The 72,089-nt window shown below is 41.9% G+C and overlaps 1 protein-coding gene across 2 annotated transcripts; it reads left to right on the top strand.

The window, feature by feature from the left end:
* The first annotated feature begins 3,488 nt into the window (after positions 1–3,488).
* TBC1D30 (TBC1 domain family member 30) lies at positions 3,489–42,609 on the top strand. Of its 2 annotated transcripts, none has more exons than XM_047066928.1 (12): positions 3,489–3,651; positions 7,542–7,603; positions 8,129–8,194; positions 10,502–10,627; positions 13,312–13,497; positions 19,119–19,287; positions 21,201–21,369; positions 25,428–25,533; positions 34,284–34,396; positions 35,899–36,038; positions 38,387–38,593; positions 41,799–42,609. In XM_047066928.1, the coding sequence occupies exons 1-12, from the start codon at positions 3,489–3,491 to the stop codon at positions 42,569–42,571; spliced, it is 2,280 nt and encodes a 759-aa protein (XP_046922884.1). In that variant the 3' UTR covers positions 42,572–42,609. The 2 variants fall into 2 exon arrangements, with proteins under 2 accessions (XP_046922884.1, XP_046922885.1); XM_047066929.1 differs by having other exon boundaries at positions 41,871–42,609.
* The last annotated feature ends 29,480 nt before the right edge of the window (positions 42,610–72,089 follow it).

A 72,089-nucleotide genomic window follows, 5' to 3' on the forward strand; every position in this document is an offset into this window, starting at 1 on the left:
CTCTTCTTGGCTGCTGAGGCTGTCTTTCGTGCTGGCCCAGTGTTAGAAACTGAGTGTGAATAGCCTCTCTGGTTAAAAGAGAACACAGAACCCCCTAAGGTTTCAGCAGATGAGAGCTCTCTGGAAGATGAGACTGTGCATGCAGATACCGGCTTGTTTTCTTGGATTTTCCCTCTCCTTCCGGTTCTCTTCCTTTGATTCTGGCCATTCATCACCGTCTTCACAACCAGGGGCCTGTGGTGCCCTCTAAAAAATTGGCTAAAGCCAAACGTCAGTTCTCTTTCTGTTATTACTCTCAGCACAGCTGAGATAGGCTGGAACAGTCAATGGACATCTTATTAAAATTAAGAGAAAGCAAAAGGAAAATGAACATGTACTGAAACTATGAAAGTATCAGGCTGATGAAGGATAGATTTTGAGCTTGGTGTAAAGTGTTGGGAAATCTAAGCCAAACAGTCAATTATGACCAGGTTAAACAATGACTTCATCTTCTCAAGTGATGAGGCAGTACTTTTTCAAAGCATTTTTCCCCCAGTGGGGCAGGCATAACCTAGTAGCTTACGTATCCCAAATGAGCCAGGTTTACTTTTGCAGATTAAGAATCTCATTTTAACAGATTCTATATGTATGAAATGTATATTTCATGATTAGAGTTGTGTCATTTCTGACATTGTCTTTAGATTCTGGGGTACTTCATAAAGCCCAGAATGTACTGATTACCAAATAAGTGTGCCAGAGTCATAAGAATGACTTCTTTTCCAGCTCGTTGAGAATATCATTAGGACTGCATTTAAAAAATACTCAATACTTTTCAATCAATAGCATTGTTTTTGATGGTCAAAAATTTCCATCTTTGGCCAGTAGTAGCCTATTCATGTGACTCTTATGTCCTTTTGACATGCCCCTATTAGTCTTGGAGCACTTCCTTACTTCCTTAGCTCATCAAAATGGTTCAGGCTCATCTTGTACTTTTTTCTGGCTCAGATGTAGAATCAGTCGCACTTCAAAGGAGTCTTGATTCTTTTTAGTGGGGAATGGTTTTTAGAGACCACAACTTGGGTGCTGCAGGTGTTCATTGCTTCTGGGTTGTCTTTAGTTCAAAACCCACTCAGTGTCTTTAGTTCTAAACAACATGGGTTTGAACTGCACAGGTCCATTTATAAGTGTTTTTTTTTTTCAATAAATATAGTACTGTAGATGCATTTTCTTTTCTGTATGATTTAAAAAAAATTTTTTTTCAGTGTATGATTTTCTTAAGATTTTCTTTCCTCTAGCTTACTTTATTGTAAGAATACATATATAATACATTTAACACACCAAATATGTGTTTTTTTTAAAGTTTATTTTTATTTTTAAGTAATCTCTATACCCAGTGTGTGGCTCAAACTCACAACCCCAAGACCAGGGTCTCATGCTCTACTGATGGAGCCAGCCAGGTGCCCCAAAAATTTGCATAGGAATTAATTTTTTTTTAATTTAGAGAGGGCAAGTTGGGGAGAGGGGCAGAGGGAGAAAGAGAATCCCAAGCAGACTCTGCTTAGTGCAGAGCCCAACGCAGGGCTCAATCCCATGACCCTGGGGTCATGACCTGAGCTGAAATCAAGTCTCAGATGCTCAACATACTGAGCCAGCCACGTGCCCCAGTAATTAATTTTTTTTAAGTAAGCTCTATACCCAGTGTGGAATGCAGGACCCCCAAGACCAAAAGTCACATGCTCTACTAACTGAGCCAGCAAGGCACTCTATTCAAATATGTGTTGATTGACCATTTATGTTATTGGTAAGGGTTCTGGTCAGTAGTAGGCAATTAGTAAGGTTTTTGGAAGGTCAAATTTATATGCAAATTTTCCACTATTGGGGGTGGGTGGGAAGGTTCACATCCTTTACTCCCCTGTTGTTCCTTGTTCAACTGTGTATGTATTTTTGAAAAAAAAAAAAAAAGACAAGTTCATACTAGTTCCAAAGTTCCAAATATAATATTGCAGAATTAAAAAAACCCTTAATTTCTTTGTACACTTGAGTTTTCGGTTACACTGAGAACATCTTGGTTTCTTGTGGCATTAACATTATTTGCTTTATCCCATAGTGTACATAAGGATTAAAAAAACATCAATATAGTAACAATAATGCTACTTCCTGACATTTAAGGTTTTTTTTGCAGCTCTTTTTGCCCTTGGAATATATACCACCATTGATGTACAGTCACAATACTGTATTCTAAAGCAACTTAGTAATTTTTTCTGTATTCTTGTGCCAACAACAGGATATTCAGTTAGGTTCATTTATTTCCATTCATTTTCATTTTTTCTTTTTATTTATTAATATAACATGTTATCCCAGAGTCAAAACTATATAAGGCACATCCAGAGAAGTCTGTTTTCCATTCTTCTTTCTTCCACACTGTTCCCTCTCACATAAATACTTTTTTTGTTGTTTTATCCATGTAGTATTCCTTTTCTAAATATTAGCAAATACAAATGTCTCTGTATTTCCTCCTATCTCCTTTCCTTCCTTATTCCTCATTCATTTTTATGATTAATATTCCACGGGTGACTGTCATAGTTTAAGAATGACTCCCCCCCCCCCTTTTAAATAGTAATGATAGTTAATAGTTCTAAACCACTTAAGTCTATGGCTGGACAGAGGGGGCACTTAAAAAAACTGCTTTTAAATGTGAACAATTCTTTTTTCTTGAAGCCTGTTCTTCCAAGAGAAACAACCATTATTATTCGGTGTTACGCGCTTTCCATGCCTCTCTAAGCTGCCAGGAAACTGTGTAACACCATTTGGGATGAAGCTTGTGTTTCATCACCTGCCAGCTTCTCTGCCACACTGCCAGATTCGTCCTGCGTTCGGCTGACTGTCCCTTCTGAAGCTGCCCGGATAGGTGGGCACTTGAATCTCTCTGGTGTTCTGCACCTGAGACTTGCTGTCTTTGGTGCCACCCTCCAGCCCCTCCCAGATCTTGGGAAAAGCGCGGAAGTCTCCCGCAGCTTCTGGTCCCGGGCGCATTTGTTCACCTGGCCGCTCTCCAGTTCCCAGGCTCCCGGACTCTGGGGTTTCCAGGCTCCGCAGTCGTGCGGTTCCTGGGCGCAGGTGCCAGGAGCCCGCCGGGCGCTCAGGAGCTAAGGCCGCCCTGGAGCTAGGGCCGCCCGCCTGCGCACGGTGATGCCGGGATTGGGGGCGGGAGCGCCGCCTTCATCTCCCGCGCGCTCGCTCGCTCCCGCCCCCTTCCCCGCCCCAAGCCCTCTCCTGCCTCAGCCGTGCAGGCTCCGCACTGCAGATGCCTGCCGACCGCCCCGCGCTCGGTGGCTCCAGCGGTGCTTCGCAGGTCCCTTCGACCCCCGGGCTCCCGCCGCACTCTCGCTGCTCCCAAGGGCCCCTCGACTAAGGAGACTCGCTAAGTCCCGCGCGCGGAGCCGCTACGCCGGCAGGGCGCAGGGGATCCAGGCGGACGGTGGCCGCGCCGGAGCCCCGGGCTCTCTCGAATGCGGCAGGACAAGCTGACCGGCTCCCTGAGGCGCGGAGGGAGATGCCTGAAGCGGCAGGGTGGCGGCGGCGGAGGCGTGGGCACCATTCTGAGCAATGTGCTCAAAAAGCGCAGCTGTATTTCTCGGACCGCGCCCCGGCTGCTCTGCACCCTGGAGCCGGGTGAGGACCCGGGGCTGCAGATGGGGCACTGGAAAGTAGCGTGGCGCTTCGGACTGGTGCCTCTGCCTCAGTTGAACTCCGCCTAAACCGGGCAGCGCTCGCGGGCCGCCCGGTGCGGGGTACCGCGGCTCGGCGCGGGCGGGGCTGGGTCGGTCTGGGAGGGAAGAGCGCGGACGAAGGCCTGGGCGCGGGCAGCGGCCTCCCAAGGCTGGGAGGACTGGCTGCTCCCGGTGGTTGCCCGCGGGTCCCGACCCCGCGGCTTGTGCGCGGTCTAGCCCTGTTTGTACCCAGAGCTTAAAGCGAGCTCGGCCTTGTCCGCGTGGTGGGGAAGTGCTGGCGGCTACCCAGGCTGCCAGAGGCCGCGCAACCAATTGTGCTTCGGGCTCACTGGAAGCCACGTCTTGAAAGAGGTGTGTGAGGCGAAGAAAGGAGAATGTTTGATTCTTGGGGTCGAAGGGGGAGGCAGCGGCTGCGAAGGAAAAATCGGGTGCATTTTCCTGAGTGTCCCCGCGGCGTGAGTGCTAGGGTCAGTTCGCCTGGAGCCTCTAATTTGTGTGTCCGTTTGTGGAGCGGGCAGGAAACCCTCCTGCAAGTAGAGATCCTTTCTTACAGCTAAAGTCCGGGAGCGCGCCTTGTGTGCTAGGCTAGGCCCTTTATGGTGGTAGCCTGTGTTTACACATCCTTGCTTCTCTAGGCTGCATAACTCCGCGTCTGCTCCACCACCAGGCATCCCTCCCCGGGGTTTTATGGGCCTGGCGCGGGTGCCTGGGCACAGAGCTTTCTGGCAAAGGGTGGCCGCAGAGGGAGCCGGCTGCACTCTCGCCGGTGCTTAGCGCTCACTTGTCCCCAGCGTGGCACCAGCGGGGTTCCAGGCGAGTTCGTCCTCCCCCAGCCCCTGCCCCCCACCCCCCCCAGCGCCACCGGGGACCTGCTATCCTGAGGCTGCTGGAGAGAATCTGACGAGGCGCGGAGCCCCAAAGGGTGGAACGCGTGACTGCCTTTACGAACCTTGTGGTTTCTTTGTTTTTCTCCCCGTGGAAGTGTCTAATTGCAGAGACTGTAGTATTTATTCACCATCTGCCTTTACCCTTAAAAAATTTTTTCCTTTCCACGTTAAAAGTGTTTTATATTTCTGAATCTGGAACAGCCGTGACTATCAGATGAAACATAAGCCTTCTCCCCTGCTTTAGAAGAAAAGAGGAGAAAATGACCTGATTTCAGCTATCGCATGCAGGTGGTGAATGATCAATTCCAGTTAAATCCCGTGACTCATTCTAGATCATGAGAAAATAGTTGTGGTTTAGATTAACCCCAGCAGGTTTCAGCACCTGGTGCCCAGCAGGTGCTCTGAAAAAGCAAAGGGAGCATATTCGGTCGTACATACAGGGAATCCAGAACTGTCAGCTCGGTTGAAATAAGTCAGCGCTGGACAGAATATCCTTGTCTTTGTTAAAGCAAAAGTCATGAGTATGTATGATCCTCCGTTCAGCACCCCGGGTCTGGACAGCAACCTCACAAGGGAGTGTGTTTCATCCTGCCTTAAATCATTCGCTCCAGCTGGAGGCACTCTTGTGGCCATTGTATCATTGCTTTGCACTGAAGCAGGACTTCATTTAAACGATCTCAGAAGGATGAGAATTTGTGGGGGTACTTGATAGACCTTTGGAGAAGGAAATCTTATCTACTTAGGCAGAATATGCCTGTGGCCCTGAATCTTTGAAAAGAAGTATCAGGGCATTGATTGGATGCCTGGGATTCTTTATCACAGCTTGACTTCAGAAATCTAGGACCCAAATCATGTATTCACAGTACTCTTCCCAGAACTCCCAAGAAGGATATCTGCATACTGTCATGGGCTTGGGCAAAACATACATACCTCTTTCTAGTGTCTTGACTCTATATATATGCTTTTTTAAATTTTTTTAATGTTTATTTTATTTTTGAGAGAGAAAGAGAGGAGAGAGAGAGTGTGACTGGGGGAGGGGCAGAGAGGGAGAGAGGGAGAGAGAGAGGACACAGACTTGGAAACAGGCTCCAGGCTCTGAGCTATCAGCACAGAGGCCAATGCTGGGCTTGAACCCATGAACCATGAGATCATGACCTGAGTCAAAGTCAGATGCTCAACCGACTGAACCACCCAGGTGCCTATCCATATATATATATATATACATATGTATGTATGTATATACATATGTATATGTATATATATATATATATACACACATACATATATGTATGTGTGTATATATATATGTTTTTTTTAAGTCTACCTTATAGTAATTTTAAATTCTGAAAATTGTTTCTATCTACATACCAATTCCTAAGTACTGGAAGTTGTGGGGAAGTTTTCAGTATGCCTAATCTGCAATCAACATCTGAGAAAAAATATTGTCATAAATGACAATTATAAATTGTAAAACTGAATACTATTAATAATGTTTGGTATATCTTGATCCTTGAACTTTTAAGTAATAAGTCTAAAAAAGTGACTTGAAATATGATTTAATTCATTTTGAAATTGTAGAAAAATACAGCATTTTCAGAGTTGATTCTTTTTAATAAAATTTACATGGGAGGGATTGCCTGGGTGGCTCAGTTGGTTGAATGTCAGACTCTTGGTTTCAGCTCAGGTCATGATCTTGCAGTTCATGGGTTCAATCCCCAACCCCACCAAAATAAATAAAGTTAAAAAAATTAAGCTCACTAAAAAAAATAATAAAATTTATGTGGGAATAAGAATTGTCATGTAATTTGATTTCAAGGACAATAACACATACTTCTCACATGGAATTCTGAATAAAAGCCTAGTATGAATATAGCATAAAGTCTTTATGTATTATAAATACATTGTCTTGATATATTCTCCCATTTATTCTCTTCCATAGATTTGGGATTTTAGTCAAAGAAGTTTGTTTAAAGTTGTAGATAGCTTTAAATAATAGTTATGTTATCTATAGTTATATTTTTAGCTTGTAGTCTGTAATTAAACATACAAACTTTTTTTTTTTAATTTTTTTTCAACGTTTATTTATTTTTGGGACAGAGAGAGACAGAGCATGAACGGGGGAGGGGCAGAGAGAGAGGGAGACACAGAATCGGAAACAGGCTCCAGGCTCTGAGCCATCAGCCCAGAGCCCGACGCGGGGCTCGAACTCACGGACCGCGAGATCGTGACCTGGCTGAAGTCAGACGCTCAACCGACTGCGCCACCCAGGCGCCCCACAAACTGTTTTATCTTCAATGAGTAAATGTATCATAGAATTTTAAGGTGCATGAAAATCTCCAAATAAGATTGTTAAAATGGATTATTCCACAAGTGAGAAAGCAATGACATTATTTTGATAACTTTTGATATTTCACTGAAGTTTCCTTCGTAACTTAGTTCACGTAAATGTCTTTTCTAAGACAAATTCTGTAAGTAGAGAATTCTCTTCATAAGTTTCATAAATATTAATTATACTGTGCTGGGTGATTTATAGTTAATCATCATAATATTTACTGAGGTAGATATTATTCCTCATTTTAAAGATAAAGTATTGAGACTGAGACAGGTTAAATAATTTGTTTGACACTAGGGACCAGAGTTGAGTGGTGGTCTGAATAACTCCAAACCTGTGATGTCATGCTTTTGTTTTTGTTTTTACACGGCTCCAAACAACTGTGGAAGCCACCATTCTATGTGCTAAACTACATTCTAGTGGCCATACGATATTTTTTATTTAAAAAAGTAATATTATTACCTTTTATTTTAACAAAATTGACAAAAATTTAGTAAAAACATGTTTTAAAAATTTTATAATGATTCGGTAGAATCAGGTTAATTTTTAATTTTATTTTTGATCTAACGTGTTATTTCTTTCCAAAATAACAGATGTATATTTTTGTTTTAGGAGTTGACACAAAGTTGAAGTTCACTCTTGAGCCATCTTTAGGTCAGAATGGTTTTCAGCAGGTAACTTTGGTTTTTTTTTTTTAGTTTTGAAAATACTCTTATTTTGGGGTATCGGTAGGGCACACTGAGATATATTCTCAAAGTGGGAAAATTAGCCTATACTTTGACATGCATAAGATGAGTCAGTTTTTAAAATTATAAATAAACTTATGAGGCTACAAGTGGCCCGAGCTTATACTTGCAATGAAAAATTTTGTACTTTCTCTTAATGGTGCAAGTGTGAAAAAAAATTAAAAAAGCCAAATATCTATTATTTTGAATCCGTAATACATGTATTTGTTTCTGAACCAGAGCTTCCCAATCATTGTGTGTGTACTGCACAGGGGTCACAGGTGTGTTAAGAGTACCTAAGGTGGGGGGTGGGGGTAGGGCTTGGAGTAGTTATATGTAGCTGAAAGAAACTCTGTTTATCTTAGTGTGCTGTATGAATTTTATCATACTCTGTGGATGTCAAAATAGGAAACAAGTTGAAAAATGCTTATCCAGGTCAGTATCACTTTGCCAATATTTCTTCTGTGCTCCTAGTGGTACGATGCTCTCAAGGCAGTTTGCAGACTATCAACAGGAATACCAAAGGAATGGAGGAGAAAGGTAAGGAGGATGCATAGGGCTCAAAACAAAAGGATCAGCCCTCCGTTCCTCTTTAAAATGTCTGAAATGTCCAAAAGAATATTCTAGGTTAGTAATTTGAAAGCTGTCTTTCTTCATTATCTATGCATTTAATAAGTATTTATTGATTATTCCGTGCCAGGTACTGTTCTGGGTACTGAGGATACAGGGAGTGGGGGTGGTGGTGGAAAACAACAGACCAAAATTTTGGGCCTCATGGAGCTTACAAGGAATGCAATATAAAGTGTGTCAGATGGTGATGTGTCATGCATAAAAATAAGGCAGAGAAAGAAATAAGGAGAGTTGAGGGGAGAGGAATGGAAGTAAGGAGGTGGAATTTTAAATAGCAAGGTGACATTTGAATAGTTGGTGAAGCAGCTACCTGGGGAAGAGAACTCCAAAGAGAGGGAACACCCTTAGGCTAGAGTATCACAAAAGCGAATAACCAGGATGGCTGAAGCCCAGTGAACAAAGAGGATGCAATTGGAGAGAGGGTCATAGAGATAAATGTGATGGGGTTAGAGGATAGTACATCATGTAGGACCTTACAGGCCATAGTAGGACTTTTGCCCAGTCTGAGATGGGAAGCACTGGGAAGTTTTGAGATAGGGAGTAACAGCACACAACTTACATTGTAAGCAGACCTCTCTGGTTTGATAATATGGACAAGGGTGGAAACAGGGCAATCAATGGAAAACTTGTGATAATTCAGGCAAGACATAGATCAGGGTTACAGTAGTGGAGATGGAGAAAAAGGATTAAATTCTAGATATATTTCGAAAGCCGAGTTGACAAGAATTCCTGTTAGGTTGAATATAAGGTATAAGAGGGATGTCAACAATGACTTCAAGGTTTTGACCTGAGGTTCTGGAAAGTTAGAGCTACTGTTTACTCAGATGGAAGGGGCAGATGTGTGTGTTCATATGCATGCATGTATCAGTCGACGCAGTGGTAGATTAGATGATTGGTTTGCTATCTGTTGAGGTTGAAATGCCTATTAGACATCTAAATAGAGGGTGTCAGGTGAACAATTTGGATATATGATTGTGATGCTTAGAAGAAAAATCTGGCTGGAGATATTGATCAGTGTTATTTCTGCTAAATTGTGTTGAAATGCCAAAACTTGAAATGCTTTCTTAGTACGTTATTTATTTTTCTTAGTATGTTAATTTATAAACCTAGTCTTAATACCCCTAGAATTTGAATGGTGGGGATTCTTCATCTTCAACATATACATTAAAAGTCTTTCAGAAACAGCTTTTCAGGAGAAAGTAATCAAAGGAGTAAAAATATCCAGTGACTCTTTTAAAAAAGTTTTTCATGGGGCTCCTGGGTGGCTCAGTCGGTTGAGCATCCGACTTCGGCTCAGGTCATGATCTCACGGTTCGTGAGTTCAAGCCCTGCATCGGGCTCTGGGCTGACGGCTCAGAGCCTGGAGCCTGCTTCAGATTCTGGGTCTCCCTCTCTCTCTGCCCCTCCCCCACTTGTGCTCTGTTTCTCTCTGTCTCTCAAAAATAAATAAATGTAAAAAAAAATTTAATTAAAAAAAAAGGTTTTTCATTATAAGACCCTGTCAGTTTTGTGTGTGTGTGTGTGTGTGTGTGTGTGTGTGTGTGTGTGTGTGAGAGAGAGATGGAGGGATAATTTAAAGGCAGAGGCCCTGCCATGGTGAAAAAAGACCCATTCTCCATGCATGACCAGGTGGCTCGTGTCCATGTACAGAGAGCAATTCAGAGTCAAGTCTAACAAGTATATAACATAATATAGCTAATCCAGTGAACTGAAATAAAAATGAAATTTTTTTTTGTTCTCTTAACAGTATCCGTAATGATTGGATCATTGCTTGCTGCGTAGCAGAAGCTCAACAAATAATAAAGAAAACAATAAATGAAAGGCTCTAATTGGTTCAATTCAGCACAGCAAACATTTCAATGAAAAGTTATTTCTACAAGTGGGCTATATATGGTCTAGGATCAGTTCCCATTTTCTTGTTAGATACAATAACTATTTTTTTTAAAGTTTATTTTGAGAGAGAGTACGCGTATGTACGAGTGCATGTGAACAGGGGAGGGGCAGAGAGAGAGGGAGAGAGAACCCCAAACAGGCTCCCCACTGTCAGCACAGAGCCTGATCTCATGAACCATGAGATCATGACCTGAGCTGAAACCAGGAGTTGGTTGCTTAACCAGCTGAGCCACCCAGGCACCCCTGTGATAACTATTTTTTAATAAAGAAGGATGAAATTATATATTTTAGTGTAGCGTTCTTTTTTATCTCTTAATATTTTAGGTTTGGTTGACCTTGGCAGATCATTATTTGCACAGTATAGCTATTGATTGGGACAAAACCATGCGCTTCACTTTCAATGAAAGGAGTAATCCTGATGATGACTCCATGGGAATTCAGATAGTCAAGGTAAGTCCCCTGAGTTTGGCCTACTGTCCTGACTTAAAAGGAAGATTTAAGAGCCAGGTGTTTACTGGATAGAGGATCAAACCTTATGGTCTGAATGTCTATATATTTTCTGCTTTCTTATTTCATTTGTTAACAGTCTTTTAATGGGAACTTTGACAGTATCTTGTCTTCATAAATTTGTATGTTGGCAGTAAGAAGAAAATGTTTCTGTTCATATTCTATTTGCTTATCTTACTCACTTGATAGGAGATTGAAATTTCTTTTACTTTCTTTAGCATGGGTCAGTGCTGTTAACTGGATTTTTACATAAAAGTCACAGATTGAGAAATTTAAAGTTAAGTATATTTCCTGTTAAAATAATTGGGCTCTTATTAGGGCCTTTGATAATTCCTTAACTGTGAATTTATGAAGATAGATTGACTGATGGGTCTACTTTGAACCAGATGGTCAAGGGTTCATGCCAGCTGTGGAGGCAGCTGTGGTTTGCCTACTGGGATTATTACAGTTGGTTAGGGCCTGTTGCCAAAAGCCAAGGATGCTGATTCAATTTGATCCCACTACTGTTTTCTTACATAAACCTCTAGCACATGGCTTTTGATTTTATGAGTTCATTACAGTGTAATGCTAAGTTGGGTTATTTTTAATGTTTATTTATTTATTTTGAGTGAGAGAGAGAGAGAGAGAGAGAGAGAGCATGCACGTGAGTGCGTGTGTGAGTGGTGGAGGGATAGAGAGAGAGGGAGAGAATCCCAAGCAGGCTCTGTGCTGTCAGCGTGGGGCTCGAACTCATGAACCATGACATCATGACCTGAGCTGAAAGCATGGGTCAGAGGCTTAACCGACTGAGCCACCCACGTACCCTAAGCTAGGGTTTTTTTTTTATTTTTTTATTTAAAAAAAAAATTTTTTTTTTTCAACGTTTATTTATTTTTGGGGCAGAGAGAGACAGAGCATGAACGGGGGAGGGGCAGAGAGAGAGGGAGACACAGAATCAGAAACAGGCTCCAGGCTCTGAGCCATCAGCCCAGAGCCTGACGCGGGGCTCGAACTCACGGACTGCGAGATCGTGACCTGGCTGAAGTCGGACGCTCAACCGACTGCGCCACCCAGGCGCCCCTAAGCTAGGGTTTTAAAAGGGAAGTTGTCTCATAAATTTTGGCCACCAGAAGATGGCTTAGGTTTTGGCAGATTTGAAGATACTTTTCTCATGAGGAAGTACTAACTAAAAGAAGTTTCTATGTGATCTAACTTGGTCTGTTTCAGACAAATGTTGAAAACAATTATAAAATTTTATTTTGTATGTTTTAAAAGTGTCTGCACTATCCATATTTCAGCTCTTTATTTGGAATTTCAGAATGTTTCTCAGAAACGAAGTATTCCATATATTTTTAAAAAATGTTTTCATTTATTTTTGAGTGAGCGTGAACAAGCAGGTGGCGGAGGGGCATAAAGAGAGGGGGACAGAGGGTCAGAAGCAGGCTCAGCGCTGACAGCAGAGAGCCCGATGCGGGGCTTGAACCACTGAACTGTGAGATCATGACTGAGCCGAAGTCAGATGCTTAACTGACTGAGCCACCCAGGTGCCTCAAAGTATTCCATATTTGAAATATTTTCTTTCTGTTTAAATTGTGAATTAAGGCAATGTACATTTTATAACAATCATGTTATTAAGAGAATGTTTCATTTTTCTCATTGAAGTAAATGCTGTCAGTAAAATGACATTAGCTCATGAAAATCATAGTCTCTGCTTAGTTATTAAATGATATATATTGCTCTCATTAAATATTAAAGTACAACAAATGTTTCTGTCTTTTTATACAAATTTATAAACCAATTTAGATAGAAAGATTTCTGTGCTTGGACAGAATAATTTTTCTGTCTCTCTGCAATATAGATTGCATTTTTTGCTATTTTGATTTTTCTCCTTAATATTAGAGTTTTAATAGGTAAATATTACATTGTGTTTTCGAGAAAGGAATAATGTTAGCATCTATCATATGTGTATTGACGTGACTGTTGTTTTATCTGAGACCTAGTATTAAAAGAAACTGTCAATTTATATAGAATTATAATGCAATTTTTGTTAATTCTGAATCACATTTGTTTCACTTCTGGAAACAACTTAACTTTAATAGAAAATTAGAAAGAAATTTAGAAAATTTGACTGAAATTCCCCTTGAAAATGTCCTTAGTCAACTATATCCGAATAAAACTGGAAAAAAATGTGTCTTTGCATATTCGAAAATGTAAGGAGAAAGAAAATTTAAAAAATTGTTTTTGGCTTGTGTCTAGGGTACATATATAGTTTTAAAAACTAAAATCCATGTTGGGGCACCTGGGTGACTTAGTCGATTAAGCGTCCAACTCTTGGTTTTGGCTCAGGTCATGATCTCAAATTTCGTGAGTTTAAGCCCCATGATGGGTTCTGTGCTGACAGCTTGGAGCCTGCTTGGGATTCTTCCTCTCCCTCTCTCTTTGTCCCTCTCTACCCTCTCAGAATAAATAAACTTAGAAAAATAATCAAAAATAAAATAAAATAAAAATAATAAAAAACTAAAATACATATTCTATTTAGTGCTGAAGCAGAGATACAACTAAAGGCTTTTTTTTTTTTTTTTTTTTTTTTTTTTTTTTGTAGAGAAAATAAGGAGCCATTAGAAAAGATAATTGTTTCTCTTCTTTAGGATCTTCACCGCACAGGCTGCAGTTCTTACTGTGGCCAGGAGGCTGAGCAGGACAGGGTTGTGTTAAAACGGGTCCTTTTGGCCTATGCTCGATGGAACAAGAATGTTGGTTACTGCCAAGGCTTTAACATCCTGGCTGCTCTAATTCTGGAAGTGGTGGAAGGCAATGAAGGGGATGCACTGAAAGTGAGTATCAGGCTCTGAAGAGGGCAACTGAAACTGTCTGAGAGTCAAACGTTGGAACTGTAATACCTCTTCCTTGATGACCCACCGCCTTCAGAGGGGTTTGCTGCGCATTTGTAATTACCCATAATAACATTTCCCCCACGTTAAAGCCAGGTCAAGTGATGGACTCATGTAACTGCCAAATGTGAGTAGAATCATTATGTTTTTAGTCTTGTTTATGAAACAGCATATCTTTAAAATTTTTTTTTAATGTTTATTTTTGAGAGAGAGAGAGAGAGAGAGAGGGAGAGAGAGACAGAACATGAGTGGGGGAGGGCAGAGAGAGATGAAGACACAGAATCCAAAGCAGGCTCCAGGCGCTGAGCCGTCAGCACAGAGCCTGACGCAGGACTGGAACTCACAAACTGTGAGATCATGACCTGAGCTAAGGTCAGACGCTCAACTGACTGAGCCACCCAGGTGCCCCTGAAACATCATATTTTTAAAGCAAGTTGAATACTAATTGTATTATCCATTGCTGCATAACAAATTAGCTACTTAAAATAGCAGACATGATTTACCTCATAGTTTCTTGGAGTCAGGAATCTGAGTGCAGCCTAGCTGGCTCAAAGTCATATTGTTGTGACATCAAAACTGTTGGCTGGGTCTGAAGTCTCATCTGAAAGCTCACTTGGGGACAGCATTCACTTCCAAATTTGTTCATGTGGTTGTTGGCAAGATTTAATTTCTCACAGGTTGTTGGACTGAGGGCCTAAGTCTGGCTGGCTGTTGGCTGGAGGCCTTTTTTAGTTCTTTGCTATGTCTCCGTTTCTCAACAAGGCGGCCAGCATCCCTCAGAATAAGAGGGTAAAAGAGAATGAACAAGGTAGGAGAGATTCATTTGCAGACTTGTAGCCTATTATCAGTTACATTTTCATTTTTGTTACATCCTATTCATTAGAAGCCAGTCACTAGGGCTAGCTCTTACTCAAGGGGAAGGTCTTACACAAGGGTGTGACTACCAAGAGGTGGGACACTAAGGGTCATGTTAGAAACTTCCTACTTTCCCACAAGTTATGCTTAATTCAGGTTGGGTCTTGTTACTGGATTGCTTTACTCTTTCACATATGGGGTGAGGTATGGAGGAGGTAGGCTGAAAGTGAGTGTATATTATGGAAGGTATTTGCATGGAGAAAGGTTGTGGAGGTGAATTATATTATCTTTTAATCTTTGATACCTGGAACCTTTATTTGTTAAAAAAAAAATTCTGGAAACACTTTGAGATGGGTCACAAGCAATTTAAGCTTATGTGTTGGAATGTGAGTCAGTGAATCACCAGAAATAATCTTTATGAGAAATGAAGCATTTCACATGTGCAGGATGACTACTCCCTTATTAGCTTGGGGCAATATGGGGTTGCTAATTCATGTTTGAACTCTCAATCTGCTATTGATTGCAATGCTTTGTGATGGGTGGAATAGATACTTAGTCTTTGTATTCAAGAGCCTCCCCCAACCCCAGCCTTGTGTTTGATTGTGGTAAATAATCTTAATGATATTTCCAATCACTGACTAATGTCATACGGACAAACAAACATTCCTTCTCGTTTTGTATGTATCATGGTGGAATTAATTATAAAGCCAGCCTGACATAGTCTAAATCCGTATTCACCCTTTCACTTTTTCCATTCGCGTATTTAAGGAAACAGCTCTGAAGCTACATGTTCATCAAATAAGTGGGGGAGGGAGGAGCCGGAGACAAATAAATGTATGAATTTAAACGTTTAAAACGTTTTTTATCAAGAAGCAGTTTTGTTTACTCAGTCTATCAGCTTTAGTCAATTTTTTCTTTTCAGATGTAATTTCTATGCCTATAAAATGAGAACTGTTCTGTTGAAAAGTTAGAATAAGCAATTCAGGTTAGCAGGTGAGGTGGAGTAGTTTGGGGGAGGGGATATACATGCCAATCAAATCATGGAAAGGCTCAGTGATACTTGGGAAACTAAATGCACATAAAAAAGATGGATTAGATAAAGCTGAGGAGCTGCATATTTGTATTTCTGCCTCTAAGAAAATGAACTCTGTGAAATGAAATGACATCATCATCATTTAGGAATCTTGTGGTTAGACATTGAATATGCAGAGGAAGATTAGATTCATGAAGAATCATTTCAGATGCAAAGGAAGATATTGGTATCCGTGTTTTTTAGCAGCTATTTTGGCCTCTGCAAATTTTTTTTTTGCAAGTTTTAATTATTAGGCAGATATATAGTTTATTTTAGAAGGAGGTGAACCATTTCCTTGCTTTTCAGCACTTACTGTTTTTTCTTAGTAACTATTTTTAACTACTTGTTAAAATTTTGACGCTCCTTCATTAGTTATTTTTTAAAAAATACATAATTTTTTTAGAGCAGTTTCAGGTTCATAGCAAAACTGAGTGGAAGACACAGATGTTCCATATGCCCCCTGCCCCAACACATGTGTAGCCTCCCCCATTATCACCATCACTTCTCAAAGGTACATTTGTTACAATCCATGAACCTATATCAATGGGTCATAATCACCTAAAGTCCGTAGTTTCCATTAGGACTCACTCTTGGTGTTGTACATTCTGTGGGTTTGGACAAATGTTTAACGACGTGTATTCATCATTAAAGTGTTTGTAGAGAGGGTGTTCACTGCCCCAACAATGCTCTGTGCTCTGCCTATTCATTCCCCCTGCCCTCACCCCTGGCAACCAGTGATCTTTTAACCGTCTCCACAGTCTTACCCTTTCCAGAAAGTCATATAGCTGGAATCAGAGTATGAAGCCTTTTCAGATTGGCTTCTTTCATTTAGTAATATGCATTTAAAGTTCCTCATGTCTTGGGGCGCCTGGGTGGCTTGGTCGGTTGAGTGTCCGACTTCGGCTCAGGTCATGATCTCACAGTCCGTGAGTTCGAGCCCCGCGTCGGGCTCTGTGCTGACAGCTCAGAGCCTGGAGCCTGTTTCAGATTCTGTGTCTCCCTCTCTCTATGACCCTCCCCTGTTCATGCTCTGTCTCTCTCTGTCTCAAAAATAAATAAAAACGTTTAAAGTTCCTCATGTCTTTTCATGGCTTGATGGCTCATTTATTTTTAGTACTGAATAATATTCCATTGTCTGGCTGTATGTAGTTTGTTTTTCCATTCACCTACTGAAGGACATCTCTGTTGCTACCAAGTTTTGGCAGATATGAATAAAGCTTCCATAAACATCCATGTGCAGGTTTTTGTGTAGATGTGAGTTTTCACTTCCTTTGGGTAACTACCAAGGAGTGTGATTGCTGGATCATATGGTAAGAGTATATTTGATTTTGTAAGAAACTTCCAAACTGTCTTCCCAAGTGACTATCCAATTTTGCGTTCCCGCCAGGGATGAATGAGAGTTCCTGTTGCTCCACATCCTGGTCAGCACTTGGTGGTGTCAGCATTCCAGATTTTTGCCATTCTAATAGGTGTGCAGTGGTATCTCATTTTAATTTGAATTTCCCTGATGACATATGATGTGAAGCATCTTTTCATATGCTTATTTGCCATCCAAACACATCTTTGGTGAAGTATCTGTTAAAGTCTTTGGTCCATTTGATCCTACTGATTATTTTATTTTGAGTTTTCAGAGTTCTTTGTGTATTTTGGGTAATAGTCTTTTATCATATGTGTCTTCTGCAAATATTTGCTCCCAGTCTGTGGCTTGGTTTCTTATCCTCTTGACATTGTCTTTCACAAAACAGAAGTTTTTATTTAAAGAAATCTAGCTTCCCAGTGACTTTTTTCATGGATTGTATCCTTTGCTGTTGTATCTAAAAAGTCATCACTGTACCCAAGATCATCTAGGCTATGCTGTCTTCTAGGAGTTTTATAGTTTTGCATTTTATGTTTAGGTCTGTGATCTATTTTGAGTCATTTTTTTGTGAAAGGTGTAATTTTTGTGTCTAGATTCATTTTTTGGCATGTAGATGTCTACTTATTCCAGCACCATTTGTTGAAGAAACTGTTTTGCTCTGTTGCCATTATTTATCCTTTTTTTCCCCCCAATGTGTTGTCTTTGAAATATAGTGATGGGTGGAGTGACATACCTAACAAAACACACAGCTATCTCTTATGTCCTATGTTAGACTTAGAGATGCCTTTGGACAGATAATTTCATTGTGTCTTAAGAATTACTATGATAATTGGAAATTTGTTTTTCTTGTTTTGTGTAATTTTGAGAGATCATAGTTTCTTTTTTATTTTTTAATTGCTAACTGCTATCTTCTTTTTTTAAGTTTATTTATTTTGAGAGAGAGAGCAAGGAGGGGAGGGGCAGAGAGGGGGAGAGAGAGAATCCTAAGCAGGCTCCGCATGGCCAGTGCAGGGCTCTGTGTAGGGTTTGAACTCACCAACCGCAAGATCATGACCTGAGCCGAAACCAAAAGTCGAAGGCTCAACCGACTGAGCCACCCAGACACCCCCATGATTTCTTTTTAAAGTTTAAGTGTTTCTCTCTCTATTATATCCTTAGATAGAAAGTGTAGTAATAGAGAGACTCTTACTTTTAAATTTTACCTCTGTGATCCTCTAAGTCCCTCTTCTCCTTAGAAGTAGAGTGCAAGGTCCCCACCAGGATACTCTGTTCTCTCGGACCTCTGCATTCCCCCTCAACTGGCCCCAGTCTCTCTAGGACTTCCTTCCTCCACAGATTGAATATGCTGTACTCCTTTTATTGCTAAGCTCTACCTGTCCACTCTTGGAATAAAGGTCTCCGAGGGACCTTCTCAAGAGTATGGCCCAGCCTTATTAGTCAAAACTGTGACCCGAAAAAGTAGAAATTACAAGCCAGGGATGAGGGACAAATGGGCCCTTGTCAGGTCTGGGAGATAATTTTCTTGGAAAATAAGAGTTTTGTGTTAGACAGAAAAGTCAAAATGTGAGACAGCTACTTCTCTACCAACATATAGGGTTAGCTATGATTCTATTCTTAATCTTGTTTTTCCTGGGCTCTGGGGACTCCGTGGTTTTCTGGGGTGGGGGAAGACCTAGCAGAGCTGATGGGGAAAGAACCGGAGATTGACTTATAGAACCCTTGTGTGTTCTGCTCGGTCAATCTAGTGGTTCTTGATATCTTAGAAAAGGTAATGCAAGTAGAAAAGTCAGAATGAAAAGAGTAATTTGAAGAACTTGTGAGACAATCTTATGAGAGAAATCCAGATTTTAGAAATACCGTGTATTCAAACGAAACCTTGTTGCAGTCTCCTGGGAGGGGAAAGCCACTATCAGTTTCTGAGCTGATGCTAAGTGAATCCTGAGACTTGCTTTAGTTGCGGTGTTTTATGATGGTTCAGCTCTTGGTTTTCATACTAAGGTTGTAAAACTGTGCTGACATCAGGGAGCCAGCATTGAGATTCTTGTTGGCTGCTGATGAAGTATGTGCTCCATAACTTCTGAATGGGGCGGAAGGTTGTATAAGCACAGCTACTTTGGGGGTGAACTTAGGTCTAGTGGCCCATCCAGAAACTTTAGACTGACACATTTAAAGAATGGTGTACTTTGGCTAACCACATTTTGGAATATGTCCCTTCTATTTAGGACATGTTAGGGATCCCAGGTTTTAAGAAGTAATCTTATTCTTTGTATTTTTCTTCAGATTATGATTTACCTTATTGATAAGGTACTTCCTGAAAGCTATTTTGTCAATAATCTCCGGGCATTGTCTGTGGATATGGCTGTCTTCAGAGATCTCTTGAGACTGAAGCTCCCTGAATTATCTCAGCACCTGGATACCCTTCAGAGAACTGCAAACAAGGAAAGTGGAGGTAGTGATGATTCAGTGCTCTTATACCTGTGAAAATATTTTACTTTGATTCCACTGTACATCTGAGCCTAAACCTTGAATGGAAATACTTGTTTTCAGGTATTTCTGTTAGTGAGAGTACGGTGCAGTGAAATAGATTGCTAGAGAACAAGAATAGAAGTGAAAAAATGATAGGGCCACATGCTGAACCTCTAACTGGTCATGGTTAGGAAGTCAGTCAAGAACCTAATACTTTCGCAGTATGAGATCAACAACTGAAATGATGTATTGCACTCTAGGTGAAGAATGGTGTCCATGTCTTACCATCTAGTTACGCTGCTCTAAGCTGGCACCTATCTTGTAGGAGTTCTTTAAAACAGAGCGACAGGTACAATTTCACACAGACTACGGTTTTGCCTGAACCATTGAGGCTATGGAGAGAGGAATATGTGTTTTCATTAAGTTTTAGGAGATACGTCAATAGTCTTTTGGATTGAAACGTTTAATTGCTCCTTTTATCTATTCATGGTAAGGGTATTTAGATTCATGGTAAGGGTATTAGGTCAGCTCATTCTGGAGAAAGGCTCTCCAGGACGGCCAGCTAGAATCTGCACCCTGAAGGAAGGCACTAGGTTGAGACCGGGATGGAAACTCGGGTCTGTAAGCAGCTCCGAGTTGCTGCTGTCTGGTGGGCATCCCCCAGCTTTCGAAGCACCCCAGCTAATGGCTGTGAATGTACCCACTGCCTGCGCTTCCCTGGCTATGCTCAGGATACCAGGAAAACAGTGAGAGCTTTTCTGTGTTTCCTGTGATCGGTTGCCAGCCCCCCACCCACACATTCAAATCTGGGAAAATTTGAAACGATCTGAAAACCTAATCTGTGATTACAGTACACTGGAAATTTTAGTGACACCTGGGAGTCTCTCGGCATTTCCTTCTAAACCATTTGAATAATCTCATTTAATTTGGCCGTGCAGTGTAATTGTGCACCTGTGTGGATTTCATAGTGCTTCCAGATAGACCACCTTGCCTGTCCCATGTCAGACATGCTTTCCTCGGCCCTACGTTTTCCTCCATAAGTCCTGCACTTGCTTATAAGTGCTGCCCTTAGATTCTAAGTCTCTGAAAAAAGATGCTCCTTTGTTCTTTAAGAGAGGAAATGAGAATAGAGCTTTTTTTTTTGCTTATCCTTGGGTAAATGCACAGTCTGATTAACTTGGAGGGAGGATCAGTTTAAACATCTACATTTTTTATTTCATAAAATACATACTTAATGCCATTCCAGGAAGTAGGAGGGAGCTTTGTGTTTTTGGTGAATTCACAAACTTCATTGTGAGCTGTGCGTATAGTTTAGTTCAAAATATTTTAAAATTTCATGTTGTTTAATCTACAGATACTTTGGGATTTTCCAGCTCTCTTTCTGTTATTTATTTCTAGTTTAATTCCACTGTGGTCTGAGAGCTGTGCATAATTTAAGAAGTAGACAAGTAATTTCATAAGGAGCCTTGTTTTTATCAGTAGCATTTGAATAAAAGTGGGCTTTATGAGATTTTGAAAATTGAATTCAGGTTTTGAGAGGCGAAAAATCCTTTCTTTTAATCCTGTTTTTGGTGAGGAAAACGTTCTCCCTAATTTTTAGCACCACAAAATAAATAGGTAGAGCCAAATAAAGTTTTAGGTTAAGATTTCTGAAATATAAAGAATTTGTGAAGGTTGTATTACTGAGATTTTTACCAGACACACTTATGTTCTTCAAAAAAAAAAAAAAAAAAAAAAAAAGAAGGAAAAAAGGAGGAAAGAACCAGAATTAGAGATATGAAGAAATCAGTCAGGAAATGTAACATGTTTAGTGGGCATGGAAGATTGAATGAGGGTATTTTTATATCTTGCAAAACATCAATTCTGAAGAAACATAGAGTATTTGATTCATTTCAGGTGGATATGAGCCCCCACTGACGAATGTCTTCACGATGCAGTGGTTTCTGACTCTTTTTGCTACGTGCCTCCCTAACCATACAGTCTTAAAGATTTGGGATTCAGTCTTCTTTGAAGGTTCAGAAATCATCCTGAGAGTGTCGCTGGCCATCTGGGCAAAATTGGGAGAGTAAGTGATTTCCCTCTTCTGTTCTCTGGTGTGGAGGGCCTTAAGAAGTTCTGTGCTCTAATATGGAAAGCATCTGTATTTAAGTGTGAGCGAAAGAGAAATTTGGGAACTTTGTTGAATTGCTTTAGCTTTCTGAAATCTTAGTTGGCTGATTCTTGATTGTTGGGGGGGGCGTGGCAAATAGAATCTATGTTGGGGAAGGGGGTAAGCTTTTTCAGGTCTGCAGATATCTTCCTCCTCTTCAGTGCTAGTATCCTGGCTGGCTTACTTTTGCCAGCTTCTCCCTGGACTCTAATTGGGAAGAGGGGGAGGGAGAGGAACTTAGAAGAGGAAGATCTGGAGAGGAGTAGGTGGGTTTGTTAGTTAACATTCATGATTTGGATTATTTTTTGAATTTTTATTATTTGTTTAGTTCTGCCTTTCAGGATCACAATAAAATTAAATGAGATAATATGTATAAGGTATCTCTGTGGTGCTTAGTACATAGTCAATAGTAGAACACACAGGGGGCGCCCGGCTGCCTCAGTCGGTAAAGGATGTGACTCTTAATTTCAGGGTCGTGAATTCTAGACCCACTTTGAGTGGGGAGCCTATTTAAAAAAAGGTAGAACACATGGAACTTCTTTCCTTCTATCAAGAATTAATTCTATGACGAAACCTATTACTATTAAACATATTGCCACATAGATGTTATTTACATTTGTTACCAGTAGCAGAACTATAAAAAGGAGGGTATTTTCACCCATCTCTAATATATTATGACTATTACATTAAATTTTACCTTCTGGGTAATGGAGAGGACAACAGTTATGGTTATAGGACAATTGTTATAGTTAAGATTCAGAGAAGTTGTTAATGTTTCTTTCTTAGAGCTATAAATGACTTGAGTGGGTACTCATAGACAACATGTCAGAAAACTAATAAATCACTGCCAGTGTTTTGTTTCAAAAACCTTTTAACTAGACTTTTTATTTATGATAAGTTGTTTCCTGGGAGACTTGTAGCATTTCATACTTTTTGCAAGAAAGATCCACCAACTATCAATTCAGGGATGTAGAAAGATCATTATTGTGTATAAGTATTTTTAAACATCACATAGCTATCTCATTTGCCTTTGTTTTATCGCGCACTGCTTTTCAGCTAGGCAAATAGATGAGTCTTCTGGGGATTTGGTGTGCTTATCTTTTCATTCCCCCCCAGTATCTATATTTTTCGGTAGTCATGTGTTTCCAACCTACTGTATGCCTGAAAGTCTTTGCACTTTGATGGTTTCTGTGGGTCTGATAGTCCAGTTGCTGGGTAACTAGTGTATAGGATTAAAATAGTGTAGCACTTAACTGTGTGCTGAGTTCTAGTAACCTTTGTGTTAGTTCTTAATTATGGGGCAGGAAGAAAAGAAGCGATTCTGTTTTTACTCCCATCTATCCATTATCTGCAGGATCAGAATTTATCCCTATGGTCCTCCCAGGGATGTCACACTGTTGAAATAATAACAGATACACTTAATATCCAATATTCACGGAGTGCTTGCAATGGACAAGCATTGTTCTAAGCATGCTAGATGTGAAACTAACTCGTTTAGTCCTTGCATTTCATAAGGCAAGGACTGTTATCCCCATTTTACAGATGTGGGAACTTAGCCCCAGATAAGTTAAGTAAATTTCCCAAAGACACTCAGTAAGTGGACAGCCTGATTTTGAGCCCAGGTATCCTGACTTTAGAATCTGTACTTTTTTTTTTTTTAAAGATTTTATTAATAAGTAGTTTCTATACCTAATGCAGGGCCTGAACCCACAACCCCAAGATCAGGAGTCACACGATCCACTGACTGAACTAGCCAAGAACCCCTAGAATCTGCACTTTTAATTATGTGAATCTACGGATAATAAATAGCTATCGTTTATGAAATTCAGGGGATATATGAATCAGACTGGTAGACTTTAAATGTTTCAGAGTCTTTGCTCACTCCACTTCTACATTTTTTGAACCTGCAACTTGTTCAGCAAAAAGAAGGGCAACCAGTATACATCACCAAGTGCCTACAGTGCCATCATTCTGTCAGGTGGCTTAAACACATTTTCTCATTCAGTTCTTTGCATAATCCTGTGAAGTAGGTAGGATTATTCTCCCTGCCTTTTCAACTGAGAAAGCTACCCCCGGAGGGTTAATTAACTAGTTCATGGTCACACAGCTCATGAGTAGCAGAGCTGGGACTCAGTCCTGGATCTTTCTGACTCCAGGGCCTGTATTCTTCCCCACAAACTTTGCACTGGAAAAGTCATGAACAACATCTCCATGGGACTTTACTCCACCAGCTTGGCATTTCTTCCTCTCACTCACACCAGCGGTGCTTTTGGAATATGTGAGCCATGGACTGTCAGCTCACCTTCGCTGGCATCTCTCTTAATGTAGCCTTTCTTCTCTGACCCTATGCTTTGGCCTCATGCCAGGCCTGGCGTGGTGTTTCCTTCCTCGTCTCCCCGCCATACTCTACACTTGCCATGCGACCTCCAGCCAACCTTGCCAAGGGCACATCTGCTCTCACACTCCCTGTTCAGCACCTTTCGGTGACTCTTGCCCTGAGGAGGCTCAGCCGGCATCTGAGGCCTTTGCCATCTGCTGTCTGCAGCTCTGTACCCTGAGCACTTGCTCTCTCCCTCTGGCCACATAGGCCTTCTGGCCAACTTTGGTTGCATGGAGCTCCTTGCAGGGCCTGGAGAGGGGCTGCTGTCTCCTGCATCCATGTCTTTGGAATGCTTTTTCTTTCTTGTCAACCTGGAGGATATTTTTCAGAACTCATCTGAAGCATTATTTCTCTTCCTCACCCTCTAGGGTAAATGTAACCACTTTTTCAGTTATGCCCACATGCCACTCTGTATCTTTGTAATAGCACTTCAATGGTCTATTTCATTTAGTGGCAGTGGGATTGGAGAACACTCCAGAAACTGAAGTTTTTCCATCATTATATATTTTTTGGATGGCTCCGTGGAAATTCCCCGACATTAGTGCACGTCAAAGAGAAGGTCTTATGTCGGTGGGCAAATAAAATTATCCTACTATCCAAAAAACATTGTAATAAATAAAACAAATACACAGTGCTCTTTGCTTTAGACTATTAAATTTTTTTCCCTTCTAGAAGAAGGTTGAAAGTATAACCTGCCTTACAGGTTGCCAAGCGACAGACTCTTTTTTTCTCTCTTTCTTTTTAATATTTATTTATTTTTGAGAGAGAGCACAAGCTGGGAAGGGACAGAGAGAGAGGAGACAGAGGATCCAAAGCAGGCTCTGCGCTGATAGCAGTGAGCCTGATGCAGGGCTCCAACTCACAAACTGTGAGATCATGACCTGAGCTGAAGTCAGACCTCACCTGACTGAGCCACCCAGGTGCCCCGACAGATTCTTATTTATGTATAGAAGCACATGCAGGAAGCAGGATGTAATCTCCAACTAGCAGCAGTGTCCTGAGAAGAAGTGAAAAATTTCTGCCCGTGAAAACATCCTGTGGATGGTGAAATATACAGAGAAGTTCTTGTATTTTTCACTTTCCTTTCTACTGTGGCTTGGTTTCATTTTTATCAGTGATCTCCTCATTTGTAGATTAAAAGCCCCAGATTCCCTACAGGGGATAATTGTTCTTTAGTACCCAATTTTGTGGTCCTTAGATCTGATTGGTGGTAGGCATTCTGCTGTGTAGACAGTGTCAAATAAAAATAATAAAGATGCCACAGGTGGGGCTGTGAGGCTGGGGAGCAGGTAAGAAAGATGAGAGCTCACCCTGTAATAAGTACATCTATGTTGCCTTTGGTTTTTTTTTTTTTTTATCTTTTCTCTGCATTCAGCAAAGATGGGTTTATTTGGGAATAGCAGAGAATTTCAAGCCAGGACATGCAAGCTACGACAAAGCCATAGACAAGTTCCCAGGAGTATGGTTTTTGTTGATTGCTAACTTGACTAATTTAATGGCAAGAGGCACCGTATCCTGTTGCAACTGCAGTATATGCCTGATAAACAACACGGGTGTCCTAAATAATTCCTTTTTCTGTTCTTTCTTTATCTAGGCAGATAGAATGCTGTGAAACAGCTGACGAATTCTACAGCACCATGGGACGCCTTACCCAGGAGATGCTAGAGAATGATCTTCTGGAAAGCCATGAACTCATGCAGGTGAGTGGGCAGCATGGCCCCATTTTGGCTCTGGGAATGCTGGGTGCTGTGGGAATAGGCAGTGTCACAGCAGCAATTTTGGGAAATATATTTGGCCAGCCATCAGATTTAGTTTTTCATTTGACCAAGAGTCTATATATAATTTGATAAGAATCTCACTGTGTCACAAGAGGAAGGAAGAAATGAATAATGGATATTTGTTATACTTCCATTCAAGCTGCGTTGCTTAAAAATCATAACGTGCAATCCAACCTCTAAATCCCACCCCCAGCCAAATTACCAGGTACTTCTTCTGAATCTGATTCTTAACCTTCATAAAGGGAGACTTCTGGGGCAACATATTATTTTGAGGAAGAAATTATTGAGGGTTGAAAGGAAATTATTCTTTAAAAATTTTTTTAAATGTTTGGTTTTTTATATATAGAATAGTGGGGGAGGGACAGAGACATAGGGACAAAGAGAATCTCAAGAAGGCTCCATGCTCAGCACGGAGCCCGAGTGGAGCTCGAGCCCATGACTGAGATCATGACCTGAGCCAAAATCAAGAGTCAGATGCTTAGCCAACTGAGCCACCCAGGTGCCTCTCCACCAAAAGAGATGATTCTAATCAGTGTTTTGGTAATTTGTTTTACCCATATATTCTACTCATGTTGTTCTATATTAATCATAATATAAAAAGACTTGAAGGGTTTTGTTATTTTCTGGCATGTTATTATATCTCACTATCATATTCACCAAGACATTAAAAGCGATAGTGAGTATAAAAAAGATAACAGATTTGTTAACATTCTCTCTTGCATTAGGTTCTGTAACATGATTTTATCCTTATTCTCCTCTGATGCTTCTGACTACTGCTTCTCTTCCTGGTTGTTCCTTTTGCCCACCGACCAACTCTGGGTCTTGTCCAAGGTTGCCGTAGGGCCTTAGTTTCTTTCTCTGTGATTTCTCTTTCTTTTTTCTGAGTTTCAACTTTTACCTTTATGTTGGGTTCCATGCATGGGGTTATGTTTGGGGGGTGCTGGGCCAAGTCAACAGATTGGAAAACGAAGACTCAGGCCCTGACTTCGGGCTTGAGAAGCGAGGAGTTTCCATTCCTTTGCTCATTTCCTGGCACTTCCAGCTCCTTCTCAGAATCCCTTATGTTTGGAGAATGTTGACCACCTGATAGAACTGCCCCGAACGTTCATGTATTTTTTAAAATATATGTATTTTTTTCATTTATTTATTTTTGATATAGAGAGAGCACAAGTCGGGGAGGGGCAGAGAGAGAGGGAGAGACAGAATCTGAAGCAGGCTCCAGGCTCCGAGCTGTCAGCACAGAGCCCGACACGGGGCTTGAACTCACAAACTGCGAGATCATGACCTGAGCTGAAGTCTGACGCTCAACCGACTGAGCCATTCAGGCGCCCCTTCATATTTTTTTATTTCAACTTTTCTTTGCCTTCTCATCTCTTCTTTCTTCTTTCCTGTCTGTCTCAGAGGAAGAAGACAGACTGTGTTCTGTGTGATGCTGACGTTGGTGCTATGATCCTGACTCTTCTCACACATCTCAGGGCTATTGCTTCATCATTCATTCTCTCTCTGAGGGAAGTACCTCTTTTTGAACATGGCTCTGTGTACAAGGTCTGTGCTTGGCATTTTCCACATATGGGATCCTTTACGTCTCACAGAACTGCCTGATTCATCTGCCCAAGGCAGCACTCTAGGATATTGTCCTTTCCCCCTCGCTCATGAAACTTTGTTGGCTACTCATTGCCTACAAAATGAAGCATGGATTTCTCAACTTATCATCCAGTGCTCTTGACTGTCCTAGCTCCTCCCTTTCATACCCTTTTCTTATTCTGGTCAAGTCAAGCTGTGCTCCACGCTCCCAGGAATCCCTGGGAATATCCCTCCTCTGTACCTGTGCCCCCTCTGTTCAGTCTTTCCCATCTACCTTCATATGATTAAGGCCTGCCTCCTCATGAAAAGTTCCAGTTCAGATGCCCTCTCCTTTGTGAAGCATTCTCTGATAGTCTCAACTAAAATCATCTCCCATTTCTCTGAATCACTGTGGCATTTTCTTTGTACCTCTCTTGTGAACATTCATCACATTCTACTTTGATTTAAGACTGTATCTTAAATCAGTGATTTATCTTAAATCAGTAATATCCTCAGTGATATTTAAAAAAAATTTTTTTAAGTTTATTTATTTTTGAGGGAGGTGCAGAGAGAGAGGGAGACACAGAATCCGAAGCAGGCTCCAGGCTCTCAGCTGTCAGCACAGAGCCCAATGCAGGGCTTGAACTCATGGACCACGAGATCATGACCTGAGCCAAAGTCAGATGCTTAACCGACTGAGCCACCCAGGCACCCCCTCAGTGATGTTTTTAAGCTCCTTGAGGACAGAGCCTGTGCTTTGCTCATGAACACTTAGCACTTTGCCTTTTACTACAGCTGCTCAATAAATTTATTACTTCATTAAGCAAACATCTGTTGAGAGTCTGAGATTAATTTCCTGCCTTCTCTTTTTCAATAAATGTTTGCTGAATTAAACGACACTTATATGGTGGCCCTCCTTCCAGATTCCCTCTGCTCTAATACATTGGCATTTTGCTGCCAGAGTGATTGCCCACACTGCTTTGGTCATTTCATTGTTCTTCATAATGCCTTCAGTGCTTCCTTGTTACTAACTGCAGTAAATAAAATGCTTCAGCCTAGTTTTCTAGGTCTTATATTAACTTCTCCAAACATTTTTGAGCATCGCTGTCAGAAGACTTCCTTGAGGAAATGATTGCGTGGTTTTACCTTTTAAAGATGGAGTTGGTCAGGCTCTATGTATGTGTGTGTATATGCGTGGGTGCATGCACATGTGAGATGTGTGTGTGTGTGTGTGTGTGTGTGTGTGTGTGTGTGTGTGTGTGTTGGAGGCAGTGGTGCAGAGCAGAAAGGGAAGTCATGGTTGAGGAAGGGGCACAAGCAAAGACATGGCAGTGGAAAACTTTACAGTGTGTGAAGGAAACTATGAGCAGTTTGGTATTTGGTGTGGATATGGAGGACCACAACCTGTGGTAAGGATTGGACTTGACCTTTTAGGTCAGAGGTTGTGAAATTGTGCTTGCTGGAATTCTAGGGGTTCTGTGGAGCCTTTGGAAAGGGAAAAAGAAGACCTGAAACATTTTAAGGAGAGAAGGAAAATGGTCTGAGTTGTGGCTTCTGTCAGATACAGGGGCAGCTCAGCAAAGGGTGGACTTGAAAGGGTCAAGTCTGACAGCAGGAGCCCGTGAGAGGCAGTGAAGGGTAGAAACAAGGATGGAACAGAGACAGTACTTAGAAGGTGAAATTGATGGGACTTGGCCACGGAAAGTGGATATGGGGTGAGGGAGAAAGAAATGGGGAGACAACGGCAGCCCACAGGTTTCTGGCTTAGGAGGAAGAGCGTAAAAGTTTATCCGGGGCAGAAATAGGGTTTGTTTGGAGACAGATTGCATTGGAGGTGCATTCTTGCTGCCCTGTTCCTTACCTATCGAAGGTGTTTCCCGACTGGAACCTGTTGCACTGGGCGGAGGTCTGTTGCTACCCGGCCCTCTCTGTTCATGCCCGTTCCTGTGAGAGGGCTCGTGGTTCCCTCTGCCACTTTCTGTGAAAAATGGTCTGCCCACCAGGATCCTACTCAGTCTCTTTTCCCCCCCACCCCACAGCCTCTCTTATCTCAGCCCTTATTGACGAGCCTTCCTCCATATTCTTTCAGTACTTAAGATTCTCAACAACTGATTTAATGCCAATTACAGATTATTTTATATTATTTGGTGTTTTTTTCAAATGTGTTAATCTTATTCTCTAATGAAGTAGTAAGTTCCTTAATGATAAGGGCCTCCTTTTACTCTATATCCCCATAACACCTAGAGGAGTGTTTGGTTTTTTAGCTTTATTTAGTTTTGAGAGAGAGAAAGAGAGCGAGTGTGTGCGAGCAGGGGAGGGGCAGAGACGGGGAGAGAGAGAGAGGGACAGAGGATCTGAAGCAGGTTCTGCATTGGCAGCAGCAAGCCCAATGAGGGGCTCGAACTCATGAACTGTGAGATCATGACCTGAGCCGAAGTCGGACACTCAACCGACTGAGCCACCTAGGCACCCATAGAGTACTAAGAACCTATCCGGTTATGGGACACCTGGGTGGCTCAGTCAGTTAAGTGTCTGATTCTTGATTTCGGCTCAGGTCATGATCTCGTGGTTATGGGATCAAGCCCCGAGTTGGGCTCTGTGCTACACATGGAGCCAGCTTAGGATTCTCTCTCTCCCTCTCCTTCTGCCCTTCCCCTGCTTACACTCTCTCCCTCTGTCTTTAAAAAACAAAAACCAAAGAATACACCTGGTTGCTCACTGAATACACAGACTCCTAGAACATTAGAACTCACGGTAGTGTTTTTCACACTTGACTATGTATGAGAAACTGCTCCAGAGTGTGTTAGAATGTGGACATTTAGCTCATCGGTGGTTCTGATGCACCATGGTTCTGATATGGTGTTTTGTTTTGTTTTAATTCTTTTTTTTTTTAACATTTATTTTATTATTATTTTTTTTTTTAATTTTTTTAAACGTTTATTTATTTTTGAGACAGAGAGCATGAACAGAGGAGGGTCAGAGAAAGAGGGAGACACAGAATCTGAAATAGGCTCCAGGCTCTGAGCTGTCAGCACAGAGCCCGACGCGGGGCTCGAACTCACGGACTGCTAGATCATGACCTGAGCCGAAGTCGGACGCTTAACCGACTGAGCCACCCAGGTGCCCCAACATTTATTTTATTATTGAGATAGGGAGAGACAGAGTATGAGCTGGGCAGAGAGAAGAGGAGACACAGAATCCGAAGCAGGCTCCAGGCTCTGAGCTGTCAGCACAGAGCCCGACGTGGGGCTCGAACTCACAAACTGTGAGATCATGACCCGAGCCGAAGTTGGACGCTTAACCAACTGAGCCACCCGGGCGCCCCCGTTTTGTTTTAATTCTTAAGTTAGTTAACATACGGTGTAGTCTTGGCTTCAGGAGTAGAAGCCAGTGATTCATCACTTACGTATAACACCCAGTGCTCATCCCAACAAGTGCCCTCCTTAATACCTGTCACCCATTTAACTCATTCTCTCACTCACTTTCCCCCTCATCAACCCTCAGGTTTTTGGGATTTTTTTTCTGTATTTAAGAGTCTCTTATGGTAAGCCTCCCTCTCTGTTTTGATCTTATTTTCCCTACCCTTCCCCTATGATCATCTGTTAAGTTTCTTTTTTAAATTTTTTTTTTCAACGTTTATTTATTTTTTTGGGGACACAGAGAGAGAGAGCATGAACGGGGGAGGGGCAGAGAGAGAGGGAGACACAGAATCGGAAACAGGCTCCAGGCTCCGAGCCATCAGCCCAGAGCCCGACGCGGGGCTCGAACTCACGGACCGCGAGATCGTGACCTGGCTGAAGTCGGACGCTTAACCGACTGCGCCACCCAGGCGCCCCCATCTGTTAAGTTTCTTAAATTCCACATATGAATGAAATCATATGATATCTGTCTTTCTCTGACCTGATGTAGTTGGTTTCTAAACAACACTTAGGGAGGCACTGGTTTAAAAGAAGCTTAAAGATCAACTAACCTAATTCTGTCACTTGATAGAGAGTGAGCTTATGGCCAGTTTTTTAGATTGTCCAGTGGCAGACCCAGACTGGGAGCCAAGTCCCCCTCTCCTGGCCTACTTTTCCCCTACCACCAGCCCACTGCTTCCACGTTAGTCGAAACGTGTCTTTCCCGAAGCTGAAATCCCCTTTAGAAAAATAAGGCAGCATTTTGTTTCACTTAAACATTGCCAGAGCGAATGAGAGGTATGTTGACACACGCCATCTTTGTCCTATAGAAATTTCCAGTCTTAGGTATTAGGAGAAAAGACAACCACCTCTTTACCTTGCTGTGAGAGAATCCTAGAGGGAAAAATACCTACCGGCTGTGGTTTGATCAATTGGATGCCATTTTAGCGGCTTTTCTTCCGCAGAGGAAAACATCTGGATGGAGATGAACTGAGCCTAATTTTGTACAACTCATGTTTTCGTGTTTTTTGTGAAGCATATCAGTAATGAAAAATACAATTTTGTTTTCAGCGGTACCTAAATATAAATGTCTATTTAAGTGTACTTTGGTAGTTTGAATAGTAAGTTGACTTATTGGTTTTCCTTGGCATCGTGGAGTGTTATGGAGAGAAATGGTGAATGTCATTTCAAGGCACTCTGTTTTCTTTATTCAATCTTTTTAAAAAAAAAATTAATTCAGTGGCTGGGATCCAATTATGGTGGGCCATAAATCTGTCAGCAAACCTGAAATGGCTCCAGATGAAAAATGTGGGCTGTGCGTAAGGTCTTTATTTTTGAGCTGAAAGACAGGGAAGGATTCTCCCTGGTGGTCTTCCCAATTTCTTTCCATTCTAAGTGCCACACACAAAATCTGCTGGGCTTTTTCCTTCTGTAAATCATATCACTTTTTTTTTTTTTTTTTAAGTAGCAAGGGCTGTTTTTAAAAAATTGGTGGTGTCTGAAAAAGACATTGGGAGAATGCCAGTGAAATAGCGGGTGTGGATTTCAGTGAGACTTTGGACAAAATCTCTCATGACTTCCTTGAGGGCAATAGAGAGAAAAATCAGGTGCTGTTGTTAGAAGGGTTTGTAGGTGCTTGGGACAACCTACCTCAAAGTGTATATCAGTAATTATTGTTACCTGGGGGGAGCTCTCATGTGCTGTGAGGCAGGATCAGCCCTTGGAACGTTCACTTTTTTCCATCAGTGATGACATGGAAATTACAAGGATGTGGATGCTTGTCCGATAGAAGGATAATGTTTGCTTAATTAGCGCTGTCAAAAATTGAAACCGTCTGCCCTGCAAAATAGTGTGTGCCCACCATTGGAAGGGTTTCAGTGCTGCCTTTGTGACCATCTGTTGGAGAGTCTCTAGAGGGAACTTCTGCTTGGGAAGGTGGCTGAACTAAATTATGTTTACATTCCATTCTAACCCGAAGATTCTATTAGTGTACCATATTTGGCTCTAAAGTGACTAGTAAAATTTTGTAAATTTCTGATTTACATTGTAAATCTCTGATTTACAACGTTGGAAACCAGAGCTTCTCAGGTACCCCGAGGACTATAGTGATGTGTGGTGTATATTCATGGCATAAACTTGCCTTCAGACGTGAGACCTTCAACTAAGTGAGTGAATATATGTGAAGAGGTGCTATAAACACATTTTTTTTTTTCCAGGAGCACTGATTTGTTCTTTGAAGGATTAACTAAAAGTAAAGGATAGAGGAAGATAGACCAAAAAATAGAAAATGAAAGCACCAATGCAGCCAGGTTTTTGTTTTTGTTTTTGTTTTTTTTGTCAGATGTCTGAAGCTGAGTGGCTCTTGAAGGAGCTTGCTAGGAGCCCAAGCCAATTACTCTGGGGCAGGACGTACTTCCCATACTGTTCTTACCAGCTTCCTTCATGAGGCTGGACAAGGGAATATTTTAATGATTTTTTATAAAACTGACAAAAATAAAACACAAGTGAATCTTCACCTGGTCACCCTACTAATTGTCTTCAATGAGACATCTTCATTCATAAGGAAATTTGAAATTCCTATCATTAATAATTTCATCTTAAAAAAATTTTTTTTAATGTTTATTTATTTTTGAGATAGAGCGTAAGCAGGGGAGGGAAAGAGGGAGAGGGAGACACAGAATCTGAAGCAGGCTCCAGGCTCTGAGCTGTCAGCACAGAGCCTGACATGGGGCTCAAACCCACGGACTGCAAGATCATGACCTGAGCTGAAGTTGGATGCTTACTGACTGAGCCACCCAGGTGCCCCAATAATTTCATCTTTTAAACTTGAAGCCCAATGGTATGGGTTTCTATTTTTAAATTATTAAGGTGTAGTTGACATAGTAGTTTTAGGTGAAGGGTTTCCTGGGAGAAGTGAAACTTAGGGTGATTAATATACATTTTCTGGAGAATAAGTACTTGAAGGATTGAAGGAAAGCATTTGGAACAATTAAGCTTTAATAAAATTAAGAGAGCAAACGTGATTACTTTCCTCCTGCTGGTAGAATGATATATAATTTTGAAATTCTGGAGGAAGCACAGGTGCTTTTCCCATTTTTATTTATAGATTTTTTAACAGCCTATGCTTTACACCCTGTCACTTTTTTTCTTTCTCTCTTTTCTTTTTTTGTTTTTAAATAACAGCTAACAATTTTCACCTCGAACTCATTCACAGACATTTGAAAAGGTGGTATCTTTGGAGAAAGCTTGCGGCTGATCACACGATCACCCACTAGATTTAATGTTGTCCAGATGACGTTGAATGTCTATAATATAAAGTCATCAAGCAAAGCTTTGAAAAACAAGCACTGCATATGAGCATCACAAATGGGTTCTTTGTTAAAGAAATAATAGAGAGCTGTGAATTTCTGAGTTAACCCACCTGTCAGTTGAGCCCAGAGGAAGTCAGACTGCCCCCATCTGCCACCCATGTTCACCACTTGGAATACCCAGTCACGGCTGGATTGATTTGAGAAATGAGCATTGTGTTCCTCAGTATTCTTTTGTCTTTCTCTAAAGGGGATAATGAAGTAGAATCTCTCCACCTGCTGTGTGAGAAGCAGAATCTACCTCTTTACACCCAAATCATAGAACTTTAATATCTTTCCAGGATTGAGAAGAGTTGTTTAAGGCCATCGTTTCAGACTTGACATTTTTGCTTGTGTTTTTCAGACTGTTTATTCTATGGCTCCATTCCCTTTCCCACAGTTGGCAGAGCTGAGGGAAAAATACACCTACAACATTACACCATTCCCAGCCACAGTTAAACCCACCTCAGTTTCTGGGTAAGGTCTTCCCCCCCCCCCCTTGTTGTTTTCATGATGGAAGACTTAATATCTTAATGTGTTGGTGTAACTTCATATTTGTTAAGCCCCAGATATATCTATTCAAAGTAGTTTGGTACTTAAAATCTGAATGTTTCTTTCCCAAAGGTTTTGATTTAAATTCAAGACAGAGATTTTTAAAACCGTACTTTCCAAAGAAGATTGGAACATAAACTGAAGGAATATTTAGAGACCCCACAACTTATTTAAAAATGTCAAATATTAAAAATTTTAATAATTAAAATAGTATAGAACAGGTGCATGAAGAGGCAGATGGCCTAATTTAAAATGAGAAGACAAGAAATTGACAAATATATATTCCTGTATAGGAATTTAGTGTTTGAAAACTTAATGTATCAAATCAATAGTGAAAAGTGTATTTAAATAGAAAAAATGAAATAATAAAACTAGCAGAAGAAAGTGTGGAAGAATGTCTTTAGTTCTTTGGAATTGGAAAGGCCTTAATAATGGACTCAGGAACACAAGGGAAAAAGTTAAGTAGTTTAAAAATAATTTTCTGCATGACTAAAAACAGAACAAAACAAAACCTTCATAAGCGGGCGCAAACATATTTTCTGAAAAAATATTTGTAATTGCAGTCTCTCGTGTATAAAGTTCCTAGAAATCAGTAAGAAAATGGCTGCCCAACTGAGACACGATGAAAGGATGGGGATTGGTAGTTTATGTTTAAAGGCAGCATCGGTTGTATGAAGAGAAATGCAGCCTAGAACTAGATTGAGACTATGTTTTTATCTGTCAGATTGACACAAATTCAGAAGGTGGATGTGCACTCTGTTGGTGACGCTGTAGGGGGACACTCTTGCACAGTGCAGGTGTAGCACATTGCTGCAAGATTTGTGGCGGGCAATTTGGCAGAGTTTCCCCAGATTACTAGTGCACATATCCTTTGACCCAGCAATTCTACCTTTATGACTTATCCCACAGATGCATTTGTACACCTGCAAAGCACAGTCTGTATAAGGTTATTTATGGCAACATTGCTTATAACGGTATAAGATTGGAAACCACTCAGGTGTGTATTGTCAGTGGCCTGGTTCCATTACATGGGCTACATGCATACAATACAGTGCAGCTGTACAAAAAGGATGAGAAAGCTCTGTGTGTGAACGTGGAGAAAGTTTTAGGTACATAGAAGCAAGGTGCAGAAGAATGTATACAGTATGCTAATAATTATGCAAAAGGAAGAGAAAAATAAGACTATAGTTATCTTTGCTTATCTATGCAATAAAGAAACTGAAGAACGCATAGAAATTAGTAGCAATGGTCACCTTTGGGAATTAAGTAGGGCAAAGGCAGAAGTTGGACAGGGATGGGAGAGAGACTTTTTATGTATGTTATATTCATAGTTATATATAAAAATTAAACCATGTGACTGTATCATTTATTTTTCAAAAACACCACAATTTTCTTTGAATATTTCTTTTTCTTTTATGTTTTCCAAGACGACATGGTAAAGTCAGAGACAGTGATGAAGAGAATGACCCAGACGATGAAGATGCTATCACTAATGCAGTGGGGTGCCTTGGACCTTTCAGCGGGCTCCTGGCACCCGAACTGCAGAAGTACCAAAAGCAAATTAAAGGTAAAGAGGTTGCTTTCTATTTAGATGATCTCAAAGTGTTGGGTCACTATAGCAAAGGTATTATTATTGTGTCTGATCAGTGACTACTGTTTCCTCACCTGGTTACCACTATTAAAGGTCTTTGTTAAAAGTGTCTTCTGTGCTACTCTATCATGTAGTAGGATCTCTCTGTTATGTGTTACACACATCATACCTATATCTTTTTCTTATGTGTTTTGCCTCCAGTTTATCTGATTCCACTTCGTATGCTCAGTTCCTTAGCCTGGAACCTGGCATATCATAGATGTTTACCACATTCTGTTTGAATTTAATTGATACAGAATGGCTTCTTTTCCACTATAGAAATACCCTCTAAATCTAAAACATCATGGTAGCCTCTCCTTGAATTTGAGTGATTAGAAACTCATTATCTCATAGGACATTCTGCTGGATCCCTCTGCTTAGCCCATGGTTTCTAGTTGAGAAAAGATAATCTCCACCTACCAGCTCTTTTAATAGTTCTTTTGAACAAAAGACAGCAAGTCTACTCCCTCTTTTATTGGATGTCTCTTGAAATCTTTGAGGACATCCATCATGTCCTCCAAATCCTTGTCTATGGTCCAAGACCAAATTTTTCAGAAGGGATGACTTCCAGAACTTTTGATATTCTGTATATTCACCTTTTAATGTCCTGTAGTGTCCCTCTTAAAAAGTGGTGCTCTGAATTGGATGCTATACTACATTTGTTTTTTTCTTGTAGAGAATGGACTTTTTGTGGTCTGGACACCATCGACGTAATGAACTTTTTTTTTAAGTTTTTTTTTTTTTTTTAAATTTTTGAGACACACACACACACACACACACACACACACACCATGAGCAGGGAGGGGGAGAAAAAGAGGGAGACACAGAATTGGAAACAGGCTCCAGGCTCTGAACTGTCATTATAGAGCCCAGCGCAGGCCTTGAACTCCCTGACCATGAGATCATGACCTAAGGCAGAAGTCAGACGCCCAACCGACTGAGCCACCCAGGTGCCACAATTCTTGTCAGGTTTAACTAAGTTCAGATTAGCAGGACCCCTTTTAATTTTCTTCTCCTTTTTTTTTTTTTTTAAATGTTTGTTTATTTTTAAGAGACAGAGAGAGAGCATACGCAAGCAGGGAGGGTGCAGAGAGAGAGGGAGACACAGAATCCAAAGCAGGCTCCAGGCTCTGAGCTGTCAGCACAGAGCCCAATGCGGGGCTCCAACTCATGAACTGTGAGATCATGACCTGAGCCAAAGTCGCACACTTAACCGATTGAGCCACCCAGGCGCCCCTTAATTTTCTTCTCCTTAAAAATGTGTTTTCCATAAAAAAGGAAGTAAATTTGTCTGATGTTTAAGCTTTACCTGAATAACAGTTTCAGCAGATGCTATGATAGTTGAAATCCTCACTAATTATTTTTTTAAAAGCGGTTCCCAGGCCGTTTTACATACTGTGCTAGAAAAGCCTATGTAGTGTGTCTGCCCTCACACAGTGCTTATTTCTACTTCTCAGATGTAATCTCAATTTTATTTAAGGGACAAATCTGCTAGTTGTAGGTGTCACAGGAGCAGAAACCACATCAGACAAAACACACATAGGCAGGAAATGTGTATTAAATGAATAAAAACATTTCTAGTGATGCAGTGATTCAAAGTTTTGATATGTTTTTTTAAATGTTTATTTATTTGAGAGAGAGAGAGAGACAGAGCGTGAGCAGGGGAGGGGCAGAGAGAGAGGCACACAGAATCCAAAGCAGGCTCCAGGCTCTGAGCTGTCAGCACAGAGCCCGATGCAGGGCTCAAATTCACAAGCCATGAGATCATCACCTCAGTCGAAGTCAGATGCTTAACTGACTGAGCCACCCAGATGCCCCGAAGTCTTGATAATTTTATAGAATGTGTTGCTATTTTTAACTTAGGAAAAACTCACTTTTAATGATGGTCTAAACTCTACGAACAGTCAATTCCTTATAAATCCTCATGCAGTTATATGCAAATCTGTCAACTGACTTTAGACACCTGGAGTTATATTTTCCTAAGGGAATTTTAGAAAAAGGCAGTGATATTTATGTGGAAACAGTTGTTCTTATGTCTACAGAATGAGCAAAGTGCTAATAAAATCAAACAGTGAACCCACACAGCTCATTTCAGACCCACAGTTAGCCTAATCAGAAAATGCGGAAATATTTTCAGGACCAAATGAAAACCAGTACAACAAACTGGAGCATGCATTTTTTTTTTTTTTTTGTGTGGTTAGAATTCCCTGGAAGTTAAGATACCACACTGGGGCACAGTGTAATCTTTCTCCTCCATGTCCGTGTCTCTCTCCTCTGGAGTGTAGAACCAAATGAAGAGCAGAGTCTGCGGTCTAATAACATTGCAGAGCTGAGTCCAGGAGCGATCAACTCTTGTCGAAGTGAGTACCATGCAGCTTTCAACAGTATGATGATGGAGCGCATGACCACAGATATCAACGCGCTGAAGCGGCAGTATTCTCGGATTAAGAAGAAGCAGCAACAGCAGGTTCATCAGGTGTATATCCGGGCAGGTAATGTGATTCTTTGTTTGAATCAATTTCCCCTCTGTGTCTTGTGAAGGAAGGAACCATACTCCTAGGATCGCCTCGGTATTGCAACCCTGTAGCTCAGTATCTGCAAACACTGCTGGCATGAGGAAATGACCTATTTAGTATCCCCTTTTTTTATTTTATTAGGCTCTACAGAAGAAAAAGACCATGGGTCCCTTTTAGGTACCAAGAACCAGGCACTTGATGGTATTAAACACGTCTGTACTACATGTGCTTGTGGAGAGGGGTTTACAAATGATGAAACTGTTGCAAACGCCATGCAGTCCTTGGACTTGAGACATTTTTGAGCTCTTGCTTCCTAAATTTTAGGCATTTGAAAATGGAATCTATTAATCTGTGCACTAGTAAATTAAGCTATCCACTGGTCATTTAGGTAGTAATATAACAGAAGCTGTCATCAGAGAAAAAGGAAAAAACCATTCCTGTGCCTCACCGATGGGTTAGCGGGGTCTTTCTTGGGGGTCTGCCGAGAAGAGCAAAATTGGATTGAGGTTGGAAATGCTCTTTTCCAAGGACTGTCCAGCTGCTTTTTTTTTGTTTTCTTTTTAAATTCCACAAATCCCAGGGAACAGTCTGCTTTGTGATTTAATACACGCTGATTTGGGAAGTGGTTTGTCTTGTTCTAAGTGAAATCCTAATGAAAATGATGCCTGTCCTGTGTTAAAATGAAGTTGACTTGGGAGCACGTGACTGATCTTGCACAAAAACTGTACTTACCTTCCACTTACGGGGGAGGAGCAGGTTAACTTCCTGAATATTTTTACTTTGACTTGAATCATTAAGAGGGCATTCACAAAAGAAACAACTCTAGCACTTTAATTTTAAAAACATTGGCTCAAACATATCCTCATTTTTGTCCTTAAAGAAATGAGGCAGGTAAGGATGGATATGCTTCTGTCCTTTTAAAAGATGAGGAAATTGACCCAGGAAAGCTTAGCAGGGTTGTATAGCGATGGTCGGTGGTCAGGCCAGGGCTAGAACCCCATGTTCTGATTCTTTACATAGTCCCTTTTTCACTTGCGCCCTACACATCTGTGGGTGTGATGGTGAACAGTTGTCGGTGGGTATTAAATCGGCCCAGTGTCTTGTGCTGTAGCTAGGGGGTCAGTAAACTGTGTTCCACAGGCCACATCCAGCTAGCTGCCTGTTTTTGTAACTAAAATTTTATTGGAATACAGGCATGCCCCCTTATTTACATATTGCCTATGACTGCTTTTGCACTACAAAAGTCTAAAATATTTACGTATTGTCTATGGCTGCTTTTGTACTACAGAAGTCTAAAATATTTACAGTCAGGAAAAGTTCGCTGACCCTTATCTGGATCATGGTTTGTGTGGTTCCTTTTAGGGAGATTGTTGCTCAAAGACAAAGAGCATTGCTTTTGAAATGTCAGTGTGCATGTAAATCACTTGGGGATCTGTTAAGATGAAGAGTCCGTTTCAGCAGCTTTGAGGTGGGGCTGAGATGATGCATTTCCAACAAGCTCCTGGGTGGTGCCAGTGCTGCTGGGTGGGGATCACGCTTTGAGTAGCTTTTAGAAGTGATGGTATAAGAGGATTAGCAGTGCAGGTGGAGAGGGTGCGCTTGACTTCAGCTTCTGAGATGTGAAGGAAGGTGGTGAGGATGGCGGTTGAGGTACCAGCTTCCCAGGTTAAGGAGGACGGGAAGTTGGGGCCTTTTGGACCCGGTAGCTTCTGTTTTTTGTGGAGAAATCGGAGGAAAAGTTGTTTGCTTTTGGAGGAGTAAGTTGGGGAAGTCAGGTAGGAGCATAGAGAAAGCAATGAAGATTTGGGTAGGTCATCGAACGGAATGGAAGAGGGAAAGAAAAGGGTTGTTCAGTGGCTTTGAGGACCCAACAAAATAGGAAGTTATGAATCTGAAGGGCTTTCAGTCCACATGTCTGTGTGATTTTTTTTTTTTCCCTCCCTTTTTGGAAAAGATAAAAATCCAGGGTTGGGATTTTGCCAGGCATAAAGAGATAGGGGTGTCAAGAATGTGGTTATCGGTGAGGCAGCATCCTGGTGATCAGCCATGCATCTAGCCGGGGGAGGAGTGCAAGTGACTCACACATAGACAAGGGGTTATGGGAAGTTTGAAAGATGAGAGAACCCAAGTCTCTGGTTCAGTACCATGTATAATTATATCGAGAACCTGAGAGCCAGGAGAGCCAAAGAGAAGAATCAGAGACTTAAATATTTTTCAGGTAAGATAGATCTGGGTGATGAAGTTTCGGATGGAATTGGGGAGGCTGAGGAAGTATGAGGATGGGTCAGTCAGAGAAACAGTCATGCAACTGAGGGAGGTAGTAGGATATGGGATGGAGAGGAGACTGTAGTCAACATTTTCAATAAAGACTGGAGTGTGACCCAAGGTACATGACAGCAGTCGAGAAGCGTAGAGGTGAGCTCAGCCAGATGATAGGGATGTCAGGAGGAAGGTTGCTCACACAGAGATGGTAGGGCCTTCTCCCTACTGCTTCTGCCTGCTGTTGTCATCTCTGGGGCCATGTGTGTTTGAGTGTCATCTGAAATAGAGGCTTGGTCGTAGCCACTGGAGGAGGACAACAGGAATACTATCACCAGTGCCCTCCAGGAGAGCACGGCTTTGGTGCTCTCCAGTTTCAATTTGCTTTCAAAGTCCACTGAGGACACAGGAGTGGGATCAGGAATCAAGTAGCAGTGATCTCCCTACATTTTCACCACCTTCTATCACCTCTGTCATTCTGCCTGCTCTCACCTTTATAATATGCAGTGTGTTCTTTTCCTACCCCTCAGAAGCTCACAGCTGATAATCCATATGGTCGTAGTGTTTGGCTTATTTTTAAAACAGTCTTCGAAAGTTTTCTAGGTACAGGACCTCTGAGGTTATTTCTCAGAGACAAAAACTCTCAGTAAGAAACAGTAGAGTGTCTGCACTTTAGTAATGAGGGGCCAGAGTCCGCTTCTTTTTGTATCCTCAGCCTCTCGTCCCCTCCTTTTGGAAGAGGAGGGAACAGGTACTCCAGGCTCTAGGGTTGAATTCAGTTTCTGTTACCTTCAGTCACATGACTCTGCAAAACCTGGCGGATACGTGGGTTGGGATGTGGGGACAACCTCTGTGATTCCTGTTCTGTGATGGATGGTTTCTCTGTGGTCCATTTCACACAACCTTTCAACATTTCTTTCAGATAAAGGGCCAGTGACCAGCATTCTCCCATCTCAGGTAAACAACTCTCCGGTCATAAACCACCTTCTTTTAGGAAAGAAGGTGAAGATGTCAAACAGACCTGCCAAGAATGCGGTCATCCACATCCCTGGCCACACAGGAGGCAGAACGTCTCCTGTCCCTTATGAAGACCTCAAGACGAAGCTCAATTCTCCGTGGCGAACTCACATCCGAGTCCACAAGAAGAACATGACGAGGACCAAGAGTCAGCTGGGCTGCGGGGACACTGTTGGGCTGATAGAAGAGCAGAATGAGGGCTGCAAGACTAAGAGCCCAGGGGTGGCGGAGTTCCCCTCCAGCCGCGCCACGGCAGCTGGAGGAGAAGGTGGCAGCTCGGAAGGCCGTGTGGGGAGGACAATCGATGGGCAGTCTCCGGAGCCAGCGTTTGGGGATGCCGACGCTGACGTGTCTGCGGTCCAGGTGAAGTTAGAAGCCTTGGAACTGAACCGTAGGGATGCTGCTGCCGACCCCGAGCCCAAGGCACACGCCCCCTGCCAACGGCACTTCCCGGAGCTGCCTGATACGCCCGGGGAAACCAAACCTCCCCAGGGCGGCCACCTGAAAGCACCCATCTTTAGCCCTTTCCCCAGCGTCAAACCACTGCGCAAGTCAGCCACTGCCAGGAACTTGGGATTATATGGTCCTACAGAAAGAACCCCAACCGTGCACTTTCCTCACATGAGCAGGGGCTTCAGCAAATCCAGCGGTGGAAACAGTGGCACTAAGAAACGATGATGGCCTTCAGAAGCTTCGACTGTAGATGCGCCTTCCCATGGTGGTAAAAGGGTTCCGGCTGAGGCTCCAAAAGAGTGTTAATTGTCCAGTGAAAATGAATAGATAGGTTCAGAGATGAACACCAGTCTGTAAAGATGGGAAATGGAACTTTTCTAGTGGGAGCCAGGACGGGGATGTTTTCCCACCCACCGCTAACCGATCCAGTGAATTCTTGTGGCAGCATAAATATTGTAGTTTTAAAGCGTGAAGTTTTCCCTATTTTTAATCGTGAGTTGTTTAGAAAAGACTGCGTATTTAGACTGTTAACCCCTCTTCCTTCTTCCTGTTCTGAGGGCTGTCAGGGTCCCTGCGACAACACTCCTCCAAACCTTCTGGTTCTCTGGGCGTTAGCGATACTCAAGCATGCACACACTAGCTCGCTAGAACAGAAACTGTACAAAGGAAGTAGGTTTCTTAGTTACAAAAAACATCCCGATTTCCCTCTTCCTGCCCCACTGGGGGAATGTTTGTGTGTGTGCGTTTTTCTTCAGTAGTTTCTCTCAGCCAGTCTGAAGATTGTTTTTTCATTCTAGAGCTAAAGTGCAGGAGAAAAATGTAGATAGCCTTAGTTTCTCTTTCTGCCTGCAAAATGAAGAAAACCCTTTATCTGTTGAAATTTAGGTTAAGCCACCAATTTGAAGATCTTATCCAGAGAACACACATGGGATATGCATTAAGCAATCGCTCTGAACGGCTTGCTGATTCTGCTAAGCTTTCCCCAAGGTTCATTTTTTTCCCCTCTAAGAAGAATTATGGTCCTCAGTGTTGGGATGACTTGGTGGGCTCTCCATGGAGCGTGTCCCGTGTTGTCCGCCGTGCAGCTCACTTACCTACCAGCTCTTCATGGCAGATGCAGCGATGCTCGATCGTGGCTCGAGCCGTGTTCACGGCTGCTGCTCGGAAGCCAGAAACACAGCACCTGCAATTCTGTTACTTGAATTTTGTGCTTTTTTGATTGGAGCACTTTGTTGAGTACTTTTGTTACTTGAACACTGCCTTTCTTTGGAGAAGGCATTAGTGCTTTCTAGCTCTCTCTTACCCACTTCTCTCCCGGTCCCAGCGGGTCAGAGACAGCACCTGTTATCTCCACTATGCAGATGGGAACTCTGAGCCACACGGAGGTGAAGTAGCATTACAGGCAGATACTCAAGGTGAATACTCCCAGTATTCCCTGTGACTTGGTCACATCTCCTCTGGCGCGATAGGCAGATTTACTGCTCTTTGTACACAGATGCATTGGCTGTATAGGTTCTAAAAGCCAAGACTGGGAGGCCACTCACTGTACTCCCTCTCGACTCAGAGGACCTTTCTCCAGATGGTACAGAGTCCCGTGATGGCATTTCACAAAACCAGCTCTGTTTTTACCCAAAAAGGTAGTTCATTTTAAAAATGCTTCGTGCAGCTGTCATTTGAACAAAGGCTCACTCCTCAGTCCCCTTGTCTTACTGTTATCCGAAGAATAGCCTCAGCATCTTTATCCTCCTCTCTGATAGACCTTGACCATGCCTGCAGGCACATTGTCGATGCACTCAGTGTTCATTTGGGCTAATTGGATTGCCAATTCTGAAACCAAAGCTATAATTTTTAGAGAGGGCTTCTACTGTGAGAGGTATTAACTTTCATAATAAAATAGAGAATGTGGTAATGTGGGCTTTTTTTTGAGTAGAAGACACAAGAATGACATACAGTGAGAAAAGCCATGTTATCCCTTTTGTGGTATTTTTACCCCCAAAGGCACTGAAGGTGGAAAATATGACTACTGAGTTATTGCGGTGTTGGTCTTGAATTCTGTGCCACCTGAGGTTGGCATGCAGCTTCTTAAAAAGCAGCCACGCCCACCACCTCTGTCTTGGGAAGGGAGGAGGTGGGATGTTGGGCTTACCTCGCGTCCCGCCGCGGGGATGAGACCCGCTGCATTTTTCAAAGTTAGGCAAATGACACGATTTTCTTCCATCTGCTAAAACTTTACAGATAATGATTCCACCTTATATTCTTTTCTCCTCCCCCACCCCAATGAGTCAGAACAGACTCATCCCTTTGAGGGATGTCTGACTGGAATGGAGGAGTAGTCTCTCTTCTCTTGAGTCAGCCCGGCGCTCCCTGAGGATCTGGGTCCAGGGAGGTGGATGCTGGGGCGGAGCCGCTTACCACAGTCCTTGGGATGGCGCTGTTGTGTCTACGTGTCTTAGTGTTGGTGACACAGGCCCCACCAGTTTCCCTCTGATGGTCTTTCTGGGAGAGGGACGGACGAGACGGGCGCATGCTTTGGAAGAAGTATTTTAGCCCAAATGGAAGAATGAATAACTGAAAGGATCATAGTCCTCGGAGGTCAAAATGACCTTGTCAGGATTTTAAAAACCGAAGGATTTCTGTCGAAGCACTCTCTGTACCAATAACATGCATGCATTGTACCGTGTAATCGCAATGTGAATCGGTCAACTTTGGAGACTTGCCTACGTTAGGAAATAGAGAAATCTGCAGTAGCCTTCACCACACAGCATGTACAAAGACCAGTATGGACTCGTTCTCCTCCCTACGTATTGGACACTGTACTCAAGCACCAGAAGTACTTACCAAGTAGCGGTTTCTCGATTTCTAGATCTGTCTGGCCCCTGTCAGCACTTGTGCGGGGAGTCCCCTCCTTCCAGTGCTTCTGCACCTCAATACTCTTACAAAAGCCTCCAGATGGTTTAAACCTAGTTTGTAATGTTTGACCTATGGGCTGTCACTTTTTGAAACATTGTATTCCTTTTTCTTTTTTCTTTTTTGTCTCTGTTGTTCTGAAGAACTGTACTGATTACAAAGACATGCGCATAAAGATTCTTGTTGTTGTAGCTGTTGTGCCATTTTCTGAGTGCATGCGTAGAATACCGTTGTGACACTGACAGTCTCCTTCCCCTTCCGCTTCAACTTTTTCCCCTCCTTGGTCACGGAACTGGGGAAACAGCCCAGTAAGCTCCATCTCCCCCAATCTAATCACTGGGCTGCAGGGTGGCCCGTGACCTCTTGAGAACTTGGCAGAGGAGCGGGTTCCTAGGTATGAGTGAGTAGAGAGTTTACTTAAGAACGTGTGTGTGAATGTACGTGTGTGTATAAAATTAGCCATTATGTTTGTCATTTTCCTTTGTTTCAATAAAATAGGACACCAGGAACGTAACTCAGCTTCCTGGTCTCATGGGTGGGATGTGAATGGACAGCTGTGGTCACAGGCACTGCTTCAGCCTGCTCCCTTCAAGTCTCCCTTTACTCTTTCTGAGCCACTGTCTTTGCTGCCTCCAGCAATCATTTGAGGCAACGTTTAAAATACATTACTTTTTCGGGGTGCCTGGGTGGCTCAGTTGGTTGAGCGTCTGACTCCGGCTCAGGTCATGATCTCACAGTTTGTGAGTTCAAGCCCTGTGTTGGGCTCTGTGCTGGCAGCTCGGAGCCTAGAGTCAGCTTCAGATTCTGTGTCTCCTCTCTCTGCCTCTTCCCTGCTTGTGCTCTTTCTCAAATAAACGTTAAAAAATTTTTTAAAAACATATTATTTTTCCTAATGAAAGAAGTAGCATATATTTTAAGAAAATTTGCAAAACCGAGCATAAGGAATCCTCAGTGTTCTGGTATGGGCTTCTCCAGAATGTTCTTGTATGTGTGTGTGCATGTATACGCACACAAAAAGGTATATTTAGCTGTCTTTCCAGTAGACGCTCGTATACAGCGTCATTTTCAGTGACTTTCCTTCACGTGTTCATGCCAGAATTCAGGACTGCTGTCAAACAGTTGGTTCCTGATTGTAGGTAGTATTTGAGAGCGTCTTAATACTTACATCTTTGTGTACAGACTTAAGTACGTTCTCAGGGTACATTCATCGAGGTGGTGTTACTGGATTAGAAAGTATGAACATTTTGGGAGCACCCGGGTGGTGCAGTCAGCTAAGCCTCTGACACTTGATCTCAGCTTAGGTCATGGTCTTATGATTTGTGAGATCGAGTCCCATGTCAGGCTCTGCACTGACAGTGCTAACAAGCCTGCTTGGGATTCTCTCTCTCTCCCTCTCTCTCTCTCTGCCCCTTCCCCATGTTCTCTTTCTCTCAAAATAAATGAACTTTAAAAATAGGAACATTTTTGGGGCGCCTGGGTGGCTTGGTCGGTTAAGCATCCGACTTCGGCTCAGGTCATGATCTCATAATTCATGAGTTCAAGTGTTGGGCTCTGTGCTGACCGCTCAGAGCCTGGAGCCTGTTTCGGATTCTGTGTCTCCCTCTCTCTCTGCCCCTCCCCCGTTCATGCTCTGTCTCTCTCTGTCTCAAAAATAAATAAACGTTAAAAAATTTTTTTTAAATAAAAAAAAATAAAAATAGGAACATTTTTAAGTCATACGTATTGTCAAATTGCCACCATCAAAGGTTGAACTTCTCATTGCAAGCCATGAATAAGAATGCCTGTTTCTCTATGCCCTTGGATGAGGCAGCAGTTTTTTTCTTTTTTTTTTTTCTCTTTTCTTTTTTTCTAGGACCTCCAGTATTGATAGAAGCAGTGATAACGGGGATGCATACCTCATTCCTGGCTTTTGAAGGAACCATTCAGTAAGATGTTTGCTGAGATTTCTGGTAGGTATCTTTTATCAGGTTAAGGAAATTACCTTTTATTCTTTGTTCACTAAGGTTTTAAAAAAAATCAGGTACAGTTGACCCTCAAACAGCAGGAATTTGAACTGTGGAGGTCCACTTATATGAGGATTTGATAAATACAGTGCAGTACTATAAATACATTTTTCTTAGAATTTTCCTAACATTTTCTTTTGTCTGGCTTACTTTATGATAAGAATACAGTGTAATACATATAACATACAAAAATGTGTTAATTAGAGGTTTATATTATTGGTAAAGCTTCTGGCTAACAGGCTGTTAGTAGTTAAGTTTTGGGGGAGTCAAAAGTTATACGTGGATTTTCAACTGTGCTTCTCACCCTCGTGTTGCTCAGTGGTTAATTGTATTGAACTTTGTCAAATGATCTCGCATTGCATACTTTGAGAAGAAACTAGTGTGTTAGATTTGAACTCAAACTTGAGGAAATGACCACTACCAGGTTTCTTCTAAGAGTACTAGATATTTTAGAGTTGGAAGTGATAGCAGTAAAAGTTCTATGTGCAAATTGTCATTGCAGTAAATTTACTAGTAGAAATTTGGAAAGAATATCTGAGAACAGAGGAAATGGTTGGGGTGAACTATGGTTCATCCATAAGATGGAAATGCCCTGATCCATGAGTGTTTCCCCCATTGGAATGGCTGTTATCTATTACATAAGGCAGTTCAGGTGAAAGTCAGCAAAGTGTGGAGTCGTGGGGCCCGTGGGATACAGCCATACATGGGAGGCCCTTGCCGGACGGTAGCTGAAGTAGAACCAGGCAGCTTTTCTTTCACAAAGACAGCCTGCGCTCGATCGCATGGGGACTGAATGGGGACTGGGAGATTGTTGGGGTTGGATCAGCTCCCGAGAGGTTCCCTGTTGGCCAGCTCCTGAACCTGAGTCTGCATCTCTCCTGGAGCTCATCTCAGGTCAGACCTACTGATGACTTGAAAAGTCATGCTCTGTCTCATCTTCTTCACCTCGTCCAGCACACCCACTCCTTATCCGATTGCTCCACTCTGCACCCCAGAGGCCTCAAGAATCCTGGAGTTAAAACAACAACAACAACAAGGAGTTGACTGTTCCTTAATTTTTGTATTCCTGCTACAATTCTAGTTTTCCTTTGGGCAATGCTGATCGTTGGGAAGGAGGTGGATCAATTCCCTTCGGGAACCAACAGGGCTGGGCGGGAGCTAGCCGATACCTCAGCCCAGATGTCTCCCCACCCCTGAGGACTCCACAAATCTGTATTCAACAAACAAACAAACAAACAAACAAACAAACACCCTAGTAAATTTGACACTGAGCTAGATTTGGCAACCACTGTCATTCTATTTTAGCGGTGTCTTAACTAGTCCCCCTCCCTGCTGCCGTAAGTACACAGTTGCCAGTGTGATCCTTCCAAAATGAAAAACTTATCAGGCCATCCCTCCAGTCAAAATCCTATCGTACCCCATTTTCTGGGGGATAAAATCTGAAATCCTTAGTTTAGCATGATCTGGCGCATGGATATTGTTTGAGCTTTTTTCCCTACCTCTTTCCTGTTCGTCACCTTCTACGTCCTGTCATCCCCACAACAACATCTACCATTTGTTTCCATGTGCTAGGAATTGTCCTGGCTCCATTCATATATGTTATCTCGCTTATTCCTTCCAAGAACCCTGTGAAGCATATTATCCGTGTATTACCCAGATGGTGGATATGAGGTGAGCGGTTATGTCCTTGTCCTCGGCCACCTAGCTGATAAATAGCAGAGTCCTGATCCCTCTGACACCAGACTGAGCTCTTTTCTCTGCTGCACCGACAACTTTGCAAACAACTTGACATACCCTGAGAGGTCCTTGCCCTCGCAGCATTCTTGTAACCGTGTATTCACAAACCTCTGCCTAGAGCACCCTGCTTGCTCCAGTCTGTCTGAGAAACACCCACTTGTCCTTTTAATCTTATCCAACACGTTAATGAGGTCAAATCCAATTTGTCACTTTCCAGTTCTTTGATTTTTGTGCAAATTACTTAATAGCTGGGAGCTTTGGTTTCCCCATCTGTACAGTGAGAATAGTAATTTCAACCTCATAAGGTTTCTTGTGGAGTCTCCTGTTTTTGCTGCCTACAATTAACTCTCTCCCTTTGGCAGCAATGCTCTGATTTTGCTTGGGGGGTTGGCCCTCTTCCTTCTGTTGGAGTACTTCCGGGGAGGTTGATGCCCCTGGAGCACAGGGCCACAGCTAAGCCAGTCAGCATTCTCCCTCCTCCATCCCTGGTGTCTGGCCTATGGACATGCACACAGGCAAAGAAAGTCAGTTCCTGGACTCTTGTCTTGAAATCTTGGGGAAGCTGACTTGCTCATTTCTGCTGGGTTTGCACCTGGGTGGAAAATCCCATAAGTTGCTGCTGGGAGTGGTCTTGTAACCACGAGGGCAGAACCTGCTGGAGAAGAGAGTCAACACGGAGCAAGTGGAGCTGAGAAACCACACCCTTTTCATATCAAGTGATCCTTGGATCAGGCCATGCCTGCAACTAAATACGTCTCTCTACGACACTTTGTTAGGTAAGCAGACGTTGGAATGCTAGCCCAGTTTGCGCAGGTTTTCTATTGTTCCTATTAAACGTCTCTTACTTGGAATAGGGATGTTATAAAGATTACAGAGTATAAAGGCAAAGCAGTGGATGTATCACCAGTGAAAAATAGTTAATATTTTTTACTTTATAGTAATTCAAGCCTCTCCTGAGCTGCTTTCTCTTATTTTTGGCTTTGTCCTCCCTATCATAATAATAGATAGTGTGAAGCAGTGATGGAGTCAGGGAGCGTGGTTCTTGTTTATGAAGAGGGCTCTTTCCTCAAGCTCTTGAGTCTTTTTTGGTCTTGTATTTCCTTGTCACAGAAGGAGAGGTGATTTTGAGTATGAAACTATCTTTGGTTAATTTTGCCTACTATTCCAGCACCATCTGCATTCATGACTGAGCCCTGTGGAAAGCAGAGTGACTTGAAAACAAAACACAAAAGAGATATTTTAACCAAATTCCACAACGTTTGGGAGCCCAATCGCATACTTGTGGAACTCCCCTCGCAGAGTGCAATAGAAACAGAAGGCACATTGCCTCTGCCTTCCTTAGGTAGCCATGCCACCTGCTTACGGAGAAGGCTCCAGCATGTCTCAGGTGGTATCTGCTGGGAAGCTGCGGGCTGGATCTGGTCATGGGCCTCATGGGGACCTGTAGTGTTTAGCAGAGCCACGGAAGCACGCGCTGGGACCACACCTATTTGCGAACGTAAGAGGCATCCCCTGAGGATTTCAACATAGCCCAGTGTTAAGGGAATAAGAAGACTTTACAGATGCTGTTTCAAAACATATCTGTGACAGGGCACCTGGGTGGCTCAGTCAGTTGAGTGCCCGCCTCTTGATTTCAGCTCAGGTCGTGATCCCAGGGTCATGAGATCGAGCCCCGTGTCGGCTCCGCATTTAGTATGGAGTCTGCTTAAGATTCTCATTCCCTCCCTGCCTCTCTCCATCCTTCCCTCTCTCTTTCTCTCTCCCTCTTCTCCATCCCCCTCTTTCTCTGCCCCTCTCCCCTACTTGTGTGAGCTCTCTCTTAAATAAAAAGAAACAAACACAAAAAAAAACCCATAATATATCATGAGAATAGTGATTTGAGTCATTGCTGTTACAGAGACCTCTTTTGGACCAGAAAGGTGCTGAGGTCTGGGGAAAATTGGGTTACATATGACTTTTACATAATACCACAAATGTATATATAGCTGAACTTAACAAATAGTGAAAAGCTTAAAGATTTTCATTGCATGTGGAGCTGTGGGCCAGAATTTCTAGTGTGTTTTTCAAGTGTGAAACACATGACAGAGTCATGGAATCCTTAATAAAAGTGTATTCGAATAATGAAATCATTAAATGTTAGATCGAGGGATCCTGTCGCTCAGTAGTTTTCAATGGTTTTTAAGGCAATGTGTTTGCACATGGTAAAAATTCAAACTGTAAAAAAAGCTCTTGGAGAAAACTAGGTCTCTCTCTACACCTTGATCCTTAGCCATCCAGTTTCCCTACCTACAGGAAACCACTATCAGCACTTCCTTGCAGATCCTCCCAGAAGAATTTTGTGCATATTCAAGCATGTTCACACACACATGTGTTTTTGTAAGTAGAAGCAAGATAATAAACTTCTGAATCTTTTTTTTTTCACTTAATGTATCAGGGAGATCGTTTCATAACAGTGCAGGCAGGGTGACCGCATTCTTTTTACTGGGGCATTGGTTCCCGTTTGAGGTCTGTGCACAATGAGTTGATCCTCTTGTCCATTGTCAGGGAATGTTTTGGCTTCCGATTCCATACCTATGGAATATGCATGCCCTTGTGTATATGTTGTTATGTTGCAAATAAGCAGGTTTAGCTACAGGATAAATTCTTAGCTATGGGATTACTCGTCAACAATGTTCATTTTATATTTTGACACATGTGGCTTAATTAGTCTCTGCAGATGTTCTATAAATTCCTCCTCATGTTGCTCAATATCTTATCAAACTTTTTTGTTTTAGTGTTTATTTTTGAGAGAGAGCGAGAGCACGAGCAGAGGAGGGGCAGAGAGAGAGGGAGACAGAATTCAGAGCAGGCTCCGTGTGCAAAGCAGGACATGGGGCTCAAACCCACAAACCATGAAGTCACGACCTGAGCCGTAGTTGGATGCTCAACCAACTGAGCCACCCAGGTGCCACCAAACTTTTTTGATCTTTCCTGATTGGACAGATATTAAGCTACATTTAAAAAATGGGCATGAAGTTAGCATATATCTAAAAATTACTTGTAGGTCCCTTGTTCATAGCCTATGCTCACTTTTGGTCCTTTTCTCTTATTGATGCAAGTTCTCTATGCATTAAGAAAAACGTCTTTGTAATATTGCAGTATTCTCACTTTTCTGGTTATCTTCTGACCTCATGCTGATTTGTGAACATGTATGTAGAATTAAAAGCATTTTTATTCAAATTCATCAGTCTTTTCTAGCTTCAGGGTCTTGTGTGATATTTATTTTTTACAAAATTTTTTTAAATGTTTATTTTTGAGAGAAAGAGAACCCGTGAGTGAGTGGGGGAGGGGCAGAGAGAGAGGGAGACCCAGAATCCAAAGCAGGCTCCAGGCTGAGTTGTCATGAACTGTGAGATCATTACCTGAGCTGAAGTTGGACACCCAACCAACTAAGCCACCTAGGTGCCCCAATTCTTGTCAGTTTTAAGTAAATTCAGATTAGCAGCCCCTTTTTAATTTTATCCCCCCTCCCTTTTTTTAAATGTTTACGTTTTGAGGGAGAGAGGGAGGGTGGGAGGGAGTGCAAGTAGGGGAGAGACAGAGCAAGAAGGAGACACAGAATCTGAAGAGGGCTCCAGGTTCCAAGCTGTCAGCACAGAGCCCAACACAGGGCTCGAACTCACAAACTGTGAGATTATGACCTGAGCCGAAGTCAGACTTGGATGCTTAACCGACTGACCCACCCAGGTGCCCCAGGTCTTGTGTGATATTTAGAAAGGCCTTCCCCAAATCTTTGGAATTGTTCGAAAATTATTTCTTTTTTTTTCCTTCTCTTTTCTTGGGTTTCATTTTCCATGGCTTAAATCTTTGATCCATCTGGAATTTACTTTTGTGTAAGATGTGCATGATGGTTCCATCTTAACATTTTTCCAAATGGTTGCCTAGTGGTCCAAACACCATTTATTAAATAGCCCATCTTCTCATCATTGATGTGAAATGCCACCTGTATCCCATACTCAATACCTGTGTGTGTTTTAGGGTTTCTTTCTGGACTTTCAGATCCACAGTTTGTGTTCAAACCAAATGTCCTGAGAATATCACAGCTGCTCTGGTTGAGGCTGAGGTGGAAGGGCCAAAGCCCTCTCCACTCTGTTCCCTTCTTGTTGCCTGAGGTCACCCCCAAGCTGCTCTGTGCAGGTTTTGGGATCCTGGGGAGCATAGTTTCGCAAACTGCAGTTTGATCTGGCCCATTCTCTTTCACTGATGATAACTGTAGTTTGGAGTAATTAAGTGACATCAAAGGATGTTCTGGTAGGGTGTGTGTGTGTGTGTGTGTGTGTGTGTGTGTGTGTGTGTTTTCCTTTCCTTCCTTTGTGTGTGGAGTGTATCATTGCTGTAGGAGCTACAAGGTGTGTGTGTGATGGGGGTGGGGGTGGGGAGGGTCACAGGAAGGTGGCCAGAGAGCAGAGTCAGGGACCACTACCATGGCACAGGTCCTCCTGTAGGTGTTTGGGGAGAGATGTTCCAGGCAGAGGGAAGAGCAAGCACAACGTTACTGGGATACATACGTATATAGTATAGAGATGTGGACATAAGGGTAGAGTAGGACAGGTGCAGTATCGCTGATGTAGAGAGAAGGAGGTCAATCTAGAGATTAGATTATACTTCACCTAAGAGTAGGAAAACTTTCACTTAGCATCCTGTTTGTATTAATAAGAATAGGTTCCTATGTTATAATATTTCATAACCCACGCTCTACACATTATATTGTTTATATTTTCATGGCACTCCTGGATTAAGTGGAATCATTGCAAGTTGTCTCCAAGAAACAAGCATTTCTTCCTCAAATCCCGCTCTGCACTACAGTGGTTTCGATTTGGGTTTTGGTGCCAGCAGCTCAGCGTTTTGACTGATAACAGTAACTTTTCAAGTTTCTAGAACTAGTGCGGTGAGGGAGAGAGAACCTGAGTTGTAGAGCCTTGTGGAGAGAAAAGTATAAACTCTGCACCCAAAGCAGTCAGCTCCAGAGAGCCCCGGTCCTACCCTCCTTTTGAAAACTGTCTTAGAGATCATGTCTGGAGCCTCCTTCAAGAGGAACCGTCTCCACTGGGTACCAAGAATGAACCACTGCTTGAGTTTGCCTCGTATGTGGTTTTGAGTGTCACGCAGGGACATAGTGACCGTGATGTCACCTCATAGATTATACTTAAGTAGCCTGAAAGGTCCATAAAGAATAAATAAAACACTATTAAGAGGGTCCCAGCAACAATATGTGTCTGAAAGCTTGCCACCACCACCACCATCAGTCCAACCTATAATAATGTAAAAATAATAAGTAATGATTAAGTCACACACAGCCATTGGATTTCCAGATTTTAAAAAGGTGATTTCTGGAAAAGGAATGACATCAAACGAACATTTTAGTTTCCTTGAATTAGCTCTCTTCCAAAACAGATTAAAAAAAAAAAACACGACTAAAACAAATAAGGAAAACAGAAAACAGAAAACAATTCAGCCCATCAGCCAGACAAATGGATGGATTTCAGGAAGGGTATTATTAGTCATGACCAAGCTTCATTGTGCAGTAGAGAGGCAGGACTCTGGACTTCCATGTGGTCCGAGTCTGAGTTTCTGAACCACAGGGTATAGGCTAGGCTCAGGGTAAAGGGTTTTCCTGCCTCTTTCACCAGCTGCTGTGTGTATGTCCAGTTCCTTCGGCCCTTCTAGTCTGTGCAAATCCTCCCAGTTTTGACGGTGAGCTGACTTGGGGCCTGCCACTCTGCTGTGCTGATACACCAGGAAACCCGGACGGGTGCTTCGGGCCACAGCTACAAACTGCAAACACACCCCCGTGTGTCCCTGAGGTCCTCTCGTGGAGCCCATGAGACCAAAACTCTTTTCTTTTTTTAAAAATTATTAAAAAAATTTTTTAAATCCAAGTTAGTTAACATATAGTGTAATAATCTCAGGTATAGAATTTAGTGATTCATCACCTGTTTAGCCCACCCCACCCCCCACCCAGTACCCTGCCAGCAGCCCTCAGTTTGTTCTCTGTATTTAAGAGTCTCTTATGGTTTGCCTCCCTCTCTGTCTTTATCTTATTTCTGCTTCCTTTCCCCTATGTTTACGTTTTGTTTCTTAAATTCCACATATGAGTGAAATCATAGGCTATTTGTCTTGCTCTGACTTACTTCGCTTAGCGTAATATAGTTCCACCCACTTTGTTGTAAATGGCAAGATTTCATTCTTTTTGATTGCCGAGTAAAACTATTTTCTTAATAACACTAAGACGTCATTTGCCTTTTCCACTCTCCTTTTCTCATGAGTGCACAAGGAGTTTTTCAGGGGCTGCATGATGTGTAACATTAGAATAAATTGAATACAGGAGCAGATAGGAGAACCCAGCTATCTTTTTTTTTTTTTTTTTAATTTTTTTTTTCAACGTTTATTTATTTTTGGGACAGAGAGAGACAGAGCATGAACAGGGGAGGGGCAGAGAGAGAGGGAGACACAGAATCGGAAACAGGCTCCAGGCTCTGAGCCATCAGCCCAGAGCCTGACGCGGGGCTCGAACTCACGGACCGCGAGATCGTGACCTGGCTGAAGTCGGATGCTTAACCGACTGCGCCACCCAGGCGCCCCCCAGCTATCTTCTTAATAGCCTGACATGAGCGAGATTTGGAAAAGGATAAAGAAATGACACTCTCTTACCAAATATTCTTATTATGGAGAATGTAGTTATTTTTCCTAAAATGTTATTTATGTTAGGGGGTTCATTATTGTCCTCTTAAAAAGAATTAGAATATTTTGGTTTGATTTCTAAAACAGTGAATGTCAAAAGGTGTAACCTATAAACTTAAGCTCTTAGGGTCCTTTTAATTTTAGAGAATTTACGTAAAGGGATCCTAAGACCAAAAAGCTTGAGAACTGCAGGTCTATGGGATAGCAGAAGAAGATAAACACAAAATACCAGTAATTATTGATTGAATGCTTCCCGCTTGTGAGGCCATGCACCAAGGGCCTTACATGGATTACCTCACTTAATTCTCGTAATCACCCGAAGAGTAGGGTCTAGTTTCTTATGTTCCAGATAAGGATCCTGGGTTTAGAAAGAGGGTAAGCAACTTTCCCAAGTTTATAGAGGGTAGAACTAAAGCCAGGGAGGATGGCTCTAGCTCTCACACCCTAAACCACCCGAAGCAGCCACCTCCTCCCGGTGAAAAATTTGATATAATGAAAGAAGCAGACCCGGGAGGCAGCTGGAGAGGGGAGCTGTGGATGCCTACAGGATCCTGTCACTGAGTTGGGGTTGGACTGGCTGTTGGCCTCCCGGGGTGTGGTGGACACAACACGGGGAACTAGATCCCCAAATGCTGAAGCCCACACCGGTGTCATTCCCCTTTTAAGTTAGACTTGGAGCCGAAGGGCCATGATTGTTAAAAAGCAGTGAGAGACAACAACGAGAAAAGGAAACCCTATAAAAACCAGTGGAGGAAATCTTATTTCACAAGTGTCTTAAGGTTCTCGCCTATTTCGATGAACAAAAGCTGACTGCTGTAGGTGATGTACGATGAACAAATGATGTATAGGTGATGTAGGTGATGTATAATGTTTGATTTATGCAACATATGCTAGCACCAATTCAGTGGGTCTGCATTCAGGAAAGAAATTTTGGCTGTATGTGAATTGTTCACTGAATGCCTCGTTAGATATGTTAAGTGTTTTGTAAGCTCTGCATGCATCATTTTAAGGGTTCCCTGTTTTACTGACTTTTTCTGTTTCCCAGCCAACTTCTCATTGGGTCTGGGTAGCTCAGAGGAACAAGGGGAAGTTGGGGAGAAGGATTAGGTCTTTATCCGTTTTTCTGTCATGAATGGAGCAAGCATGTGGTTAATGCATATCACCACTAGATGCCACTGTTGCTTCATGCAAACATCACCAGACAACCAGGTTCTAGCAGTAAGGTGGCAGTTTTTCCTCCAGTGTTTTCAGGGTATTTGTGTGAGGAAGGGAACAAGAAGGCTTCCTACTGTTGCACACACCTCCCCCAGTACTCTCATCTCATCAAGTTTTAAAAGTATGTAGAATTGGTTGCTGGATAAGGAGCACTTAGGTACAAAGTTCTCAGCCAACGATCTTTTTTCTAATTTTTTTTTTTACATTTATTTATTTTTTGAGAGACAGAGAGAGACAGAGCGCAAGTTGGGGAGGGGCAGAGAAAGAAGGAGACACAGAATCCGAAGCAGGCTCCAGGCTCTGAGCTGTCAGCACAGAGCCTGACGCGGGGCTCGAACTCACAAACCATGAGATCATGAGCTGAGCCAAATTCGGACCCTTAACTGACTGAGCCACCCAGGCGCCCCTAGCGATCTTTTTTTTTCTTGAAGCATGACTTAAAAAACAGCTTCTTTTCCAAACAAGTAGAGTGGGAAGCATGGTAAGGGAAAGCTAGTGCTTTGGCTGGTTTAGGTCATAAGGTGCCCCACAGAGTGGCTGTCCGTGGCTGTGCAAATGGTAACATTGCAGCCTGGAGCCCAATGGCATTCCCCTTTGAAGAATAGAATGCATGACAGGGGCTCCCTGGGAAGGTGAGTAGAACTAGCTGGACAGTGTTCTAAGCTAGCTATGGACATACCCTCTGTCGGCCGTGGCATCCATCCAGGTTGCTCAGACTGAAAGAGCTTTTGGAGGCCATCCATTTCAGTTTCCCACTTAGTAGTGTAAGCGATTCTTTGGTAACAACTCTGGTAGGTGAGCATTCATCTGATGGAATGTTAAGATTCCTACTACATTGGGCATCTCATTTCATTGCGGGGCATCTCTGTTAGGATGTGCATTCGGGGTTAAGCTATAATCCACCTCCTTTCAACTTCCCTTAATCATTTCTTTTATGATTCCCAGAGTTTTCCATATCAGTTCAGGGTAATTCAATACTTATTTATTGAACAGCTGTAGGTCCAAGGCTCTGTGCTAAGCAACCTGGACACATCCTCTGGGGAAAATTTGGATTGCTAATGTCCTTCTTATGATATCTTTCCTGGAACAAAAAACATTACAGGTGAAGTCTAATTCATGCCAAGTGTAGGCACAATTACTGCACTTTATCTGGAAGCTTGATTCTAATAAGATTGTATTAACTTTTTATATATTATAACAATGCTGGTCCATTTGACCAAACTTTAGTTTGAGTTGAATTTCAATTCCCAGGGCTCTTTCTCAGGATCTGTGTTAAGCCAGTTTTTTTTTTTTTTTCCATTCTGACCTTTTTAAACAAAAAATTTCACTATAAACCCAAGTCTTTATATTTATTCATCCATTCATTCAATTAGTGGGTTTTGAGCACCGCACAGCCCTACATATCACTTAGGTAAGGGATACAACAATTATTCTACCTTTTCTTTCATCTAGTGAAACAGACCCTCCCAGGACTGTATCAGTCACAGATTTGAAACGTATGCCTGTTCTGACTTCATCCTAATTGCTAAAACATGACTGCATGTGCTTATTTGTTCTACAGGAACTTTAAAAGGATCTGACAAATTTTTACAGAATCTGATTCCACAAGGAAAATGAATGAAACTTTGCTTGGGTTTGGGACTCTATTTATCATCGTGTTAAAAAAATGGTGTTTAAAAAATTTTTGAAATGGTTACTTAATTCCACATTTTTAGTAAAATTTGTATGTAGATATGTGATTATGTTCAAGGAGTTCATAGAACAATAGTGTATCTGAGGGAAGTCATATGGAAGCATATGCCCCCTTCCACGTGTGAAGCATTGCTTATACTTAGTTTCTGCAGCTCAATTATTATTTGTAGGAAATGTGACCTTGAAGGTTTATTTTTATTTTTATTTTTTTAGTACAACTGCTCTGAGCTTCTGATTTAGAAGGATGATCAGGAGCAAAGATTAGGGAGCCTCGGTGCTCGGCTTACTGGGGGAGTAAATGTTGCTATGAAGCCATCTAGAAATACATCAGGCATCTTTTTTCTTACAAAGACATTGATCCAGAATTGGTCTGGTTTTGTTTGTGCCTTGCTTGCTATGGTAACCCATGAACATCATATTTACCAAATCTATACTCCTCTGTATCCCTGGAAGAAATACCCAAGGGAAGTGGTTCCAAATGCTAAGTAAGTGTTGGGCTAAACCCTTGAAATTAACTAATTAATATATTGTCTGAATAATATCAGATCAATTATTAAATATTAGCCATTTTGTGTTTAGAGGGTTTTGTTATGGTGAAGTTTAGAGTTAAGAAAAACTCTTTTTCCCAGTTTTGGTTCTTAGGTACTTATTTTGGTAAATGACAAGATTAGTAATGTCACAGATTAGATAATGTCACAATTACTACATTTCAGATATTAGTCATATGTGTTGATCTGGTATTTCTACCTCCATATGCTCATACAACACCTAAACTCTTGGTTTATTTAATTAAACTGTGATAGCATCATAAACAGATGGAAATTAAATGGAGACAGGATCCTGAACTGCAAGAACTATATCTGATAAATTAATGAGTAATTAAGCACAGCAATGAAAGAAATATTTACACTGCATTCTGAATTTTGCTACATAAGTAGATTGTACATTTCCTAGAGAAGTCTCTATGATGGATCTAGGTTTAGAGATTTTAGTTTGTCACTAAACGATCCCTGATGGATTGTTTTCAGACTTAGCTTGTAGGATGCGACACTTTGTCTTTGTTTTCCCCCTAGCTCTCTTTTTTAATCTCCTTTGCTGGTTCCTCCTTTTCTTTGAAGTCACTTAGTATTGGGGTATCCCAATGCTCAGCCCTTGGTCCTCTTTATCTTTACTCCCTTGGTGACCTGCTTCAGGGTTATGTCTTTTGGACATAAAGGATCTGACAAAATATGCATCCTTTCTTGATAAAAACCCTCAAGGGATAGAAGAATCATACCTCAAGATTTTAAAAGCCATGTATGAAAGACCCACCGCTACTATCATCCTCAATGGGGAAAAACTGAGAGCTTTCTCCCCGCCCCAACATCAGGAACACGACAGGGATGTCCACTCTCGCCACTGTTACTCAAATAGTATTGGAAGTCTTAGCCTCAGCAATCAGACAACACAAAGGAATAAAAGGCATTCAGATCAGCCAGGAGGAAGTGAAACTTTCACTCTTTGCAGATGACTCTTTGCAGATATTCTATATGGAAAGCCCAAAAGATTCCACCAAAAAACTGCTAGGGCTGATCCATGAATTTGGCAAAGTCGCAGGATATAAAATCAATGTACAGAAATCATTTGCATTCCTATACACCAATAATGAAGCAATAGAAAGAGAAATCAAGGAATCAATCCCATTTACAATTGCACCAAAACCCATAAAATACCTAGGAATAAACCTAATCAAAGAGGTGAAAAATCTATACACTGAAAACTATAGAAAGCTTATGAAAGAAATTGGAGAAGATACAAAAAAATGGAAAACTATTCCATGCTCCTGGATTGGAAGAACAAATATTGTTAAAATGTCGATACTACCCAAAGCAATCTACATATTCAATGCAATCCCTATCAAAATAACACCAGCATTCTTCACAGAGCTAGAACAAACAATCCTAAAATTTGTATGGAACCAGAAAAACCCTGAATAGCCAAACCAATCTTGAAAAAGAAAACCAAAGCTGGAGGCATCACAATCCCAGACTTCAAGTTGTATTACAAAGCTGTAATCATCAAGACAGTATGGTACTGGCACAAAAAAATAGACACTTAGATCAATGGAACAGAACAGAGAACCCAGAAATGGACCCACAAACATATGGCCAACTAACCTTTGACAAAAGCAGGAAAGAATATCCAATGGAATAAAGACAGTCTCTTCAGCACATGGTGCTGGGAAAACTGGACAGCGACATGCAGAAGAATGAACCTGGACCACTTTCTTACACCATACACACCATACACAAAAATAAACTCAAAATGGATGAAAGAAACCATAACCAGCGAAGAAATTGAATCAGTTATCAAAAATCTCCCAACAAATAAGAGTCCAGAACCAGATGGCTTCCCAGGGGAGTTCTACCAGATGTTTAAAGCAGAGATAATACCTATCCTCAAGCTATTCCAAAAAATAGAAAGGGAAGGAAAACTTCCAGACTCATTCTATGAAGCCAGTATTACTTTGATTCCTAAACCAGACAGAGACCCAGTAAAAAAAGAGAACTACAGGCCAATATCCCTAATGAATATGGATGCAAAAATTCTCAATAAGATTCTAGCAAATCGAATTCAACAGCATATAAAAAGAATTATTCACCATGATCAAGTGGGATTCATTTCTGGGATGCAGGGCTGGTTCAACATTCGCAAATCAATCAATGTGATACATCACATTAATAAAAGAAAAGATAAGAACCATGTGATCCTGTCAATCGATGCAGAAAAAGCATTTGACAAAATTCAGCATCCTTTCTTAATAAAAACCCTCAAGAAAGTCGGGATAGAAGGAACATACTTAAACATCATAAAAGCCATTTAAGAAAAGCCCACAGCTAACATCATCCTCAATGGGGAAAAACTGAGAGCTTTTTCCCTGAGATGAGGAACACGACAGGGATGTCCACTCTCACCGCTGTTGTTTAACATAGTGTTGGAAGTGCTAGCATCAGCAATCAGACAACAAAAGGAAATCAAAGGCATCAAAATTGACAAAGATGAAGTCAAGCTTTCACTTTTTGCAGATGACATGATATCATACATGGAAAATCCGATAGACTCCACCAAAAGTCTGCTAGAACTGATACATGAATTCAGCAAAGTTGCAGGATACAAAATCAATGTACAGAAATCAGTTGCATTCTTATACACTAATAATGAAGCAACAGAAAGACAAAGAAACTGATCCCATTCACAATTGTACCAAGAAGCATAAAATACCGAGGAATAAATCTAACCAAAGATGTAAAAGATCTGTATGCTGAAAACTATAGAAAGCTTATGAAGGAAATTGAAGAAGATATAAAAAAATGGAAAAACATTCTGTGCTCATGGGTTGCAAGAATAAATATTGTCAAAATGTCAATACTACCCAAAGCTATGTACACATTCAATGCAATCCCAATCAAAATGCACCAGCATTCTTCTCAAAGCTAGAACAAGCAATCCTAAAATTCATATGGAACCACAAAAGGCCCCGAATAGCCAAAGTAATTTTGAAGAAGAAAACCAAAGCAGGAGGCATCACAATCCCAGACTTTAGCCTCTACTACAAAGTTGTAATCATCAAGACAGCATGGTATTGGCACAAAAACAGACACATAAACCAATAGAATAGAATAGAAACCCCAGAACTAGACCCACAAAATATGGCCAACTAATCTTTGACGAAGCAGGAAAGAATATCCAATAGAAAAAAGACAGTCTCTTTAACAAATGGTGCTGGGAGAACTGGACAGCAACATGCAAAAGATTGAAACTAGACCACTTTCTCACACCATTCACAAAAATAAACTCAAAATGGATAAAGGACCTGAATGTGAGACAGGTAACCTATTGTCAATAGCCAAATATGGAAAGAGCCCAAATATCCATTGATGGATGAATGGATAAAGATGTGATACACACATACACACACACACACACACACACACACACACACACACACACACAAAATGGAGTATTACTCGGCAATCAAAAAGAATGAAATCTTGCCATTTGCAACTACGTGGATGGAACTGGAGGGTATTATGCTGAGTGAAATTAGAGAAAGACAAAAATTATATGACTTCACTCATATGAGGAATTTAAGATACAAAACATGAACATAAGGGGAGGGAAGCAAAAGTAATATAAAAACAGGGAGGGGGACAAAATATAACAGACTATTAAATATAGAGAATAGAGAGTTGCTGGAGGGGTTGTGGGAGGGGGGATGAGCTAAATGGGTAAGAGGCATTAAGGAGGACACTTGTTGGGATGAGCACTGGATGTTGTATGGGGATGAATCACTGGAATCTACTCCTGAAATCATTGTGGCGTGATATGCTAACTTGGATGTAAATTAAGAAATAATTTAAAAAGAGAAAAAGAGTTGGACGCTTAACCCACTGAGCCAACCAGGCGCCCCATGGACATTTTTTATTTTCACCACTGGGGGGAAGGGTTGCTATTGGCATCTAGTGGGTAAATGCCCACTATATATATATATATATATATATATATATATATATATATATATATCCCTAACCCTAACCTCTTATATATATATATATATATATATATATATATATATATATATATATATTCTACAACGTGTAGGACAGCCCCCTACAACAAAGAATTGTTTGGCCTCAAACTAGTGCTGAAGTTGAGAAACCATTGATAAGGTCAAGGACCCAGACTGGGATACCCAGCAACATGTAAGAGGTAAGGTTGAAGGGGAGGAACTGGCAAAGGAGACAGAAAAGGGACAATCAGGCAAGTAGGGCAAAACCAAACGTTGTGGATCCTGGAAGCCAAGTGGAGAAAGTTATCAAGAAGGAGATGTGTCAGATGGTTCTGATTTGTCACATAAGATGAGAACTGAAAATTAATCATTGCATTTAGCAACATGCACATCTCTGGTCATATTGACAAAAATAGTTTCAGTGTATGTGGTGGATGGGTTTGGAGACACCTAGTGCTGGAAAGTCTTTGGAGAGGTTTTCATGCCAAGACAGCAAATAAATGGGGCAGTAGCTGGCCAGAGGTAAGTGTCAGAAATTGGATGAAAGATTTGCGTGCTGACTATAAGATGATAACCAGCAAATGAGGCAAGGGCCCCAGAACCAAGAACAAGGCAGATCCAGATTGTAATGATTTGTGACACAGGTCAATAAGGAGGTAAAGGTCTAGGGATCAATAATTTTGGGTGTTGACTTTATGGGTTAGAGGTAGGCCTGATGACTGGGGCCAAGCTGGACTAGACTTATCTAACACATTATTTTTTTAAAAGATTTATTTATTTTTTTTTAAATTTTTTATTTCAACGTTTATTTATTTTTAAGACAGAGACAGAGCATGAACGGGGGAGGGGCAGAGAGAGAGGGAGACACAGAATCGGAAGCAGGCTCCAGGCTCTGAGCCATCAGCCCAGAGCCTGACGCGGGGCTCGAACTCACGGACCGCGAGATCGTGACCTGGCTGAAGTCGGACGCTTAACCGACTGCGCCACCCAGGCGCCCCTAAAAGATTTATTTTTAAGTAATTTCTACACTCAACATGGAGCTCAGACTCACAACCCCAAGATCAAGGGCCGCATGCTCTACCAATTGAGCCAGCCAGGCACCTCAGACATTCTATTTATATCTGTCTGTCTATCTATCTATCTATCTATCTATCTATCTATCTATCGGAAAGAGAGAGGGAACAAGTGGGGAAGTGGCAGACAGAAAGTGAGACACAGAGTGAGAGAGAGAGAGAGAAAATCTTAAACAGGCTCCAAGCTCAGTGCTGAGTCTGATGCTGGGCTTGATCTCACAACCCTCAGATCAATCATGACCTGAGCCAAAATCAAGAGTTGGACACTTAACTAACTGAGCCACCCAGGCGCCTTTATATCTATCCTTTAAAATAAAGACCTGGAGTTGGCTATATGGCTTGCTCACAGTTGCTGCCCCCAAGATTTCCTGTCATCTTTAGCTTCTAGGGGCAGACTTATTTTGTGTTGCTTTGAACACAAAGCAGGCAAATTTTGGGGTGATGGATATCTGCGCTAGTGCAGCAGCCATTTATCTGACTCCAGCTTGTTTCCCTTCCCTGCCTTTTCTACTTCCAGGGGGATCTTTCTAAATACTAATCCAACTGTATCATTCCCCTGCCTGAAAACCTTATAGCTTCCCATTGTGGTCAAGATAAGAATTTAGGCTCCCTTGTGTGGCATATGATACTATTCTGGACTTAGTTCCTACATACGCATATCCCTTTTTTTTTTTTTTTTTTTGCCTTGCAGTGTGTTCTGATCTTCTTGATATCTGCTGCAACACGCAGGCACACGCGCGCACAAACACACACACAATTTAGTTTCACACCTCCATACCTATGCTCATGCTGTTTACCTTTCTAAACATCCTATGTACTTTTCTGTGCTTTGTTCAGGACTTCTTTGTTTTAGGAAGCTGAATAAATTAGAATTACATTTGGCATGTGACTAAAAATAACAGTGGCTTTGCTGCTCTTCTGGAGTGGGAACATGAGGAAGACAGGGCTATTTAGAGGTCCATGGAGAGGAATATCCGATGCTCCCACAATCTGTTCCCAGAATAACTATTGCCTAACTGGGAGCGTCAAGTCCTAGCCTGGTCTTTCTTAGATTCTGAGACTATGATATTGTTGCTGTTATCTGACCTCAGTTTTAGGGGGTCAAATAATCAAGTTTGTCCTGAGCCTTGTTTTAGATGCATCCATTAGTTCATTCATTCATCAATGACTTAATCATATGCTAGTTCACTCTAACTTATATATGAAAAGCCTATTTCTTCTGGCTTAATCATCAGGGTTGAAGAGGTGTAAAACAGCGCACTATCCCTTTGTAAACTCTCACATTCTTGAGATCCCATATCGTTGGGGGTCAAGGAGACCCATATCCTTGATTCTTCTCTGCTCGCTCACTGACTATTTGTTAAAAAATAATTATTGAGTACTTGTTTGTCAGATACAGTGCTTGGCGCTCAGGATACAGAGTGGAAGATATTTCTTGTGCTTGCGGTCTAGCATTAGGGTGGGTAAGGAAAAGGACAGAGTGGAGCGTAGGAATTGCTTATGCCACTTTTTTACCAAAGCGTTGCTGAACTGTTACGAGAGTCCAGAAGAGGCATATGATCAAGACTAGGATGTCTGGGCAGAATCTTGAGAAAGTGATGCTTGTACTGAGTGATGAGAGATACCTAGGAGTTAGCAGGAAGCTAAAGGGGGGGGGGTCAACCAGAAAAAAATAAAGGGAGGGGGTTAACCAGGGGTAGCTTGATGAGAATAGAACTCCCCATAATTTCCATCAACCCTAACCCACACACCCCCAGGTGAATAAACAATCAAAGTAAAAGCAAAATGCTTAGTAGGCAAACGCTTTTACTACGATTCTCTTCATCTCCATCACCCCCATCTCAAATTATCCCAAACTAATATACAACACAACTTCTGCAATTTCAGGTAGATTCCTACCTAAATCCCCTCCTAAACACTCTTATGAAGATGTCACTGCCCCACATCCCTCACCACAACAACCCCTCAAACTCATTCTCATCCCTGATACTGGCAAATCAGATCATCCTGGGGCTCAGCCAAAGAGAAGGAAGAGGGATGGGTGGAGTTGAAGGACAAGGCAAGACTCAGGGGTGGAATGAAGCTTTGGGTTGAGTAAGGACCAGGAATGGGGTGGGGTATTTTGTGGTATTATGTAGTATTACGTGATATGTGCTTTCTGCTTTATACTCCTGAAGAACTCTGTCTGGTGTGGAGGAGAAAGTGGAGTAGGTCTTATGCACTAGTTGGGCATTAATGAAATAGTCTATGTGAAACATAGGGAGTCTTGCTAAAGACTATGGTGAAGAAGAGACATATTTAGGAAGTGTTTTACATATACATATATATCATATATACATTACATGTATGTTATATATTACATGTATATTTTTTACAGCATCCTTTGATTATAAAAGAAATACTAATACTCATTTTTATAAAATTTGGAAAACACTTGGAAATTATTAAAAAATTACCAGAAATTTCAATGTCTAGTGGTAAGAACTGTTTATATTGTAGAATTATTTCCCAGTGTATTTTCTATGTATATTCAGATGAATTACCTGTGATAACTATTCTGCATCGTCAGGATCTAACTTAATGACAGTTTTTCTGGCACTACTTTTTAAAAATATTGTGGTGGAATATACATAACAAAATTCGTAATTTTAACCATTTAAAAATACATAGTTCTGTAACACTAAGTACGTTCGCATTGTTGTGCTTTCCTGGTACTTCTTGAGCTCTTTCTACCTATAGACATTGGTTCTCTTTTAATTCAAGAAAATTCTTTTCTAGCACATATTGATTATTTGTTTGGTTCCTTTTGATGTGTGTGCGTGTGCGTGTGTGTGTGTGTTTTAACCAACCTTGAATGTACATTTGGAGGAGAGTGTAACAATTTGGGTTCTAGTGGTTTCTGCAGTTTTACTCTCTAGGGCTGCTTCAGAATTTAGGTCTTTGATAAGGATGAAGACCTTTATTTTGGAGACAGGTCAGCAAAATGCTCTGCAGGTAAACCAAAGCCTTAGTATACAAAGGACTTTTGGTAACCTGCCTGAACTCAGAGCCATGTGGTGTGAGTGAATGCCCATGAGCAAGAATATCCTTGGTTTCCCAGGTCACCTGCAGGGGGAGAGATATTGTCTCTTAACAGGAAATGATTCCTCTGTTTGATGATGCGTGCATCTTGGCATCTGGAATTCAGTGGACTGTTCTCTGTCTTAGAGCCAAGAATCTGGAAAGTGAGTAGGAACATCAGATGTGATTCAGTCTTTCACAATGGCACTGAAGAGAACTTATCAACACTCAGTTAACAGGCAGCAGCTTAAGGAGGGTGATGATGAAGGCTGGACATATGTGAGGATGTGAACAAGGAAGAGGCTGGGGCTGGGAATTTTAGGAAGTGATTTCTATGCCTCACTCAGTGCTGGGCACATGCTTATTGCTTAACTCTAGGTTGGACATTTCCTTACTGAGAGTCCTGATGAACCCAAGCTTAAATTAACTGTGTATCTTGTTTTTTTAATTGTTTTAATTTTGATAGGTTGTTAGTGAAATCAACTGAATGCTGGTCAGATACATCGATTAACCACTTCATTGATAATAGAAGTACAAACATTAAATATTTGTGTGTTCCAGAGATAATCGGTTATTGTTACAATGTTTATACTAAAGGGATAGTTAAAAATTTTTTTTAATGTTTATTTATTTTTAGAGAGTGGAGTGGGAAAGGAGTAGAGAGAGAGGAAGACACAGAATCTGAAGCAGGCTCCAGGCTCTGAGCTGTCAGCACAGAGCCTGGTGTGGGGCTCGAACTCACAAACTGTGAGATCATGACCTGAGCCGAAGTTGGATTCGGATGCTTAACTGGCTGAGTCACCCGGTGCCCCACTAAAAGGATAGTTTAAGGCCAACAAGATGTTGGGAAGGCAGTATTTGTCTTAACTGAGGAGTAAATTTGATACTCTGGAGGCAGCATGTTGTGAGGAGACAGATAAAGTTCTGGATTTAGACATTTTGAAATTATAAATGTGGGTTGAACAAGGTTAACTTGAAAGAGTCCTTTTCTCTCTAAAATTCTGGAAACCTTTTATTTTTCTTGTGTGAATCAGTGGCATCACCATCTGTCTAGGTCCTAACTAGAAAGTGTGGAGCCGTCTGTGAGTTGTCTCCCTTCCTCACTTTTGGGAAGACTGAGCAGGTAGAGAGGAAAGAACCAGGATTGGACTCCAGACAGCCTGGGGGAGGTCCTGTCATCCTGCAGATGTGGAAGGCTCTGTGGTCTTGATCACATCACATGTATCTCCAAGTCTGTTTCCTCATCTGCTAGAGAAAACAGGCTTAAAACCACTTGCCATTGAGAGTAGAAAGGATGCATGTAAGGCACGGAGCTCAGCACCAGACACAGAATAGGTCCTCAATATATGTTAGCTATTATTAAATAAGGGCTAAAACTTAATAAGCCATAGACTCTTCTTAGGTACTAGGCCCTGTTTATAACACTGCAATATATTTAGTAGTTTAATTTTAATGACAATCCTTTTTTTTAAGTTTATTTTGAGAGCGAGAGAGAGAGAGAGCGAGCATATGTGTGTGAGCAAGGGAGAGGCAGAGAGAGGGACAGAGAGAATCCCAAGCAGTCTCCACACTGTCAGTGCAGAGCTGAATGTGGGGCTCGATCCCATAAAATGCAAGATCATGACTGAGCTGAGACCAAGAGCCTGATTGAGCCATCCAGATGCCCCTTAAGACAATCTTTTAAGGTGGGTACTATTACTACCTATATATCTTTTCCAGATGAGGAAACTAAAGTAGAGAGAGGTTAGTTGCCCAAGACTGTACAGTCAGTAAGTGGTCAAACCAGGATTTGAACCTTAGGCTTCAAAGTCTGTGTTCAGCTACCAAGTTGATTCTGGCTCTGAAAGAATGTCTTTTTAAAAAAAAAGTTTGTTTATTTTTAGAGTGTGGTGGGGGGAGGGGTGGAGAGAGGGGGAGAGAGAATCCTAAGCAGGCTCTGCCCTATCAGTGTGTGGACCCTGATGCGGGGCTCGAAACCCACGAACCTGAGCCGAAGTTGGACGCTCAACTGACTGAGCCACCCAGGCACCCCTGAAGAAATGTCTTTCATAAGTAACGAGACTCCATTGGGATGGAATCAGGCAATAAGGTCAAAACCAAAATCACACCAAAGCCCACTAGGCAGAGACAACCACTATGACTATTTTAGGATATTTATCTCCAGACCATGTCCTATGTATACATGAAAAGAGAGGTAGAGATTTTGTTCTAAATAAAAATGAGACCATGCAATGAGTTCTTTGTAAGATACTCTATTGGCTCAGTGTGTCATAGGGATCTTTCTGGGTGAACAAATACGGAATTGAACCATTACTTGTTTAACCAATCACCCTACACTGCATTTTTAGGTTATTTCTAATTTTACCCACTATAAATAATACTGAGCTAAATATCTGTGTATATACACCTTTGTGCCCCTTTTCAGCTATATTTGCTTAATCACTCTTTAAAAAGATTTTAGGTTATTTCCAATATTTTCCTACTACTCTAATACTTGGACATATATCTCTGTACCCACATGTTTGTCCCTTTTCCAATTATGTTTTCAGGGTAGCTTCCTAAAAATAACCTCATTGGTTACCCGTTGGTCAAAGGGCAAATACTTTGTAAAGATTTTGGATATGTATTGCCAGATTACCCTACAGAAAGGTTGTGCCAATTTGTACAGCCAGTACCAGTGAGTGAAGGTTCCCCTTGTACCCCCCTCTTGCCTGTACTGGGGTTTATGAATATTTGAAGGCTTGATAAGGTATATTTTGTGGACTGGTATCAGACTTTAACCACAAACGTCACAGTTTCTCTAGGGACGTATATCTTACCTAAATGGCCAATTTAGAAATTGCCTTCCTCCGTTAAGTGGGAGGTGGTCTGTGAAAAATAACCTGGAATTTTTCTTTGACACCATCCATTAGAAAGCATACCAGGGTGTGGGGCATCCGGGTGGCTCAGTCGATGAAGTGTCTGACTCTTGATTTAGGCTCAGGTCCAGATCTCACGGTTCATGAGATTGAGCCCTGCACTGATTGAGCTCTGCACTGATAATGTGGAGCCAGCTTGGGATTCTCTCTCTCCTTCTCTCTCTGCCTCTCCCCTGCTCATACACACACACCCTCTCTCTCACACAAAATAAATAAACATTAAAAGAAAATGCACCAGGGTGTAAGCTGGATCCCTCTGTGTTTGTTGGCTTAGCTGCTCTACCAAAAGACCCCAAAGAAAAATAGCCTCCTTTTTAAAGAAGACTTGTGACATGCAGCCTCGCGACACTATCATGTTGTTCTAGGGGATATTTATTATGCACTAATGGGATAAAGGGTCAGTGGTATTTAGAACTATACCCAAGACCCCTTGAAAGTATGCAGGGCAGGAGATTAATTGGTGAGGACCCTCCAAATATGACCTTTAGTCCAGCAAATCCAGCAAATTGCACATAGACACCCGGCACTAGAAGTACGTAGACAAATTGGAGAGAGTTCAGAGAAGAACAGTAAAAATTAAGGGAATAGAGGGATTGATTTATGAGGAGAGATTAAAGAAACCAAAAACACAGAGCTGGGACCCAGAGGTGACTTCAGGGAACATGATTAACAGATGGCGAATCTTTGAATGATGTAAACCACCAGAGTGAGGATGTATTGAGCCTGGTACCAAAAACATAAGCAGCGGCAGTGAGGTGAAATGAAAGAGAAAAGGACTCACTGATTTATTCGGCATTGTCTCCAGAGACAGGTTAGAATTTCTCTTGACTGGAAACGTTTAGCACCAGGCAGCACTCAGCCCCCACAAGGAGAGGATCCTGGACCGGAAAGCAAGAAAATAGACTCACAGGTTAGATCATGCCAAACTTTGGAGCCTTTCCAGTTGTTACCTCATGGTGACCGTATAAACACACTATCTGGGGTCCCGAAGGTAAAGTAATACGGCTCATCTCTTTTTCATTTCCTGCCTTTAATGCCTCTTTAAGTTAGCAGGTTGAATCATGTCTGAACACATGCTTCTTCAATCAGGTCTCTCCACATGCCTGTCAGTGGTAGGTGGGTTGCCGACGCTATTGTTCTGGGAGACAAGGGACATCTCCCCCTGTGCTGCAGTGCCTGTTTGAACTGGTGAAGGGGGACAGAGGAAGCAGCTAGGCAGGCAGGGAGCCCACCCACCCCAAACCACGGAGGATGTCTCTCACCAGCTGGGCCTCATAATTTTTGTCCAAAAGCTCACCCCCATCACGGACATGCAGGGGCTCTGTGTCCTCAAGAATCCACACAGAGCAGCAGCAGGTCCCAGGGGAGGTGGAAAAAGCGTGTGAGGGCCTATTTAGGGGATATGGTCCTGATTTTAGTCTCCTTGTTCTGCTGTCAATAATAGAAAGTTAATTTGCTTGGACGTATGCCAGGCAGTACACAATTATCGTAAACTGGGGACCGTAACAAGAAGGATCTCACTGAAATGAACCGCGGCGCGGGGCCCATACACACACCGTTTAAAGCATTTTGCTCCTCGGTGACAAGCCAACAAGTGTTTCCTGAGCGGTGATCAGATGCTCGATGCCGGCATCCGAGCTGTGAGGAATGCTGGAGCAGGCTTTTTGTGAAATGTCCAGAATCAGTGCAGAGGCAAGTGGAGGTGACAACAGGAGGTGGGAAGGACGAAGGCAAACGCTGCTGCCGTCTCTCATTAGGTGTGTGTGGACGTGTGCAAGAGCCAGGAGAGCCAGCCTCTCCTCCTAGACCACAGCCTTCGTGCTTGCTGACAGTGTGACCGTGGCCAAATGATTGCACCCAAGGCTCCAT

This window comes from Lynx rufus, unplaced genomic scaffold (assembly GCF_022079265.1).
Source record: "Lynx rufus isolate CCGP_SWC_20201006 ecotype Redwood Valley unplaced genomic scaffold, mLynRuf1.p SCAF_7, whole genome shotgun sequence".
Taxonomy (NCBI): Eukaryota; Metazoa; Chordata; class Mammalia; order Carnivora; family Felidae; genus Lynx; species Lynx rufus.

What these genes read in the sequence shown, in the direction of transcription:
- TBC1D30 (XM_047066928.1), top strand. Translation starts at nt 3,489, where the DNA reads ATGCGGCAGGACAAGCTGACCGGCTCCCTGAGGCGCGGAGGGAGATGC. An exon ending in ATCTGGGCAAAATTGGGAGA is followed by an intron (nt 21,370 to 25,427) that starts GTAAGTGATTTC and finishes TTCTTTATCTAG; the next exon opens with GCAGATAGAATGCTGTGAAA. An exon ending in TCAGGTGTATATCCGGGCAG is followed by an intron (nt 38,594 to 41,798) that starts GTAATGTGATTC and finishes CATTTCTTTCAG; the next exon opens with ATAAAGGGCCAGTGACCAGC.